Source organism: Cannabis sativa, chromosome 9 (genome assembly GCF_029168945.1).
Source record: "Cannabis sativa cultivar Pink pepper isolate KNU-18-1 chromosome 9, ASM2916894v1, whole genome shotgun sequence".
Lineage (NCBI taxonomy): Eukaryota > Viridiplantae > Streptophyta > Magnoliopsida > Rosales > Cannabaceae > Cannabis > Cannabis sativa.
The window spans coordinates 20,967,489-21,039,577 of record NC_083609.1 but is presented as its reverse complement, the minus strand read 5'-3'; the positions used below and the strand labels follow the sequence as shown (position 1 = coordinate 21,039,577).

Below are 72,089 nucleotides of genomic sequence, written 5' to 3'. Positions count from 1 at the left end.
ATCATTTATAGGTAGCTAAGTGTTTTAAGGATAAAATACATTGAAGGGTAGAACGGTAAATTTGTCCCTATTCAGTGTAGATCATCTATAGAGGAACTTTGACTATTAGGATTGTAACAATGGATAATCATAACGTATCTATATCGTGGTACAGATAGAGCATTTTATATAATTGAGAGTGTTATTTAATTCCAAATCTATAGTGGCGCAAGACAGAATTAATAAGTTAGAGAATTTACTTGGTAAATTCTAGATCTACTTATTGAAAGCTCGGTTATATAGGCCCATAGTCCCCTCACTAGTTGAGATAATACTACTTGCTGACTCAATCAATTGATTTTAATTAATCAATTATAATTTTAAAATTAGATTATGTCTTATTTATGAATTTTTATTAAGCAATGTCTTAATTGTGAACAAAAGAGGTTTTGGGTCAATTTATTAATTAAGAGACATTTTATGGTCTAATTAATAAATACCATAAATGACAATTTTATTTGATAATTAATTATAATTATTAAATAAATAGTTTTGGCATTTATAGGATCGAATTAGAAAATATGGTATTATTTATCGAAGAATAAGTGGTTGAAATAAAGTGACAAAATTATAACTAGAGAATGGTCCCTTTTAGTGGCCGACCTTAAGTGTATTTTTGCCCAATATTTTATTCTTTTTTAATCCATATAATTCAACCCTAAGCTCTAGTTGAAACACTATAAAAAGAACATGATGTTCTCATCTCATCCTCTTGTCAACTTGACTTTTCAACCAAACCAAATCTAGTTTTCATTCTCTGAGAATTAGTAGATGAGAGAGTTCCTTCCATAGTGATTTCACCTCCTTCATTGTTCTTCACCATATTCGAACCCTTAGTGATAGAGTGTCATGCCCACACATAGCAAATCAAGTACTCAATCATAGTGAGTAAGGCGGTGGTAACCAAACCTGAATGAGAGAGAGAGAGAGAGAGAGATCTAGGCTCAGATCTTGATAATACTCTGTGACCGAAAGGAACAAGGGTTAGAGATCTGAGCGGAAGGAGTTATTATATTCCGCTGCAACCAATGTAAGGCTTTCTTAAACCCTTATGTGTTTAATTTCATTATTTTAGAGATATTAATATTTAGGATGTTTATCAACATCTTGTTAGTAAATCTAGATCCTGGTAAAATATTCCCAACACTTTTGCCATATGGGGAATAGACCATATCAAACAATTACCTAAGGGAAAGTGTAATACCCTAGGATTAAGAAAATGGATTAGCAAAATCCTAACTAGTTAATTGAGTATTATTGTGGAATTATATTATTATATAATTTATTATATGTGAATTAATATGAGATATGACATGTTAAGACCCCGTAGGTGAGCTAGGGGTATTTTAGTAATTTTGACCCGAGAAGGGTAAAACAGTGAAATTAATTTATTTACGTGCTTATGGACTATATTATTATATAGTATGCTTGTGTTGTCCTTTTTCAGGTGTGTTCTGACAAGTTGGCGCAGTATAGTCACAACCGGGTATTTCGGACCGAACCGAGTTTGGGGCCGAAATATAATTTTGGATTTAATTATTGGTATTTTATTTATGTGGGAATAATCTGAAAATTGATTGAGTTTATTTGTGTGTGCAAGTGGCTATTTTACCCTTGAAGTGCTTATGTGGGTGTTTTATGGCCTTAAGGGCAATTGTGTAATTTTGCCATTTTGGAGTAAGGTTTGTAAAAGGGATTTTAAGCAAAATTAAGATTTAATTTTCTACATTTTTTCCCAGCCCTTTGGCTGAACCCCCTTTCTTCTCAAAAACTCCTTCTAACTCTTGATTTTGGGTTGTACTTGCTTGAATTCAAGCTTGGGGTTTGTGGCTTTTGTGATTGAGATTGAAAAGAGTTATTTTTGCATTTTAAAAAGGAAAAATTCTGGGTTTTTTCCTCTACCCTAGCTGAACCCCCTCTCCCTCTTTTCTTCATATTTTTATTTTGCTAAGTGTTGGAAAATTCATCTTGAAAGCTTGGATTCTTGGTGGGTTTTATGCTTAGCTTTGTTTGGAGCTTGAGGTAGTTCTTAACCCCTTTTATTTGTTGATTTTTCTTGCTGAAATTTATTGTTCAAAATCATGAAAATAGTGTATGATATTTTTGGTTTGCTTGTGGGGAGAATCAATATTAATCTTGAGAAATTTAGGTGTTAATTGCTTGGTTTTGTAATAGATTATGAGAGAATACTAATTACACGGACATAAAGTGATCAAAGTGTTCAAAATACATTTGATTATGTGAGGACTTTTAAGTTCAAAATACTTCGTAAGCCAAATTGAGAAAAGTGCTTTGTTTACTTATGGGAAAAAACACAATATTCAAAAACTTTCATAACTCAAATAAAGTAGATATGGCGAAATAATGGAAAAATTGAAATTTATACCTAAATGGTGGTAACCATTCGATCAAAAAGAAAATAGATCAAACATATGGGAACTAAGTGAGAAAGGAACCGTCAGAGCATTAAATGCTGAAATGATTTGTCTCAAAGTCTTGAACCGCCAAAATAAAAGCATGCAAAATTTATATAGAAAAATAAGATTGCACCCTCACAGGCATTTAAAAAGTCATTTTCTCTAAAAAATAACTTTTTAGGGGGCAATTGTTATACTTAAATTTTGGCTAGTAATAAGAAGTTGACACGTGTACCTGGGTTGAATATGAACCAGCCCAAGTCGTGCATTATTAAATATAAATTAAATAACTTACCTCAAGAATTACAATTAATAGAAATATTCAAACTCGCTACTATATAGGCAATAGTTGTTGGGTTTTGTACCCTAAATAAAACCTATTTCAATATAATCAGATTTACTTATTAATAAAGATCAGAAATAACATTTTATGTTGCATGGTTCACATGATTTATTTCATGATTATATATATAATGTATAAATTCTATTTAAGTCCAGAACATATGAATTTGTTAATGATTATAGTGTTGTCAGCACAGTGGAATATAATCTTGATTACATGTTCGAAAGTTTATTCCCTGATTTGTTAGTTCACTGAATTTAGACTGGCATGATAATCAGCGATAGGTATTCTTACACCTTCAATAAGTGGTATGTCCTTTCCAGGGCATTGGCAAAGTTTACCAGTATCGTATGTATGGAGTATACATCGGAAGGGACCGATGTTGAACTTTGATAAGATATGTTAAAATTTACCGTAATATCTATTCAATTCAATATCACCTGTTGATCCTAGATCAAATGATCTAAATCCTGATATGGTTAGGTTCGATCTCAAGAGTATTATACATGTTCTTTGATTTGTTAGTTAAGCCTACTTTTGGATCAGGGTGATACGTACATTTTGGGAACATGATAGTATAATTGAGTGGGAGCGCTAACATAAATATGAAATCTATAACTTCTATAAGAATTTAGAAGTGAAACAATGATATCCTTCGAGCTTGGCTAAACAGAGATAAATGGTTGAGATCTCATTTTACTTCACTGAAATATTATTTATACGAAGCTACGTGTTTTAAGGATAAAATACATTAAAGGTGTAACGCTAATTTAGTCCCTATTCAATGTAGATCATCTATTAGAGGGTCATTGATCAAATTAGGATTATAACAATGGATAATTAATAGCGTATATATATCGTTGAACATATTGAGCGTTCTATATGACTGAGAGTGCAATTCCAAGTTCTAAGAGTGGATTCAATAAGGAATTAATAAGTTAGGGAATTTACTTGGTAAATTCAGTTCGGCTTATTGAAAGCTCAGTTATATAGGCCCATGGTCCCCACACTAGTTGAGACCATACTGCTTGTAAGACTCGGTTAATTGATTTTAATTAATCAATTATAATTCTAAAGTTAGACTATGTCTAGTTTATGAATTTCACTAAGCAAGGACAAAATTGTGAGGAAAAGAGATTCTAGGTTTTATTTGTTAATTAAGAGACTTTATATGTCTAATTAATAAATATATTAAATGACAATATTATTTAATAATTAATTTTTAGTTATTAAATAATTAGAATTGGCATTTAAGTGGTTAAATTGGAAAATTGGTATTTTTGAGAAAATGAGATAGAAAAATGACAAAATGGCAAAATTGCAAAGTGGGCCCATTATCCATTCCTAAGGTCTGCCACACTAAGCAATTACCATTTATTTTTCTATTATTTTAATGCCAAATATTTCTAACCTAAACCTAGGTGGTAACCTATAAATAGGTAGTGATGGCTTCAGGAAAAAGATGATGCATCTCATTCCTTCAGAGAAAACTTTCTAGCCGCCACTTTCCCTCTTCTTTTCTTCTTCAATTTCGAACCTTGAGTGAATGAGTGAGTGCCCACACACATCAAGTGGTAGCTCAATCATAGTGTGGAAGATTGTGAAGAATCCAATCAACAAGAAGGAGAATCAACATCAAAGGAAGGAGAGAAAGAGATCCAAGATCAGATCTTGGTGATGCTCTGCTACAGAAAGGAATCAAGGGCTAGAGATCTAAATGGAAGGAGTCATTATCTTTCGCTGCACCCAATGTAAGGTTTCCTAAACTTTATATGTGTTTATTTCATTGTTTTAGAATTCATATTAGGATCTTAATGAAACATACATAGTAGTAAATCTAGATCCTGGTAAAATATTTCCAACAACTGGCCTCAGAGCCATGGTAATGATTTACTTTCATGAAACATGAATTAAAACGATGATATGTGTTGATTTGGATGGTTTTATGTTGATCTGTGTGTTATATGATGATCGATTGATGCTTGTGAAATTTTATGAAAAACAATTGAATTTTCGTTTCTAGAATTATTTTTATTGGATAGTTTGGAAAAAAATTAAGCAATTCACTTTTTTAAAGAACTTAATTTTGATTTTATTTGAATTAGTTATGATTTTTTAAAGTTTTGAAAAAATCGGGGGTGGTGACACACCCTTGTGCGCGTGGGTTGCTGCTGACAGCACCTTTTGTGCGTCCATGCAGCCCCTTGTGCCCAAGAATGTACACCTGGATGGTGTGTTGGGTTTTATGCCCTAAATAAAACTCATTTCAATATAATCAGATTTACTTATTAATATAGATCAGAAATAACATTTAATGTTGCATGGTTCACATGATTTATTTCATGATTATATGTACATAATGTATGAATTCATCTGAAACCCTTTTCACATACTTGATCCTGTTTATTGTGTTGTCAACACATTGGAAAGTAAACATGACTATGTGAATAAAGTTTCCTAGATTTATCAGACACAGGGTTTTACTGATATGATAATCTACAATAGAGTTTACTTGCATTTGGAGAAGTGCTATGTTCTTTCCAGAGCATTGGTTAAAGTAAAGCTCAGGTTGGATGCATGGAGTATGCATCGGAAGGGACCGATATTGAACTTTCACTTAGATTTATTAAACTTACCGTAATATCTATTCAAGTCAATATCGCTTAGTTGATCCTAGATCAAATGATCTTAATCCTGTTATGATTAGGCTCAATCTCAAGAGGCTATTCGTGTTCTTTGATTTGTTAGTTAAGCCTACTTTTAGGTCAGGGTGATACGTACATTTTGGGAACACGGTAGTGCAATTGAGTGGGAGCGCTAACATAAACATGGAATCTATAGCTTCTATCTGGCGAATAGTAAGTAAAGGATGATCTCCTTCGAGCTTGACCAAACGAAAATAAATGGTGGAGATCTCATTTCACATAAGCTGAAATATCATTTATACGGGGTTAAGTGTTTTAAGGATTAAATACATTGTAGGGTGTAACGGTAATCTAATCCCTTTACAGTGTAGATCATTCATATAGAGGATCATTGATCAAATTAGGATTATAACAATGGATAACTAATGATGTGTCTATATGGTGGAACATATAGAGCATTCTATATACTGAGAGTGCAATTCTAAGTTCTATGCGTGGATTCAACGAAGAATTAATAAGTTAGTGAATTTTAGTGCTAAATTCTTGATCTACTTATTGGAAGCTCGGTTATATAGACCCATGGTCCCCGCACTAGTTGAGATAATATTGCTTGTAAGACTCATATTATTGGTTTTGATTAATCAATTATAATTCTCAAATTAGACTATGTCTATTTGTGAATTTTTCACTAAGTAAGGGCGAAATTGTAAAGAAAAAGTTAATAGGGGCATATTTGTTAATTATGATACTTTGTATGGTTCAATTAATAAATATGATAAATGATAATATTATTTAATAATTATTTATAGTTATTAAATAGTTAGAATTGGCATTTAAATGGTTGAATTAGAAAATTGGCGTTTTTGAGAAAATCAGATGCAGAAAAGATAAAACTGCAAAATTGCAAAAAGTGAGGCCCAAGTCCACTAAGCATGGCCGGCCACTTTTGTAGGGAATTTAAACTGATATTTTTATTATTTTAATGCCAAATAATTCAAACCTAACCCTAGTAGAATGCTATAAATAGATATTGAAGGCTTCAGGAAAATAACACTTAAATTTTCTATTTTTCCTTCAGAGAAAAACCTGAACCTTCTCTCTCCTTATCTGGCCGACCACTCCCTCTCTCTTTCTTCTCTCTTCAATTTCGAAATTCTTAGTGTGAGAATAGTGCCCACACACAGCAAGTGATACCTCAATCATAGTGAGGAAGATCGTGAAGAAAGACTTTCAGCAAGAAGGAGTTTCTGCATCAAAGATTCAGAGAAAGAGATCCAGGTTCAGATATTGATAATGCTCTGCTACAGAAAGGAATCAAGGGCTAGATATCTGAACGGAAGGAGTCATATTATTCCGCTGCACCCAGTGTAAGGTTTACTAAACTTTATATGTGTTTATTTCATCGTTTTAGAAAGTTCATATTTAGGATGTTAATCAACATACTTGTGAGTAGATCTAAGATCCTAGTAAAATAATTTCCAACATGGTGTGCTTTGCATGCCATCCGTACAGCTCACAATTTTTTCGTTTTTCTTCGATTTTTCATTCTATTTCGTGGAATTAACTTCCGATTTTTTGTGTAGTTTTGTATTTAGATATTTTTTATTCCTATTTCAATTCTAATTATCAGAATTAAATTAATTGGATTTTTTAAAATTAATTTATGATATTAGTGTAATTTGAACTTGAAATTAGGTAAATATCTATCTTTTTTGCTTAATTATCTATCTTATTTTTAAATTTTGGTTATTTTATCGTATTTTAAAATTTTAAGGTCAGATATTTAAATTTTTTTTATTATTCTATTTTTTTTAAAATTATTTGACCTTATTTAAATTTGAAATAAGATTACTATAATCATGATATTTTGAATAGATATAAGATATTTTGCTAACTTTTAAATTTTGTTATTTTTTATTTAAATTAAATTATAAAATTAGAAAAAGATATTTAATTATCATTTTATTTTATTGAATATTTAATTTGTAAAATAACATGAAAAATTTAAAAGATGGTTAGCAAATTTTTTGAAATGATATTTAGGTTAGTTGAAACCTAATTTTTCAAAATTGTAGGTTTTAATTTTAAATTTTTTTAAAAAACCGATTTTTTTTATTATTATTATTTTTAAAAAAAAAATTATTTAAATAAATCAATTAATTTAAAATTAAATAAATCCTACATCCAACTATCCAATTCAACTTGTTGCAGGAGTATGTGTTTTAGCTTATTTGTAAGTTTTATAAAACTTATTATTGCTTGATCTAAATTGCGAGGGTTAACTTGTTGACATATCCAATGATCTAATTTCAACCCATGGTTCAATTGTCAATAGGTCAAGTAAATAATTTGTAATAGGTAAATTTTACATTCTTCTTTCATCTGAGTATGACCTAGTAACATGATAGGATCCATCCAAATCTGTGTGCCTATGTGAGCCTATATGTTTACTTTATGTTTAGATGCATATAGGTTGTTGCTAAATAAAATGTCACACCATGATAGATTTTATTTAGGCCCATTTAGTTTTTGGGCCTATTCAATTAATAATAGTTGTTCACTTTAAGGTTAAATTCACTCTTTTGGGCCTTGGGTGAGAGTTGGGGGCCAATAGAAGTGGGTACGACATACTGAACCCAACTCCCCCTCACATGAACTACCCCAACTGTGAAGGTCCATTTGCCTGATTTGGATAACTATACTAGGTTAATTAAATTAGTTTAACCTAATAAAATTGATTTGCAACATAATTAACTTTCAAAATATATGAAATTATTTTTCATTTTAATATTTTAAAGTTAATTGTTAGAAAAACACTCTTAGTTTAATGAAATTATTTCTAGGTAAACTATCTGTATTTTTCTTGTATTTAATTAAATATAGAATTATAACTAACTAGATTCTTTCTGAAGCTTATTTTAATTATTTCATTAAATATTCCTATTTAAGTTGTAAATTAGTTATTTCTAACTAATTTTATTTATCAACTTAAATTTGAATATCTTTTGAATTTCAAAATTAAGTTGAGGAATTCTAGGAATTGGTTATTGAAGATTCTTAAGGTATTTTTAAAGTTGGTTTTTTGTTAAATATACATCAACTTAAAATGGAATATTTTTCAAATTAGGTGGTTACAACTTAATTTTGATATTTAATTAAATTTTATTTGAAAAATATTTAAGTTGGATATTTTTTCTTAAATAACAACTTAAATTAGATACTTTTTCAAATTTTAGAAAAACACTTAGTTATTGAAATATATTCTAGATAGTTATTTCTAGTACTAATTATATTTTCTAATATTAAATTAAGAAAATATCATAGATTGTGAAATTAATTGTTTAATAATTAATTTTGGTACAATCTAAGTTAAGTATATTTTCCTAGTATTAAACTAGAATTAATAATTAAGTCTCCTCTATACTTAATTATTTATTTCTTGAATTTAATAAATTTAATTAAATTGAAAATTTAAATATCTAAGTTGATTTTCATCATGATACTTAAATATTATTATTTTCATATTATTTAATTAAAATAGAGAATTGTTTTAAGTTGGAAATTTTTTCTAAAATTTCATAACAGCTTAAATTTGAATAATTTTCAAAATATATTTTGTTTTATTTTATTAATTTTTTTTATATTTCGAAATTGCATTTCTTAAATGCAGAAAAATTTCGAATTTTATTTGAAAAATAGATTAAAGTTGAAAATTATTTATTTTAGTTTTGGACCAACTGAAATCAATGATTTTTTTTCATTTAATGATTAATTAAAATAAATGAACTAAAATATATTATTAGAAAATGAATTAATTAGTCAATGAAAGTCTAGATAGATATTATCTGTTTTGCTTGAAGTATTTTTCTAGTGTATTTAATTAAATAGAAAATTAATATTTAATTTGATTTTCATCATGATACTTAAATATTTGAAATTTTTCTTAATATTTAATTAAATAGGAAAATTATATTTTTTTTTGTTGAAAATTAATTTTTATTAATTAATTTTGGGCCAACATAAAATTAGAATAATTTTTCCAGGATTTATTTTTTATTTTATTTTAAGAGCAATTTCGAAAATTGTATTCTTATATACTTTAATTTTTCGAAATGCAATATATATTTATAGAAAATTAAATTTGAGTTGTAAATTAATTTAAATTAATTTTGAAACAACTTAAATTGAATAATTTTCTAAATATTTATTGGAAATTATTACTAAGATGGAAATAATTCATTTTATTTTCATTTATAAATATTAAATATTAAATTATAATTATAATTTAAATATTAAATTATAATTTATAATTTATAATTTATAAATATTAAATTAAAATTTATATTTAGAATTTTTCATTCTAAATTGGTAATTTTAATAAATATATATATTCAAATAAATGAGAAAAATAAGTATCAAAGAAAATACAACTTTCTAAAATAATGAGCTTTTAGTTGTAGGGATATTCGATCTCCATTGTTGGTCTTACAATAGTTAAATATTTTCTATATAACCTCGAGACGCTAGACTTCGTCCCCCTTATGGATGGTTATTCGTTGAACGCACTTAACACCGTAAGATCTCATTTGATAAGTGTTTTGTAAGTTTTCGTCTCTATTAGACTCTCCCCTACGGTGACTACTTAGAGATAAACTTATAAAACATAAAATAATGGTGGAAGCTCATAAAATAAGAATAACCTTGACTCTCGCCTAGCGGGACAACGTTGGATTCTTATTTTGATCGAATTAAAGGTTGCTAGAATGGTTTGCATTTTAGATGAGCTGACAACTCTATTCAATGAATGATACTTTGACTCTCGCCTACCGGGACATTGTATCTGTAACGCCCTAAATACTTAGGCACGCTACCCGAGATACTTACGAAATCCTAATCCCCTAATTGGGATTACTAATAAGATTAGCGCGGAAATTAAACTTTAATTATAAACGGAATTAAAATAAAACTTGTAATAATTTAAACTTTACAATCTAAAAGTTACAGAAGTTGGGATCCCAAAAACATTTACAAAATATTATTACAAGTCCTTTTCTTTCAGCCGGCCTAAGCGGCAAAACAGAGTCTCAAAAAAAATACAACACTGGTAGACCCCAACCCGCTTGGTCTGATATGGCTCGGACATGTACATTCTTCGTCCAGCTCCTGCACTCATGGCTGATCAGCAATAGTCTTACCCTTTCCTGCACATTAGAGCACCCATGAGCCAAGCCCAGCAAGACAGTATAAAACATATCAACAATATGCTCATCATATAATACAAACAACAATGCCAATCAAATCTGTCTGTGTGACACAGACCTGCATGTTGCGCTCACATGCCTATTTATGTTTATGTGGCGTAAACCTACGCGTTGCTCTCACACGTCTATTTACAATAAGGCCTTAGAACGGTTCATCTCAGTTCTAGTTACCGAGTTCAACCCGATTATACCTTGAACACATAACCCTTTACTTCAATATACATCTATATACATCATGGCATAACAATTACATATTAACAATTCAATTGGGTAATAACCCTAAGCCAATAAATCGCTAACTTTAGAGTAATAACTCTAATCTCGGTTTCTAGTTTCTCATATAAATTACATTCCATATAAGTTCCATTACGCATATCTCTACGTGCTAACTACAGTCTTACCTGTTGTCCCACAAAGGCGGAGATTCCAAATCCCCGGGTGCTCCTGACCAGGTGCCGGTATTCCTAGTCACACAATCTGGGATTTTCACAAATAGGGTTAGCCCCTGATTTCACATTTATAAAATATATTCATGGCCTTTAAAATACAGATAATCACATAGAGCTTGAAACGAGCTTTCCAACGATATAAAGAACTCCCGAAACGGAGTCCCGAGTCAAAAGTTATGGTCAAAACAAAATTCAGCATTTCCCGATGTACTCCAACCGAAATTTCGGTTGGAGCAGCCGTGAACCAACCGTAATTCCGGTTGTCTGGGCAGCAAGAACACGAAAAAAATTCAATCTTTAAGCCCCCATAACCTACTCAAATCTTCCCCAAATACCGCCAAACTTTTCAGAGCATCATTATATGACATAACAAGCATATTCCACAGCTCAAACACAATAATTTCTCAAAGAATCAAAAAGTGTCATTAAAGCTCCAAGCTTGAGTTCCATGAATTCAAGCTTGCTTTTAAAAACCAAATTCTCAATTTACAATCAAACTTTAAACTCAATGAAACCCTAAAAATGCCTCTGAATTTACCAAAAAACCAATCCCACAATTAAACACAAAATCATGACTTTAACTCATAAAATCCAAGCTCTTGAACTTGAGCTTAAAACCAACATATTTCCAATATTTTACAGCAGCCACATACCAAAAATAACAAGGATTTCAACTAAGAGAAAATCCTAAAATCTCAGCGACAACTTAATAATTAAAAACCTACAATGATTCAAGTTATTCAAACCCAATTTACCAAGATCAAACATCAAATTTAACCACATGCATAATCAAGAACACCAACACTCTAACATGTTCTTTTTATAAATAATTTCAGCAAGGAATTCAAAAGCAAAAACTGTAAAAACTACCTCAATTCCTTGCTCAAACAAGCCTCAAGCTTCTAACACAATTTTCTCAACAATCAAGCTTCAATTCCAACAAGTTTCTCCCAAATTCAAGTTGAAAAAAATAAGAGAGGGTTTGAGAGAGAGGGTCGGCCAAGATGAAGTAAAGGACCAGAATTTTCTCTTCATTATCTCAAAAAAAAAATCACTTTTATTAAATTAAGAAAATAAAGGTCAAAAGACCATTTTGCCCCTAGGGCCTAAATGAAGCATATGAATGAAACAAGGGTAAAAATGTCATTTCATTCACATATAAACCTAACATAATTTTCAGATTATCACTAATAAATAAAAATGCCAAATATCTCAATCCAATTTACATTTCGGGCCCGAACCCAGTTCGGCCCGAAATACCCGGTTGTGGCTATACCGCGCCAACCTGTCAGAACACACCTGAAAAGACAACACATGCATACTATATAATAATATAGTTCTATTAAGCACATAATTAAATTAATTTCATCAATTTACCCTTCTCGGGTCATAATTACTAAAATGCCCCTGGCTCACCAACGGGGTCTTAGCATATTATAAATTAATTAAATTCATATATATTGAACCATATAATAATATAATTCCTCACTTATTCATAATTATCTAATTAGGGTTTTGCTAATCCATTTCATAACTCTAGGGTATTACAATATCAGTTTGTTGGAAACCTTACAAATTATTTAAGATACGCTTGTTTTGTATTTTCACATGTCTTTGTTATTTGCTATATGTTTGATAATTTCTGAATTGTGTATGAATTTATATTGAGCCATGTTATTTTCTGTTATTAGTTGTAGTTTAATTTCGAATCTTCATTGTTGGTCTAACTTGGCTTGTTGTTTTAATGGGACAAATCCCTAATGGATTGTCATCCATTAGACAAACATAATAGTGTTAGATCTCGAAAGATAAATATTGTAAATGCAACATCTAGTTGTTCATCAATTGATGACACCTTAGACTAGTATTTACAATATGAAACAAGAAGATTATATAAATAAGATTAACTTTGACTCTCGCTAATCGGAGCATCGTTGGATTCTTATTTAAATACGAAATTATCCTAATTCCTCTTAACTTATTCATTTCGAATTAGCTCAACAATTTATCATTGGATGAATGGTTTAAAAATCATATAATGTCATTCTATATTTTCTCTTAAGAAATTGAATGACGCATTTGATTATATTCCCGAAATTCTATCCCAAAATGATATAAATCTTCAATCTTAAAAATCTCCTACTTGTATGGGCAAATCAGACTTAGAGTTCAATTAGTAGATGTGGTCCAAGAAAGAATTACTCATTATATTTGGTATAAATTTAAGTCTTTGACTTTAAATTTTAGATTCCAAATAAAGATTTTATACTTCTATTTCTAGAATACAATACAGTTACACTTTCACAAGTGTTTAATAACCATTTTCAATCAATGGATTCAAACTGTATGTTAGTATGGAATATGAGTTTAGTATTCTGTGACCAGGATCCACTTGCACTATTCTAAGAATTCTTTCATGTAACTAAACCTAAGACATCAAAAGACACAACCATATTTTATAAATCTATGGCATTTGTATCTTGTTCATAGTGGTTTTAACAAGATCAATCTCTACAAAGAGTTAATATGCCTATATCAACTGAAAATAAGTTCATCTCATTTTACCTTATGCAGATGGATGTACATTCAGGGGTGGATATGAGTTTTTCGTTATATTCTTAAATCGATCACTCTAGATTTTACCTTATGCAAAGAAATTTGAAATGTTTGAAAAATTTCATGAATTTCTAACAATGGTGAAAACCATTAAGGTAAGTGGTTTAAGATCTTGCGAACTGATATGGGTGGAGAAATAGTTAGAAGATATGCAGTTCAAAGATCATTAAGTTGATTTTTGAATTATATCCAAACTTACCTTCCCAGAAATTCAATTTACATATTGATGATTAGTTACTAGTCCTTGCCTAAGTCCTTCTAAGGTAATACCCTAGTGAAAGGAAAATTTCAGAATGATGGAATGGTTGTGTACTTAGTGTAAACCATTACTAGATTCATGGATGACCTAATCGAAATCTTAAGCAAAACTAGAACTGTTAACCATGGTTTGCATGTTTGTTAGCTATTCTAAGTGATTAGGGGTGGACCATCCCATAGTCATTAGATAAGAATGTGTTTGTTTAAACAAATACTACTTTTCTAAGAAAATGACTAAGTCTGAAAATAAAGTAGCAAATAAAGGAGATAAATTTCTTGATTCCAAAAGTGTTCTATCATCTTATTCTACATATGATGATCCCACTGCCTCTGTTGTCTTGACATATCCGAAGAAGTCAATACCATTTAGTTTTCTTAGACATAATTCACGGTACCTTGTCGTAGTGGGAGGGTTTCTAGGAACTCACCTTCTTATGACTTAGAAGACACTAGTGATTAAAATCCATTGTGAGTTTAAACAAGTAATGGATTGTCAAAATAAGAAACTAAGAAGAAAAGCCAAGAGAACTATTGTTTAATCCATTCACATGGAGTAACCTAAAGTTTTCTATTACAAGGACATGAAAGGAAATTTTCGTTAATAAGTCTATTCAATGGACTTAACAAAACTTCATGTTCCTAGTATTATAAGGTTTGAGTTTATCTAAACCTATGGCTTATGGTATACCTGGTTAATTACTTACTCTAGTCCAAGCAGCTTACTTTAGTAAGATGCTGAAGCATTTTCTTTTTTAATAGGCAATCTATAGAAGCTTCTCAACTTCTACACATAGATTTTATTTATCTAAGGAAAAGTCTCAACTATTCCAGAAAAGATAAAGCCATGAAAGAATTCCTTCAATCAACAGTGAGAGGTCTCAGATATGCTTTAGTATGCCTTAGACCAGACACCTGCTATTGAGTGGGAGTAATGAGTAGGTATCAGATTAATCCAGGAAAGGAACAATAGAAGACAATCAAGTAAATCTTAAGATTAAAAAGAGAAGCTATATGTTAGTCGATAAGGGTGTATTTAATACACTTAGACTACACCACATCAGATTTCTAGACTTGCCTTTGTGTTAGAAAGTCTGCTGATAAGATGGTGATCACTCTGGGGTGGAGTAGTGATTTTGGAGAAGTGTAAAAACCTATCTGAAGTCTCTAAGTCTACCAGAGAGAGACTGAATGTTAAAGTTGCAGGAAAGGTACTTATTCAGTCTAAGGAAAGTTCTATACATTTTTGGCACCATTCCAACATTTCTTAACTACTAGTGTTACTTCCTGATTAACCAAAAGGTAGTTGCCGAAAGTATAGAATCCAGTATCCCAAGAGAGTAGACATATAGAGAGGAATTTCACAATATCAAGGATTTTGTGATTAAGGAAAAGTAATGGTGGAGAAAAGGTTGTGTTTAATTCAACCTGTCAGATCCTATTACGAGGAGTATACTACTACTACACTTGATTTGTATATCAAGATTTTGAGATTATTTGAAATGCATTTTTTGTTTTATATTAGTGCAAGTGGGAGTTTGTTGGGTTTTGTGTCCTAAATAAAATCTATTTCAATATAATCAGATTTACTTATTAATAAAGATCAGAAATAACATTTTATGTTGCATGGTTCACATGATTTATTTCATGATTATATATATAATGTATAAATTCTATTTAAGTCCAGAACGTATGAATTTGTTAATGATTATAGTGTTGTCAGCACAGTGGAATATAATCTTGATTATATGTTTGAAAGTTTATTCCCTGATTTGTCAGTTCACTGGATTTAGACTGGCATGATAATCAGCGATAGGTATTCTTACACCTTGGATAAGTGGTATGTCCTTTCCAGTGCATTGGCAAAGTTTACCAGTATCGGATGTATGGAGTATACATCGGAAGGGACCGATGTTGAACTTTGAATGTTCAAATTTACCGTAATATCTATTCAATTCAATATCACCTGTTGATCCTAGATCAAATGATCTAAATCCTGATATGGTTAGGTTCGATCTCAAGAGTATTATACATGTTCTTTGATTTGTTAGTTAAGCCTACTTTTGGATCAGGGTGATACGTACATTTTGGGAACATGATAGTATAATTGAGTGGAGCGCTAACATAAATATGAAATCTATAACTTCTATAGGAATTTAGAAGTGAAACAATGATATCCTTTGAGCTTGGCTAAACAGAGATAAATAGTTGAGATCTCATTTCACTTCACTGAAATATCATTTATACGAAGCTAAGTGTTTTAAGGATAAAATACATTAAAGGTGTAACGGTAATTTAGTCCCTATACAATGTAGATCATCTATTAGAGGGTCATTGATCAAATTAGGATTATAACAATGGATAATTAATAGCGTATCTATATCATTGAACATATAGAGCGTTCTATATGACTGAGAGTGCAATTCCAAGTTCTAAGAGTGGATTCAATAAGGAATTAATAAGTTAGGGAATTTACTTGGTAAATTCGGTTCGGTGTTGTATACCGAAATGGTACGTTTTACATTTATCAACTCGCAAGCGCACGAATCTTTATTGTAGTATTGAGATTGTGAAGAACGAGGTCGAACCCATGGAAATTGCGTGAAATCGAAGAAAATACTTATTTAATCTAAGCTAATAAAACTCTAACCTAGTTCCGAAAATGGTGAGGTTTTTGGTAACAAAATAAAATAAAATATTTAAACAATAAAAATGACAGTAAAATGACAGTAATAGATATTTTCAGTAATATTTGGGATATTATTAAGGGTTCAGAATCCACTTAAGTGTATATAAAAATATTTATGTTTATATTGATTCTCATAATTTAATCAGTAATCAAACCAATTATTTTCTAATAAAAAATAGATTTTCCTTCGCTTTAAAATTGTAATTTCTAAGCATTAAATGTGAAACAATTTAATGTAAATACAAAAAATCAAAGAATATTATTTTTAATAAAATGTAGAACCAAGCATTAATAATTTCTAACTATCAAAAATACGTGATATTAAAGATGAAAGAAAATTATTTTAAGAAGCGAAAATCATAAGCATATATTGTACTGAGAATCAAAATAAAAATAAATACTTAATTAAATACACTAGGTTTCATCGTCCACCTTAATAATAAGGGAACTTAGAAACCCATAAGAAAATTAACTAAGAAAAGCGGTAAACTAACTGAGCGTTTTCTCTGGATTTTTCTGTCTGAAACTCTAAAACTGTAACTGAATTCTAAAAACCTAAGCTTCTATTTATAGAAGGGTAAAAGGACTAATGTGCAATTAAACTTATTACAAATTGCATGTGGGTAAAAATGTAAATACCAATAATTAAAACCGGAGTGACACGTGGCACAATTGGATTGGCTGCCTTTGAAGAGTCGGTGCCACGTGTCGGTCACTTGTTGGCTGAAAAGAGAACAAGTTGGCCAATTTTGTGCCACTTGTCACGTGCTGGAGGAAAGAAGGAAAAAGGCTTTTCAGCCTTGGAGAGCAAGACTAACGAAGCCCACTCTCGGCTGGGCGAGTGGACGAAACACACGGACCACGAGGGTCCGTGCGCTTCACGCGCGCGTGGGCTTCGGAGGAGACAAGGCGCTGACACGCCTTCTGTAGACGAACCGGACGACGCCACGTGTCGTGGCTGTTGGCTGGGAGAGATGAATTTGGGCCGATTCTTTGGGCTTTTTGGCTCAAATGTTGGGTTTCCAAAATGCCATTTTTTTTCTTCTTTGGGCCATATTTTCACCATTTTTATTTCTTTCTTTTCATTTTCATAAATGCTATTTTCTTCTTCAAACACAAACAAAATTAAATCCAAACAAAATATTTTCAACATAAAATATATCACAATAATTTTAATGAAAATATTTATTTAAAAATCTAATTAATTTGTATTTCTTTAAATAAAAACAATGCATTTTCTTAATTTCTTTTTATTTATTTCTTTTTCTTATTTGTGTCATAAAATGTTATTTTCTTACAAAATTAACTCAAAACTACAATATTTTCAAATAAAAATATATTACATTAATTTCATGAAAATATTATATAGAATTAATTTTATTTTGTATTTTTACACTAATAAATATGCATTTTTGACTACTTAACACAACCCCCAACTAGCTTATTGCTAGTCCCTAGCAATTCAAGTGGATAACAAAATATTACCAAGATGAACAAATCAAAACAAACTCTGCTTAATCGAAACAAAATAAAATATTGGTGTAAACACTAGAAAATACTATATAAAAACTTACAATAGATATAATTCCAGATTTTTTGTGTGTGTTTCAAATCATATTTTTTTGCTTTAATCCATAACACAGATAATATTGAAAAATCTTTAAAGTAAAAAGTCTCAACTCCAAATCCTCACAGGTATTGAAATATTTGAAAAGAGGAAGGGTTGTCACTCTTGGAGCTGGAAAGATATATTAATTGACGCTCAAATGGATAAAGATTTTTAGGACGAACAATGTAAACAATTATTGACCCATAGATAGGCTAACCAAAAATATTTTAAAATTCAAATGACAAGTTACTTTCGGGATTTCATTACAATACCTAGAGCCAAAATAAAGAAATAAACAACGATTTTTCTTCTCTTTTTTTTTTTTTTTTTTTTTTGTATTTGGTGACTAAAATTTACGAGAAATAAACTATAGCAAAGTCTCTTTTGATTGATGATGATGTATTATTTTTCTTCTATATATATTATATATGCATATATATTTTTATCGATATATATATATATATTTTTTACTTTGCTAAATGATTAAAACTAAGATATTGCTCTTTATATGATATATATGTATTTTTTTTTAAGGGCAATATCCACAATAATTATTTACCGTAGCAAAATTTTCTTTGGTATATTTTAAATTTTGACCAAGCTACGCTGACAGAGAAATGTTGCTCTTGTTTGATTTTTTTTTATATATATATATATAGTATGTAAGATATTGCTCTTTATATGATATATATGTATTTTTTTTTAAGGGCAATATCCACAATATATATCTTTACTCTCTTTTTTTTTTTTTTTTTTCTTACAAGAGGCAACATGTGATAAGAAAATATAAAGATAATAAATTTACATAGGCTCAATTCTAAAAAAAAAATATCCCTCTAGTAATTGTCATATTTTTAAATTTCAAAAAATTTCGATTTTACCAATTCAGAAGATCAATATATGTTCAAAAAGTCATTTTCTCAATTCTCACTTCTCACGAAAAATGAAAGCTTTTAACTTAAGATTTTTTTCAGTTAAATGTGTTAAAAACAATCAAATCATATGTTTGGTTTGTGCAATTTTTACTGGAATTATTATCTAAGTAACTAAATATAGTATAAACTAGTCTAACACAATATTTATTTATTCACATAATTAGCAGCAGAATTTGACTCAAAATTTTCAAAAATGTAAGAAATTTATTGAACTTAACGCAAGAATATACTCAGTACCCCCAACTAAAATGAGACAGTGTCCTCAATGTCTAAATATGTATATGATAAGAACATGAGATGAGAACCGAAAAAAACGGAGAATATGCACAGTGATAGATGTTAATTTTCTAAAAAACAAATGACAGAAAATAAACTAAAATACTGAAAAATAAAGAAAGCAATTAAAGATAGGACCAGTAGTGAAAGAATTCACTAACCTTGGTAAATCGAGTCGTGAAAGAGCGTTTCCTCCACTTCAGGTGGTGTTAATTCTAAAAATGGTTTCAACCTTTGACCATTGACTTTGAATACATTACCAGATTTAGAATTTTCAATTTCAACAGCTCCGTAAAACAGTACGAACAGAAAATGGACCAGTCCATTTAGAACGTAACTTACCGGGATCAAAAGGAATGTCCCAATCAGGAGGTCGAAATAACTCTTGTGGTCTAGGGAGTGATTATGATTCTCTAGGAATTTTCACAGATCGATCTGCTAACTTTTTTGGAACATTGGTGTTTCTTTTTGCAGTACACAGATCTTTTAAAAAATTTGAGTACGCAGGTATTTTCTTAATGACATCTAAGAAAGGGATATTTATATTTACTTGCTTGAATACCTCTAAGATGTCACCATACTGACTACCTCTTTTGATTGGGATCAATCTCTGTGGGAATGAAGCTTTTGGAATGAACGACAAAGTTTGACTCATTTTTCAACCGAGTCTTTGGAATGTGAGCTTTCAGGCTGACTCTTTTCATTTTCTTTTAACGAGTCAGTGTTCATTTTAGCATCAGGTTGAGATATGTAATCAGGTTTTTCAATAATTTTTCCAGACCTAAGGATAGAAATTGAATTAGCTTCTTCAATAGGTCTAGATGTACTTACCTCGTACTGACTCTTCAGATTAGGAATGGGTTGACTGGGAAGTGTTCCCTTTTCCCTTTCAGCTACAACAGTAGCAAGTTGACCAATTTGTGTCTCAAGCCTTAACATGGATTGAGAACTTGTGTGTAAATCTTGTTGGGTGGTTTGCATGAACTGTTGTAGGGTATCCTCTAAAGATAGTTTTCTTTGTTGTTGAGGATATGGCATATTATGTTGGGCATGACTCTGATTGGGTGAGTTGTATTGGTGCCCTTGGTTCATTGGAGGCTGGTTCTGTCTCCAAGAAAAATTTGGATGATTTCTCCAATTTGGATTGTCGGACTGGGCAAATGGGCTATCAAATGAATTCCCATAAGTTTGAAGAGCATTCACATCTTAAAAAAATGCCTCTTGGTAGATAGGCAATGATGGACAAGACTGGGTAGTATGACTTGTACTATAACATAGAGAACAAAATTCATTCCTATGGATAGGAGTATTCATGGATTGACTTAATGACATAGCTTCCACTCTCCTAGTTAGATTTGCTAATGATATTTTAATATCTACGTCATCTTTGACATCGTAAATTCCACCTCTCTTAGGTGTGTTGGAAGCTTTCGATCTAGGATCTTGGCAATTCCACTGCTGAGAATTTACAGAAAGATTCTCAAGAGACTCCCAAGCCTCATCCCCTCTAAATTACAAAAATTTTCCAGTGTGCATTGATTGTACCATTTGTCGGTTTGAAGGAGATAATCCATCATAAAAGTATTTTACCAATCTCCATTTCTCAAAACCATGGTGTGGACATTTTAGCAATAAATCTTTAAATCTTTCCCAACATTCATAAAATTCTACGTGATCTTTCTGATAAAATTCAGAGATTTCTCTCCTAATATTATCCGTTTTAGACATTGGAAAAAATTTGGACAAAAATTTATTAACTAATTCATCCCAAGTAGAAATAGATCGGGCTGGGAGTGAATTTAACCAGGCTTTAGACTTATCTTTTAATGAGAGTGGAAAAATTCTAAGCCTAACAGATTCATCAGAAAAATTTTGAAATCTAAATGTAGAGCAAATTTCTAAAAAATCTTTCACATGCATGTATGGATCCTCTTTATCTAACCCATAAAAAGATGGCAAAAATTGAATTACAGAAGGTTTCAACACAAAATGTGTAGCATTTATTTCAGGAAAAATAATGCATGATGAAGAATTAGCATAAATGGGAGAAAAATGATCATTGAGAGTTTTTTCTTCCACATTTACTTGATTTGGTTCCATGATGTAAAATTTTCACTTTTAATTTCAACCCACAATAATTTATTTTTGACTAAATAATTTTTCGAATTTCGTTCTTAACAAATCATATACCAAGTATCACAAAAATTAAAATAATAAAAAAAATTAAGAGGCGGTGCCTACCATATAATTGCGTAAAATAAAGACTGAATTTAAAATATAACGAGAAATAAATAATATGTATATATTTGACTGAAATATAAATATTAATATTAATTATAATTAATAATATATACTTTATTATATATAATTATAATAATAATATGCTTTTCTTCATAGTTAAGTAATGTATATAATATATAATATAATAATATATAATAATAATAATTTATATATAAAACTTTTTTTTTAAGAGTTACAGTAACATAAGTTATAATAATAATAATAATAATAATAATAATAATAATATATAAATTTACTTCACCACTAAGAAACGTAATATAATATATATAATATAATAACTAGTAGAAGAATTATACTAACCTGAATTAAAATAGTTTTTCTTTTTGCAATTCCCCGGCAACGGCGCCAAAAACTTGTTGTATACCGAAATGGTACGTTTTACATTTATCAACTCGCAAGCGCACGAATCTTTATTGTAGTATTGAGATTGTGAAGAACGAGGTCGAACCCATGGAAATTGCGTGAAATCGAAGAAAATACTTATTTAATCTAAGCTAATAAAAATCTAACCTAGTTCCGAAAATGGTGAGGTTTTTGGTAACAAAATAAAATAAAATATTTAAACAATAAAAATGACAGTAAAATGACAGTAGCAGATATTTTCAGTAATATTTGGGATATTATTAAGGGTTCAGAATCCACTTAAGTGTATATAAAAATATTTATGTTTATATTGATTCTCATAATTTAATCAGTAATCAAACCAATTATTTTCTAATAAAAAATAGATTTCCTTCGCTTTAAAATTATAATTTCTAAGCATTAAATGTGAAACAATTTAATGTAAATACAAAAAATCAAAGAATATTATTTTTAATAAAATGTAGAACCAAGCATTAATAATTTCTAACTATCAAAAATACGTGATATTAAAGATGAAAGAAAATTATTTTAAGAAGCGAAAATCATAAGCATATATTGTACTGAGAATCAAAATAAAAATAAATACTTAATTAAATACACTAGGTTTCATCGTCCACCTTAATAATAAGGGAACTTAGAAACCCATAAGAAAATTAACTAAGAAAAGCGGTAAACTAACTGAGCGTTTTCTCTGGATTTTTCTGTCTGAAACTCTAAAACTGTAACTGAATTCTAAAAACCTAAGCTTCTATTTATAGAAGGGTAAAAGGACTAATGTACAATTAAACTTATTACAAATTGCATGTGGGTAAAAATGTAAATACCAATAATTAAAACCGGAGTGACACGTGGCACAATTGGATTGACTGCCTTTGAAGAGTCGGTGCCACGTGTCGGTCACTTGTTGGCTGAAAAGAGAACAAGTTGGCCAATTTTGTGCCACTTGTCACGTACTGAAGGAAAGAAGGAAAAAGGCTTTTCAGCCTTGGAGAGCAAGACTAACGAAGCCCACTCTCGGCTGGGCGAGTGGACAAAACACACGGACCAGGAGGGTCCGTGCGCTTCACGCGCGCGTGGGCTTCGGAGGAGACAAGGCGCTGACACGCCTTCTGTAGACGAATTGGACGACGCCACGTGTCGTGGCTGTTGGCTGGGAGAGATGAATTTGGGCCGATTCTTTGGGCTTTTTGGCTCAAATGTTGGGTTTCCAAAATGCCATTTTTTTTTCTTCTTTGGGCCATATTTTCACCATTTTTATTTCTTTCTTTTCATTTTCATAAATGCTATTTTCTTCTTCAAACACAAACAAAATTAAATCCAAACAAAATGTTTTCAACATAAAATATATCACAATAATTTTAATGAAAATATTTATTTAAAAATCTAATTAATTTGTATTTCTTTAAATAAAAACAATGCATTTTCTTAATTTCTTTTTATTTATTTCTTTCTCTTATTTGTGTCATAAAATGTTATTTTCTTACAAAATTAACTCAACACTACAATATTTTCAAATAAAAATATATTACATTAATTTCATGAAAATATTATATAGAATTAATTTTATTTTGTATTTTTACACTAATAAATATGCATTTTTGACTACTTAACATTCGACTTATTGGAAGCTCGGTTATATAGGCCCATGGTCCCCACACTATTTGAGACCATATTGCTTGTAAGACTCAGTTAATTGATTTTAATTAATCAATTATAATTCTAAAGTTAGACTATGTCTAGTTTATGAATTTCACTAAGCAAGGATAAAATTGTGAAGAAAAGAGATTCTAAGTTTTATTTGTTAATTAAGAGACTTTATATGTCTAATTAATAAATATATTAAATGACAATATTATTTAATAATTAATTTTTAGTTATTAAATAGTTAGAATTAGCATTTAAGTGGTTAAATTAGAAAATTGACGTTTTTGAGAAAATGAGATAGAAAAATGACAAAATGGCAAAATTGCAAAGTGGGCCCATTATCCATTCCTAGGGCTGGCCACACTAAGCAATGACCATTTATTTTTCTATTATGTTAATGCCAAATAATTCTAACCTAAACCTAGGTGGTTACCTATAAATAGGTAGTGATGGCTTCAGGAAAAAGATGATGCATCTCATTCCTTCAGAGAAAACTTTCTAGCCGCCACTTTCCCTCTTCTTTTCTTCTTCAATTTCGAACCTTGAGTGAATGAGTGAGTGCCCACACACATCAAGTGGTAGCTCAATCATAGTGTGGAAGATTGTGAAGAATCCAATCAACAAGAAGGAGAATCAGCATCAAAGGAAGGAGAGAAAGAGATCCAGGTTCAGATCTTGGTGATGCTCTGCTACAGAAAGGAATCAAGGGCTAGAGATCTGAACGGAATGAGTCATTATATTCCACTGCACCCAATGTAAGGTTTCCTAAACTTTATATGTGTTTATTTCATTGTTTTAGAATTCATATTAGGATGTTAATGAAACATACATGATAGTAAATCTAGATCCTGGTAAAATATTTCCAACAATAGCGAGATTTAAATAATAACTATTAATAGGTAAGATTGGCAAGACAACAAGTCCATCTCAGAATAAGTAGAATACACAATCAAAGTTGTTCAGAACGAGTAAACAAAGAGCTTGCTACTTATTGATCCACATACTCATGAGTGTGTTCAAGGAATGATAACATCATTTGTTCACCTCGCATTTTAAGCGTTGAAGTAACCGCCTCGCTAATACCTTTCAAACGACAAAAGAGAACCGCGAGAAGCATTATATCTCTACACTTACATTTTTCATACAAAGATGGTAAAGAAAGATAACATGTACTCGACAAGAACCATCCGATACAATCAGCATAACCATCTATGGATAAAGACAAAGAGTGGTTGAATGGTTATTTAATATTATCTCATATGCATAAAAATGAAACGTGGGGAATGTTCACATTTCATGAGCGATTATGAATGAGTAGATCCCAAACAAATAACTGTCACCCCGTGCATTTATAAATATGGACAAAACTCAGGGTAAAATGGACAGCCAATCTAGAGAAAAAAAAGAGATTATTATTACTGATATCATTATTTTTTGCATTCAAATCCCAAATAAGATGGACTCATGGACTATGAAGATTTAACTTCAAAATTACGTTAAAAACTTCATGTTATCAATTTATTGGGATAATCAATTCTGTAGTTAATTTATTACAAAATGGCTAATATTTTTAGTTAACGAAAATATGCATTAACACCTCATATTTCATTGCACAAACAAAGTTTTCTCTGAGTATACTTTCAGTCTCCGTTGAAATTTTTGTGAATGTTTTATGTGCTTCATTTCTATTTTTCCATACCTATTTTTGTACAAAACTTTGAAGACTCTCAATCATTGTAGTAATGGGCAGTCTTCTTGTTGTTAGTATTGTTGAATTTATTGACTCAACTATATTAGATGTCATCATGGTGCACCTTTTTGTTGGGTAGTGATATCTACTCCAATGTCGGTGACCTATTCTTTCTAGATAAGGTCTTATTCGTTTGTCTATCGTGTCTAGTTCAGACATGTAATGCTCAAATAATTTTAGATTGTATATTTTTACAATTTTAACAAAGTTAATAGTAAGGTCTTCTTCATGTACTTCAAAGTTAACATTGATGTTTTTGAGCAAATGAATATGCATGCACCATGAAAAATATTTGGGTAGACTTATGCTACTGCTCTTTTTGTATTTTTATGTCAGTTTGAAATGATTGTTATATCTATGTGTGAAAAGTTGAAATATTTTTTTGTTAGTTGTGTTGTAACTGGTTTCACAAATTATTTTAAATATAAGAAAGCAAATTCTTTATAATGTTAGTTATAATTCAACAATAAATTTTAAACGTGTAAATAGAGTAATCAATTCAGAGTTTTGTTGGAGCCAGTTTCTAAATTTCTTTTTCTTCGAATGTTTCTCTTAATTTAATGAAAATCTATTCCATTGATTAATCATTTTTTGAGTCTCTTATTTCAAAGGCTAACATGAATATGTTACTTTTGGCATCAATCGTTGAGGTTGTAAATAATGTTCCTCTGTATGTTGTCTTCAAGAATGTGTTGTCAACGACAATGGCAGGTCTGCAATGTTGCCATCCCTTTATTAAATTTGTAAATGCTAGGAATATGTACTTGAACCAATTTTTTTTTGTATGTAACAAATTTTGTTACTGTTCTTAGATTTGCCACTTTTAGCATGTGAAAGTATTTTGGTAGTTGTTGGTATGAGTCTTTTGAACTGCCTCTTGACAACTCTAAAGATTTTTCTTGCTCTCCAAGCCTTTGATACCCCATTGAGACACTAAATTCTTGTCGCAAGTCCTTCATAATGTAATTTTTTGCATGTTTCACCTATATTAAGTTGTACTTTTTTATTACTATTTTTGAAGTAATATTGAAACTTTCTTGCCTATGATCTTCCATTATTACATTCAATGAGTATTGTGCTCATTGACATATTTTATGACCTTGAAAATTTGTATTTGTTTCAGTTTTGAATAGTACACAAGAATCAGTTACAATTATCATCTACACAAGTAACTATATATTTTCTTAGTTTTGATCTTTTAGTTTTGATTTGGAAGTTGTGGACCATAGCATAAAAACTTATTGCAGTTTTCAGAACGTTCTTATCATTATATATTTGTCATTCAATGTTGAATACTGTATGATCTGATATGTGATAATTTCCATTTCTTCATCCCTTTTTTTTACTTCATTTTTTTTCTTTATAATAAAACCAGCAACATCTTCAGCTATTTAGAACATGTTTGGAGAGCTTTGTACCTAATTGTAGTCATTAGAATTTTCTCCTTCATATTCTAATTGTTTGTTGAATGCTTGGTTGTATAGTTGTAGAACCAGTTCTTCAATATTTTTGTTTTGTATTTCTCTTGGTTGTAGAAAGGATTTTCTATGGTTTGAATAGTTATTTCTTTTATTGTTGTGATGGAAAGGAGAGACTTAGTTACTGTTGTTTGAGTCTTTTTCTGAGCTCAATGTAGAATATGAGAGAATTGTCACTTAGCAACTTTATTAGTTTTAATCCTGGCGATATCTGGTAGTATATTTTAATGTTGTTTTCGTTGTATTTTATCTCGATTTTATCAAGTCAATCTGATTGTTTAGGTGAAGAATTGGTTGGAATTAATATTTCAGTTATTGTGTAGTCCTCATAATTGTTAATTGTCCCTCATACTTAATCACACATATGATAGTTTTTTTCTTACATTTTACATGAAAGGTAAGGTTATTGTAACTTGATTACTAGAACTTTTTTTTGTTATGGTTATTATAGTTAGAACAGGTTTGTGATTAGTAGTTTTTACTTTCTTAATTAGGAATATTTTTTTTATTAATTCTTTACTATATATGCTAGGTGTTTAGTAATTGTGTATATTTTTTAACCGGTTAAGTATTATTATATATAGGAATCCATATTTAATTTGACACTATTTAAATGAATGTGGTTAGTTTTATTTGTAGCAATTGTTAAATTAACATGTTTATTTTGTATGTATTCTGAATAATGAAATATATCTATTCTATATAAAGTGTGCCTATATAACAGAATTCTTGATTTTTGAGAAATTCATGGGTGAGTTTTTATTTACATTAAAAATAAAATTGTTTATTATTAAAAATAAAATGGTTTATGAGAAACTCATGGGTCACTTTTTATTTATATATAATAAAATAAAAATAAAATAAATCCCATTAAATCAAAAAAAAAAAATAGGGTTCTAGATTTTCTTAAATTACCGTATTTCTAACCCTATTTGATTATTTATGCCTCTTTTATAAACCCTATTTGATTAAAGTTAAGATTATAAGATTAATTCAAATTATTATAATCTTAATATATGAACAATAATTTCAATTAATATTATAATCTTAACTTTTTAATTCAATTAATAATTATTTGTCACGTAATTATTAAGTCTTTTTCCTCTAATTTTTCTTTTGTTGATGATGCTAATTTATTCATATTTTGATTTCTACAATTTTTGTGCTCAGACCATTAAGGTAGTGTTCTACTAGGGGATCTAACGAGTTTCGCCCCTTCGCTAATGGCCTCTAAGAGTTCAAATTCCAGTATTATATAAATCTTCAATTTGCTCTATTTCTTATATTAACTGAAATTTCGCTACTTTTTTTTTTTAATTTACAACTTTATTGTTTATATCTTATTAGGGACATTCATAGAAATTTGGGTTTCTTTAAAATATACAATTAATGAGCATTACTTTTTGATCATAGTGTGTTTTCTATGGCTGAAAACCTCAATAATCTCTATCATTTGATATCAAATAAAATAAAATTATCATGATGTATACATTATGGTTATTTAATGAGTAATTAGTGTGTTGAAATTGTCAAACTGATATTTAAAATTGTTTATAATTGAATTGTTTCTTTGTCAAAATTAATATTAAGTATATTTATATGTTTATAGGTTTATCTATTTTCACTTAGATCAATCATGCTCATATAGCAAAAAAATCATACTCATATAGACATGTTATTTTCATTTTGTAATTTAGATCTTCTTAGTCATTATTTAGTTCACTTAAATATTTTCCAATTAGGGTAACTAAAGTTTTGTTTCTTTTAGGTACTCTATTACAAAGATCTGTATTACATGTATTATTTATTTTTGACAATGAGGAGGTCGATTTCTTTATTGGGAAACATATAGCGTGACAAATTATTGTTCATATATTGAATAATTATTTTTGATTAATGGGATTCATATATATAACTGTGTATATTAATTATTTTTTATTTTTACGTGATTATTTATTGTTCATATATCTAGAACCCTATTTGATTAAAGTTAAGATTATAAGATTAATTAATTTGTGATTTCTTCCTATACACATAATAATAATTGTTAGAAATTATTTTACCAGGATCTTAGATCTACTCACAAGTATGTTGTTTAACACCCTAAATATGAACTTTCTAAAACGATAAATTAAACACATATAAAGTTAAGAAAACCTTACATTGATGCAGCGGAATTAATGTCTCCTTCCACTCAGATCTCTAACCCTTGTATCCTTTCTGTCGCAGAGTATAATCAAGATCTGAGCCCGAATGTCCTTCTTCTTTGAGTTTGATCCTTCACAGTCTTCCAATCTATGATTGAGTTACTGTTTGCTGTGTGTGGGCACTCACTCTTTCACTAGGGTTCGAAATTTATGAAGAGAAAAGAGAGAAGAGGGTTTCGGCCTATAGAAGAAAATAGGGAAGGCTCAATTTTTCTGAAGAGAGAAATTTCTGTCAGAAGATGTTATGAAAAGCATGTGATTTGACTGAGCCATCACTTTCTATTTATAGGCAACTACTAGGTTTAGGTTAGGAATTATTTAGCATTAAAATAATGAAAATATTAATTTGAAAATCTACAAATAGTGGTCGGCCATGGTGTGATAATGGGCCCCACTTGATTTTGCAGTTTTATCAAATTTTATTTCTATTTTCTCAAAAACGCCAATTTTCCAATTCTAACCTTTTAAATGCCAAAACTAATTATTTAATAACTAAAATAGATTATTAAATAATATTGTCATTTAATTTAATTATTTATTAGACATATAAAGTCCATTAATAAATAAAAAAACCTAGAATCTCTTTTCTTTACAATTTCACCCCTGCTTACTGAAAATTCATAAAATTAGACATAGTCTAACTTTAGAATTATAATTGATCAATCACGAATCAATTAATGAGTCTTACAAGCAGAATGTTCTCAACTAGAATGGGGACCATGGATCTATATGCTGAGCTTCCAATAAGTGAACCAAATTTACCAAGTAAATTCCTACTTATTAATTCTTCGTTGAATCCACTCTTAGAACTTAGAATTGCACTCTCAGACTTATATAGAGCATATTATATGTTCCACGATATCAATATGCTATCTCATTTAACCATTGTTATAATCTTATTGTGATTTAAAGATCCTCTATATAGATGATCTACATCGAGATGGGATTTCTTTACCGTTCTCACCCCTCAATGTATTTTGCCCCTTAAAACACTTAGCTACCTGTAAATGGTGTTTAGTGATCTAATAATTAGTCAATTAAACAAGAGCTCATTCATATACTTCTATTTGCTAAGCTCGAAGGGAATCATCACTTAACTTCTATACACCAGTATAAGCTATAGATTCCATATTTATGTTCAGCACTCCCACTCAATTATACTATCATGTTCCCAAAATATACGTATCACCCTGACCTAAAAGTAGGCTTAACTAATAAATCAAAGAACATGAATAGCACTCCTGAGTTGAGCCTAAGCATATCAGGATTTAGATTCTTTTAATCTTAAGATCAACTACTGATATTGACTTGGAAAGATATATATATATATATGACGGTAAGTTTGTAATATCTTAACTTAGTTGCAATATCGGTCCAGTCCAATGTATACTCCATACATTCGAAACTAGTATAATTTACTAATGTCCTGGAAAGAACATAACACTTACCCCAAGTGTAAGTACACATCATCGCTGATTATCACATTAGTGTAAATCCAAAACACTGATGAAACAGGGACCAAGTCTTTTGATTCATATGATCACAATCACATTCCACTGTGTTGACGATACTGTAATTGTGAATAAACATATGATCTGGATTTAATTGATTCTGTGTGTAAATGTAATAAACATATTAAACTATTAGCACGTAAAATTCATGCAAACATTAATCACTTCAAATTTCTTATATTGATTAAAGAGTTTTATTTAGGGCATAAAACCCAAAAATAATCTCACCTAATAACTAATAATATTTTTTCTTTAATTTTTAATTGTATCACTTTCAAATAACATAGAGAAAAAACTAGCATAAAATTTAGTAGACGTGCCTCGCACGTATCCTCTTACTAGTACACGTATATATGTATATATATTTATATATATATATATCTTTATATATTAAAAGTGCCTATCTAACGGCATTTCTTGGTTTAACATTCTTGGTTTAACAGAATATACTTAAAAATAAAAGAATATTCTGTTAAATTTAACGATTAGGTTTGATCTCCCGTTAAAAAATAAACCCAATAATTAAACCCAAAAAATTAAACAATCTTTTAAATAAACAATCTTTTAAATATTAATAATCTCTTTTTAAATTAAAAAAATCATCTTAGCCACATATCTCTCTAACAAACCTATCTTGGGAGAATATTAATAATTTTTTAATTTATTTTTTAAAAAAGAAAAATATAGATAAAATATCTAGAAAAGATAATATAAAAGAAGATTGATTGTGTTGGCTTAGAGATTTTTGGGCTTGGGCTTAAAAAAATAATAAAAAGAAAAGATGAAATGGGCTGTAATTAGTATTTACCTTATATGTTTGTGCTTATTTTTAGTTTTATTTTTAATTTTACCACCAAGAGGAGAAGGTTGAAAAATATTAGAATATGAAATTATTATTGGTGCTTATTAGTAATTTGCAAAGAATGTGAAAGTCTATAAATATATAGTTGTGTAGCTATTATTAGATATGAAATGAGATAATAGAACTTTTTTCAATTAGAAGATTAATGTACATTTTTTAATTAATAACATACATTATTATAACACAACTATATTTTACTTACTAAATATACTGACACATATTTTATTTTTATAAAACAAATCGTTCAAATAATTATACTATTTTAATTATTAATTAAAATAAAAAACTAAAATATTAAATAAAACTAACACTACGTGGCTTGACACGTAACAATCACTTAGTATATATATATACTAGGTGAATGTACGTGCCGAGCCACGTATTGTTAGTTTCATTTAAGATTTTGGTTTTTTTAAGATTTTGAATATATTTTATTTTTAAAGATTACAAATTTTTTGTTTGAAAAAATTAAATATTTATATTTGAAATATTATTTAATAATGTATTAAAAATAATATTAGTGTAATTATAAAATTGTAAATAAATTTATTATTGGAGTAGTAGATTATTCTATTTAGTTCTTTTTTTAAGATAGCATTGTAATGTAAGTTTATATCTATAAATATAAAATGTAAAGTTATCAACTGCATTTATAAAGTTAAAAAGTGGGTCAATGACAGAAGTGATATATCTGCAATCACACAAAGATAGAAGTGGTATTTCTGCTAAACCATGATACTTGAATCATCGGAGCGAATTAACACCAACCAATAAGAAAGAAAAAAAAACAGAGAACCATTTTGAAAAATGGAGAACTTTACTATTTTTTATTTATAAGAAAATTTCATGGAAGCCATTACATAAACATAGACTAAGAAGAATCCCCTCCTGATGAAATATAAGGAACAATCACTATTACATAGAAAACTAATAACTCTTCCATGAAGATCACAATAAGGAAGAAATACCTTAGGAAGAACTCAAATAGTGCAAGTCGCCACCAATGATTTGCAATGCCCAACTATTATTCCAGAATTTTCATGACAAAATTCAAATTTTTTAGTGCTAACCTGATCGAATTTTTCAACAACATAATATATATATTTATGAATATATGAACTTTAATATTTTTTTATTCAAATTTAAAGTGAAACAGAAAATAAAATTTGAATATATGAACTTTTAAGTATTGTGTTTAATATATGCATTTGATTAGAAGTAAGAAAATACAAAATTGGAGAAAGTTTCAACAACATAATATATATATTTACAACTCAAAATTAATTAAGTTATAGACTTACTTTTACAAGTAAAGAACCCCACAGAATAAAGCATAATAAATACAATATACCTAATGAACACAAACACAAAAAATTACATAAACAATTTGTTTCTTCACTAAAGAGTAATTTGATTTTATTGGTCACTTTTAGAAGTGAGTGTGATAAGAGAAATCATTAGTCAATAATAAGTCATAAGTGGTGAGAAAACAAATTAGACAAAAAAGATCTTGTGAATGCAATTATATACAAAAAAAAATAAAAATTAGAAAGGAAAATTAGTCTCTAATTGAATGCAATGTAATGAAATCACATACATATGTTAAGACTATCGATTCTATATATATATATATATATATATATATATTTATTAGCAGAAGAGTAACAAAAACTAAACTTTACCTTCAACTGCTTCAAAGCAATCCTTCCATGTATATTGGTTTTTAACTTTTCTTGCTACAACCTAAGTGAGCCAAAGACCCATTACAGGAAAATTAACATATACAAAAATAATAGATCAAATATTCAAGTTTTCAAATTAAATGATAATAAAACCAAATTAAGAATTAACTCCAATAATCTTCAAATATATTGACAACATCATTCATGCGGCACCACTCAACTCTTGGGAAAAAATCAATATTGACAATCATTAACAAACAACCAATCATTTATTACCTGAAAGGAGTCATCTCCAATCGTTGGCAGTCAAGAAAAGGGATTAGAGTTTTAGCTTTTCTCTCTACCAAATTGTCTTCTGTTTTGCAATGCTGGTTTTTCCCCTCTGTGGTGCTCGTCGATCAGAAGCAATTTTCTTCGTAGAATATAGGGCAATCACAATATAAGATTTGGATTTGAGAGAGAAAATCAAGAGGGAGAAAAATTGCGATTATTTATTATTATAAAATTAAAAAAAATTATTAATATTCTTCGAAGATAGGTTTGTTAGAGAGATATGTGGCTAAGATGATTTTTTTAATTTAAAAAGAGATTATTAATATTTAAAAGATTGTTTAATTTTTTGGGTTAATTATTGGGTTTATTGGGTTAATATTCTTTTATTTTTAAATAATATGCCGTTAAATAGGTACTAGATATATTAAAATTGACAATTTTAATGCTAATTTAATTTTCAGATAATATGTATATATTTTAAGTTTTTGTAGGTTAATATTTCATCATGAATATATAATTGATTGTGTAGTTTGAATTTACTTGTGTTGAAAAGTTTGGAGTTTTTTCATAAAAGTCGATCGCGAGTTGATTACTCCGTTTTTGGTGCAATTGTAATTTTGTTCCTTTTTTTGTTTGAATGTTGTTGTTTTTTGTTAATTGTTGCAGATTTTGTTTATGTTTTATGTATTTGTAGGTCAAAGGAGGTGGAGAAGATGATACAGTCCAAGGAGATGCTTTGTTTTGCGAACGATAAAGCACCAGACCTAAGGTATATCACTTGCCGGTTGAATAATGAGGAATTGCAATAGTAAGCGATCGTCGAATGATAGAAGAAGAATTACATTTTATTTTTTGAGATTTTCTGAAGAGTATCACAGAGAGAGTTGGGGTTTTGAGAAAATTTAACTAACTTTTACACTAAGTTTGGTTTATATAGTTTTTTTTTTTTTTTTTTTTGAAAAGTTTTGGTTTGTATAGTTTTAGTTTTCTTGTAGGTTTATATTTTTTTTTTTGTTGCTGTTTATTCTCGTATTTATTTTCATTATTTTTTTATTCAATATAAATGTAAATTTTAATTTTATTTTTTATATTTATGAAAATTCCACAATAGTAAATATTTGTGTGATATATTTCAATAGGAAAATGTTAGATGTCACCATTTATTTATATTCTTTTCTTTAAAGATTATTAATTGTTCAAATTTCATGACACATTCAATTGTATGCACTAAAGAAAGACATTTCAAAATAGATTTTTAAAAATATCATAGGATTTTTGCTTCGACATTTACCAAATTATGTCTCTGAATTTTTTCTTTCGCTAAAAATTTCCTCTGAAGTATTGAGATTATTGAATTTATGGACATTTGTCCAATTTTATTCAATTTTACTAATTTTGTGATTGTCAATGTACTAAATTATGCTCCCTAGACTTTGATATCTACCAAATTATGTTTTTTGAATTTTAATATGTACCAAATCAAGTCCCCTAAACTTTCAACCATGTTAGACTTTCCTAACTAAAATTGAAAAAAAAAAAATTAATCCAACAATCTCAATAATTCAGAAAGAATTTTTAATGACCTTAAAAGTTAAGAGAAAATGATGGGTAAATACCATTTTGGACCCTGTGTTTTGCAAAAGTTACAGATTGGACCCTGTGTTTTGTTAAATGACAAAATGGACCATGTATTTTCTAAAATAGTAAAAATAGAACCCTGAGCTTAATTTTTGACAACTTTTTTTTAATACAACCAACTTGAAAACAATGCTTAATACGAACAGATACAAAAAATGTAAACATTTTTGTCATAGCACTTTTAGATCGGATTATAATTAAACTTTATTTTGACAAAAAATCAATTCAGGGTCCTATTTGTACTATTTTAGAAAATACAGGGTCCATTTTGTCATTTAACAAAACACAGGGTCCAATTAGTAACTTTTGTAAAACAGAGGGTCCAAAATGGTATTTACCCGAAAATGATTTAGTACAAGTTAAAATTTCAAGAGACAAAAATCTTAATTAACTAAGTAATGATATATGCACCCAACCAGCATTTAGCATGTTTCTTTAAATTTCTGAGTTTGAGTCTATCAAAATATTAAAGTGAAGTCAGGAGGTGTTTTGTTTATATTTTGTTTGCAAATATCATTACTCAAACCAAGAGGTAGTCTAGTGCAAGGAGAATCAAGATCTCCAGTTAAAAAGTACTAATCTAATTCTAACAAGTTAATTGATTTAATTTATATTCAATATGTTAATTTTTTTTGTTAACTTAGTCAAAAGTTTAAATTAATTTAACACTTTTTAACAAGAGATCTTAAGGTACAACGATAGTTAAAAAAATGTTGGTGGACGGTTCGGACCCCTAGATATAAAATAAATTAAAAAAAAACCAAAATATATCTAGGAAAGAAATCAAAACTCTGTTTACAATCGAGTGGTTGAGAAAAATGAAAACGCTGAACCAGAAACATGTAAATGTAAAGCAAGATCTCATTTTGGTCTTTTGGATACCTTGTCATTTGGATACATCTACGTTCGTCACAGTCAAAATTAAGTTCACTTTTCTTTCAATTGGTCTTTTTTTTTTTTTTTGAAAGAGAGAGGACATTGATGTGCCATGTGCTATAACGACAGAAAAATCATCGGCTCTGCATGCAATCAAGGCGAACAGGCGGCCATTCTTCAGAGAACGACCTGACCCTAATCCACTTGAGAGCAAAACCTTATTCTTAAACAAATGATGACGAGAAGCGATGAGCTCTGAGCTTATTTTATACCCATGACTGAATTATCACTTTTGCCCTTAGTGCTATTTCTGGGATTGGGGAGAATAGAGAGTGATATGATGGTAAATATTTAATAAATATAATTTGGGTTATCACATGTCAGCTCTGAAGTATGAGAAAGGGGATTTTTCTTTCAATTGGTCAAGCAAGTGTTTTATTCTGCTATTATCGGGCTTTCAACAACCACAAGTGACACTGGTCCTACTCTGTGAAAGCAAAAGATTTACAATGTTTAAATTTTCTATAACACTGTCGAATACATACATTTTCCTGCCAAAATTGTCATGTAACTATGAAGTAAGAACTTGTACACTTCTTCCCAATAATTACCATTCTTTCCTGCTTCTGGCAAAATAACTTAGATCTTCAAGTCGACTGAGTCCACCTTTACCTGAAAGAGCATAAATAAAGTCGTTTTACGCACCTCATGCAAAAAATTCATATGTTTAAACTCTGATATAGTCTATATAGAGTTGCAGATGGTAAATAAAGGGATAAACACTAATACACTAAAAGAGATGCAGATAGAAAACAAAGCTTTACCAGCCCCAGATGTCTATGCAAAGCTCCATGTAAAAGCTCTTTGAGTTTCTCACATTGATCTACCATGTGACCCAAACTGATGAGTTCCTCCAGTGAAAACCAGAGGCGCTGGATTGCTGTGTATGGAAACCAAACTGCAAATGGTCTTTTGCGATTGATTATGTCTACCGGTCTCTGTAAAATGAGGTATAAAATGAAAAAAAAAAAAAAAATAGCTGACTAGAACAATGAAAACATAAGGTAGATAAAACAGTAGTGAATACTGTACAAACATCAAAAAGATAAAACAGTAGTCAGGAAGTCATGCCTCCGGAAAGAATTTAAGAGATTCATGACAGAACAAACATAGGGCTGGCATTCATTGAAATGCACTATAAAGTAAAAGAGGAATAAATATAAGAGATCATTATTTTTACTACTAGGAATCTATCAACAATATTGCATTACCCGTTACAGCTTATAAAGCCTATGGACTATATGATTCCATGTAATATGCAAAACACTCTAACATACTAACTAATTTGTTTAGCAAAGACATTCTAGGAGACTCAAAAATATAGTTATCCTATCCCCTAGGAAAAACAGACCCAATTGAAAGCAAGGAAATTTTAGCATTACTGTAAGTTGTGGCTCAATCAGTCATTGCATTTACATTAATTCCTCGATTTTCAGAAAAATATAGGTGAGGAGAAAAATTACCATTGATGCATAAGATTCTATGTACTCAAGCAAAAGATTTGTCGCTTCTGTATAACGACCATAATCAACATATAGCCTAAATAACAATGCAGGATTTGCTTCTTGACCAGTCATCCTCCAGGATCTTTCACTTCGACAATCCTGTCATAATCCCAGCAAATGATATTTAGTATGAGCATCATTTCAAAATCAGTTGTAAAGAAAGCTATCTAGAATAAAATGCATCTAATTGCAAACTGTTTTGCCTGAATACTTTGGTAAGAGTAACTTCATGATAAATAGCAATCATAACGAATTGGATAACTGCCTTGGAAAATGATACAACCAGAATTCTCACAAGGATCAAAGGAGAGAAAATGTCAACAGGAGTGTTAAAAAGAACTGGAAATCGATAGAATCATAGAGGGGTGAGGATACTGCAAGTTTTGGTGTGTGTATTGAATGTCAACCAATCATTGGCTGACTTGAAGGGAATATTATGAGTTGTTCCTTTGTATTGGATTTGGGTTCTTTATGTTTCATGTAGAAGCAAATGTGAAACAAGGGGTGTCAAAGGTGAGGTCAGATTAGGCAGCTTTTTGACGTTGAGTGATTTCGAATTCCTGGTTTCATTACCAGTCCTACATATTCTCTTCTCTGGTTGCACTGTTGATCTTTTTGCATCAATATTAGAAGCCTAGCCATTTTTTAGAAAAAGATAGGCATAGATCTAGTGATATGTTACACAAAGGTATAACTAATAAATTTAATTATTGAAATTGTGAATTAAGTAAATAGGATGAAAGCCCTGCCCCTTTCCAAAAGGGAAAAAAAAAAAAAAAACCTAGTAATAATAAGTAAAATAAAACCATATAATTTTGCTCCCCCACAAAACTTAGCATTCAATAAAATATTAAAATTGATACCTACATATCAGTTCTCAATTGAGACGTTGACATCAACTTAATGTTGAATGCATGTTAATTTTAACTTCTTATATGGGTACTTAATATGCACACATATTTGCACAAGGCATGCATGCAAAAAAAACAAAAAAAATTGGGCCTTTTGGTTTTTTGACAACAGAAGTTCCGGATTCAAAGAATGACAAATAATCAACTTACACTTGTATGTGTGTGCCACTGAAATTCTTTCTTTTATGGAAACAAGTCCATTGCATTTTAAATAGTTCAAAAAAAAAAATAGTTCAATGGTTTAAGAAAGAGCACATAAACATTGAAACTACATTCAGGCTGGAAAAGCCTAATCAACTTCTGACAAAGGAATAGATACATTAACATTGAAACTGCATGGGCCTAATCGGCTTCTGACTAGTGAATCAGTAAACATTGAAACTATACAAGATCTAGAAAAAACAATCAAGTTGAAACTAGAAATTACCTTGAACATGTTCACAAGCCAGAGAGGCAATTCGATTTGAGGATCAGTACGAAGAAGAGTTTCAGCAACAATTAATGGTAATCTGGCATGAAATCCCTTGTACTTTTCCTAACAATTACCAACATATATATGAGAAAAAAAAATGAGAAAGTGACTTGCAGAAATTAAGAAAGCCTAAAATGGGGAAGAAGAGAGGAAGCTAAATTCACAGGATCTTTTGGTAAAAAAAACTTAACCTTCTTCTCAATGCATTGATAACAGAATAAATTTTTAACTCATGAAAATAGAACAAATTGCAATTAATCTTCCAGTTTCATCATAAGATCAAAAACTCATTAATTTAGAGTAGGAAAAAGATACTAACAAGATAACGCTCAAGGGAAGCCCATTGATTACTTCCCTTGAATGGTTGAGTTGAGCTATTATCAGGCGAGCCACGTACAGCCACTTCATTCTTTGAAGAAGTTAACAGAAGAAGACGCTTTTGGCGATCATCCCTGGAAATGATTAATTGTAAAAATTCATTCTTAACGTATGCAACTGCACTAAATTTGAAATAGAATAGCAACAAGATATGGATGCAAAGTGCTTGAAAACAGATGTAATGCTAGTTAAATAAGAAGGATGGATCTTACCCTGTCCACGATGAATCAACTTTATCTGGGCAGCATTTCATTGACATCACAGTAAAAACCCTTTCGAGTTCCCTGAGTGGAAATGAATTCCCGGTCATACTTTATAAGAAAGAAAAGCCTAATAAAACCCATTGATGGTGTAATATAGTAAACCAGAATTATACCTCTTCAAGTCTGAACCTTTAAAGAATTTTAGAACAACTGTGAATGCCATGTCATATATATCTGCCTCGACTAAAATACCAATCAAATTTGGTAAATTCTCGCGAATTTCTGCAAGATATTTTGGAAAAATAAATAAGAAACATAAAAGAAAAGGGTATAAGCAACGTTTAAATTATTTCAAGGATGTATTATCAGAAGACAAATTATATATTCTTACCATTAAATTTTAGTTTCACTTGTGCTAATGAAAGTAAATATTCTGCTGATGTTAGCACAAACTCATTATCAATTCTTTCGATATCAATACATCGCCATTTCTTGGGCTGAATATCTTTACCTTCTGCAAAAAAGTTAAAACAATGTACCCAGTCAAACAAATAGAATTTGCAATGCAAAATTCTAATAGCACAAATCTCAAGGTATTGTCAGCTAAGGATGCAAGACAATTCTGTGCCAGAAAAATAATTGAAGATGTCAACATAATAGTAAAATTGCTTGCTGCACTATTACGTTCTTCCTCTACTGTTGTTTTAGCCTTTTTACTTGGATAATGCTCTTCATGGACAGGTCTGTCAAACATAGGATCAATCCAAGCATATGCTGGATGAACAAGATGAAGGGCATTTACAGCAGCAGATAGCCCATTTAATCTTTCTTGCAAATCCAATGAACTCTGTTGGTAGTCTCTTTGATCTGCTTCCGTCTTTAAACGAGCAGAATATTGATATATGTAACTTGCGGCTTTTCGCCAGTTGTGTCGATGCATTTCAAAAGAATAAAGCAGCTTATACAAGTTTGGTTTTGCTAATATATCTGAGCGCTCTGCCTGCATACAAATGACCTAACCATCAAATTGCATTAAATACAAAGGGACTACAGTGAACAAATCACTTTACGAAGATATACCTTCCAGGCAAGCTCCTGCTCTACCTTGTCAATTAAACCAATGAAAGGAAGTTGACCACTGCAAAGAATCTAAAAATAAAATGAATATAAGATTCAAAGCAACAACAAGTAAAGAAACATAAGCTCAGCAGAAAGGAACAAACTTTAACATAATTTAGAATTTTTTCAAAACAAACAACAACATTTTAACTGCATTTAAATAGACGACAAAGCAAGCAATGCTGGAATACTATTTTGAAATAGAGAATAAATTATCTTAAGTTTGCTGCTAATTAAATACATCATATTGATGCCAAATCTCACATTTTGGTTTGTCATTTTAAAAATACTCTCGATATTTGGCTACTCCAAATGATTTGCTGAATATTCACTTTTGTTGACATATAATTCTCTTTCTGGTTTTCTTAGTATTGTTTCCCGAAATCATTAATATATTTTTTTGCACAATCTACCAAAGATGAAATTAAAAGAGAACACTGGGAGTGAAGAAAGAAAATAGAGGGTGTGGTAAAGGGAGGGTAGCTTGGTAGAAACCTTAACAGCACTGCACTCATAAAGTACAATTATGAAACGCCTCAAACAAATCTGCTTGCTCTCCTCATCTGGATTTGATATTATTGCACAATATGCGTCATAATAGTGATGAAGATCTAATGTAAATTTGAAGACATTTGCCCAAAGTCGTCCTTTGATGATGGCTGCTGATTCATCAAATGGATCTCTACCATGGTGCTCACTATTCACAGTTAAAGCTTCCTCGACTTGCTCAAGTGCAGCAAGAGCAAACTGACATGCACCTTCACTAATATTATATTGCTCAAATATTTGCATTGCCCACTGATAATAATGTAGCTTCCATGCAGGACCTGATGTGTTAACACCTGGAATGACAATAAACAAACAAAATGTTTGATATCAATAAAATTCATACTATACTGAAAGATCTACTTCATATGTAACTGAAATTCTAATAAGGCTAACTTACTGAAGCCAAGATGTGGAATTCCTACTTCTGGAGGCAAACTCTGCAAAGTTTGAGCAGCATCTTTTACGGATGAGGCTCTGCATATTGAAAATGTTAATATTTCAAGATCAATGCAGAACTTTAAGTAAGTTGACAAGAGAACAATGTCGTAAAAGAATATTCATTTCATTCAAAACCTATGTGACCTAGGTTTGCTCAATAACCAAGAAACACCATACATAACTGAAAAAGATCAAGAATTTGAATTATTGAAAGGCAATATGACATATAAGTAAACATGCCATATCTGTCTTTGACATGATTAAACTACGGCTACAGACTCTACTAAAGAAAACAAATTACTAAATATTGCTACTGGTGCTGGGTCATTCAAAACATACAGTTGCCCTAGCATCAAAACACAAACATTTTAATTTTCTTTTATGGTTGCTAGGTCATTCATAACATACAGTTGCCCTAGCATCAAAACACAAACATTTTAGTTTTCTTTTATGGTTTTAGAATATATATACATACATATTACATATACATACACATAAATAAATATACATATACGGAAGGGGTCCTTCTAATTCCAATTTAGGACAAAAGAAAATTTTCTGCTCCTAAATGGTGGTGTCTTCCCACACCACGACCCCAAAGCAGAAGGCCCCTAAGTTTTATCCCTCTGAGGACGTGAGAAAGCCCCTTGTTAACTAGCACAAGCCTAAGCCGACCAAGCTGAGAGCGAGTATCACTCCAGGGACAGTCTTGATCATCTTGGCTGGAAGGTTCGAGGGGAAGAGAGTTGTCTTTCTCAAGCAGCTTTCCTCTGGGTTGCTCTTGGTCACTGGACCATTCAAGCTCAATGGAGTTCCCATCAAACGTGTGAATCAATCTTACGTGATCGGAACCTCCACCAAGTTTGATGATTCTGGTGTCAATTTGGAGAAGTTTGATGAGAAATACTAAGAAGGGGGAGGGAGAGTTCTTTGAGGCTGAGAAAGAGGAGAAGAATCAGTTTCCACAAGGAAAGAAAGATGATCAGAAGACAGTGGACACTCCATTGTTAAAGTGCATTGAGGCTGTCCCAGACTCGAAGACATACCTTGGAGCAAGGTTCTCTCTTAAGGCAGACATGAAGCCTCATGAGCTTGTCTTTTAAGTGAATGTTTCAGCTATAACTCTAGGATAATTTTGTGAGTGGTTTTTGTTTGATTTTAAAATCTTCGACTTTCTTTTTAATGTACTTTTCATATCTCCTGCTGAGCTATAATTTTGTAGTAACCAGTTTACATTATGTAGAATTTTTCTTCTTGCCAAAGAGAAAAAAAAAAGAAATTTCTTTGATCCTCAAGAACACTTAAATGCTTGATATGGGGGAGAGCAAGAATTAGAAGTTCAGATGGTGAATTTCTCAGAAAAGGGACTAGTAACCTGGGAGGTATGAAGGATCACACATGATATGGCAAAACCAACCAGTAACTTGGAAATCAAACTGATAAGGCCAAACGGAAGTTTAAGATAATTATCTGCTTTTTTTTGTTTTGGATGGTAGAACACTGATTTCCTCATCATAGTTTTGTTTACTCTTTAGAAAAATACTATTTTTTTTTCTATTATAAAATTAAATAATAAAATAAGTAAAGAAAAAGGCAGAATGAAAAGCTTACAGGATGTAGATACCTGAAGAAACATCTGACAGCCTCACTGACTTTCTTTTCTTTCAGCTTTCCATGCAATCCACGTTGTGCTTGAGCAAGAAGACAGCATCCAAGAACATGGTGAAGTATGCACCATCCAACATCAGCATCTTGAATAGTTTCCAATGTCTTCTCCTTCTGTGAATGTGCCTCGACCATACTGAGTAGGTGCTTTACATAAATTATAAATAAACAAACAAGTTAAAAGACAATATTATAATAATGATATTTAAAAAAATCTTGATGGAAACCAAGTTCCAGCTCTAGGAGGAAAACCTCAACAGCATCATACTGCCCATTCTTTAGTAAGATCAATGCAAGCTCAGTTGAATGGCTCAAGAAAGTAGTTAACTCCCTAGTCTTGCCCCAAATAATCCAGCTACTGAAGTTCCGAACAGACCTAACAATGTCATGCAAATTTGGAAGATATTTTGAATAAAGATGACTGTCTCTGGTGGAACTTCTGGTGTTCAATAAGAGCACAAAGGCCAAAGGGAAATCGCATTTCCCAAGGTTTTCATTCCAAGATCTTTTGCTTGCATTATTATCTGGGGCATGAAAATTGACAGGAAATCAACAACATGGCTTGCATAAAACCAAATTCTGCAACCCCAAATCCTTGCATCTTCCAGCTAATGCACATGGGTGGGGTGGGTGTGCATGAAAAATGTTAAAGCTTACCAATTTGTAACAGAGAAAGTTGAGAGCTGAAATCTTCAATTGATGCTGACTCAGAGGATGTGGTGGTGAAAAAGTGAATGATAAGCCACTCAGAAATGATTTCTTGAATCATTGGAATCAACTCCAACTGTATCTTAGATACATTGTCAGGCAACATATGGATCTGCATGCCAAATTTAATCTTTAAGTTCCAGAACATTTCTCAAGAAAGAAATAGAGAAATTCATTGAAATTGTTTAAATAACATTCGGAAAGGGAAACAAGTGGTCCAACCTAAAATCAAACTTGCTTAGTAGGTCTAAGCTTGAAATGGGAACTCTCTGCCTAACCCTAACGGTGTATTTGGTTGGGAGTAACGAAAGTAGAGAAATTGGAATGAGAATGGGAAAGGGAATAATACTGGAATGGAATAAAATTTCATATGAATAAAAACAATCTATAAAAATGTTATTAATGTTTTTTTATTTGTGCATTGGAATGAAATTCTTGGATGGAATAGTTTGTCTACTGAAATGGTGGAATAATCATTCCAATGCTTTAAAGTGCAGCAAAACGAAGGAATAGAATGAAAATTGATTCATTTCTATTTCATCCCATTTCATTGACCCCAAATTAAACGTAACCTAAAAGATTTGGAGTAGGAAACGTAGCAATTGACATCCAAGTGCACACAAACACACAATACTTATAACAGCAACAATAAATAAATTACACATTACAAACCCACATCCAGTATAAATGGAATCCCACAACATAAATTGAGTTTGTCTTGCAATAGCATCATGATTTGGCAACAGGTAAAATTGGAGTATAATTCTTTAATTGCATATTGCTACATGAATCATGTGGCATCCACAGTTGACTTTTTTCAGACAAAATCCACACTTAAATTCTTAAGTTCAATAAGTGGTCATTTCGTTTCATAAATGCATATACAACCATGTTCTCCTGGCAAAATAAATATCTATGCCAAGCTCTATCAACAAAAAAAAAAGAAAGAAAGAAAGAAAAAACAACAATAATAACAAAGAAAAAGTAAACAAAAGAGAATTGAAACACTAACCTGGCCACTGTTGTTTACAAGATAGCTTAGGAATATAAGAATGTCCAATGCAGACTCAAACATTGTCTTCGCAATTTGAGAAGTGGCCTGGACCAAAATGGTAGCATTAATGCTTAAGGAAGGGTCAGCATCCAAATTCTGCATCATTTTCCGAGGTACAAGAAATTTAAGATAATTTTCAATAATATTCAGAACTCTGCTCCATGTAGTAGCTTTCTCACACAAGGCGTGAAGAGATAAGAGCATGTCAATAGAAAATTTCCTTAAGTTTTTGTGATCCTTTAGTTTTTTCTCCCAAGCATCATCATTACCAAACTCGGATACACTCACAGCCGCTAACGTCGAACTATATCCAGTTTCTAAAATCTTCAATACATGTGGAACAACTTCTTCACTTGGGAAAATGGGTCTGCTAACAAGTGATTCATAAAATATAGCAGAAGCTGTTTTTCCTAGTTGTTGGCTGATACTAATGACACATCTGAGCAGATCAACTAGTATCCCACGTTCATACTTACTGTCAAAAAATTCTATGCCAAAACTAACAGCACTATCACCGATTTCATCGGAAGAATAACCTAAAATGAGAATATAAAAACAATAGTTCAGAAATTTGTTTAAAGAAAAGAAAGCAAAAAAAAATTGAAGCAAACAAAATAAGAATTATTCCAGCTTCAAATATAAGAAAGATCGCTGACATACCATAAAGTAACCGTTCAATGTCTTCTGAACAGCGGAATAGGGATACTGAACTCTTTCTTATTACACCGACAGAGCCAGCTATTGACTCAACAAGCAAACCGCAAGGTGCATTGCTTTTGCACCAATTAAGGAAGTAGCGTGAACAGAAATTTTTCCAGGAGCAATGAATTGACACTAAATTTTGACTGACATCCTGCCACAAAATTCCTTTGTTATCATCAGCACATTAAAATTCAATTATCTATTTTCAAATAACAACTAGAAAATGGGGGAAAAACTACACATATGCATCAGAATTTGTCAGAGAGACAGAAGAGAAATAAGAACAAATAGAATTGAAAAGGAAACCTCATCTTCAATCAGAGAAAGAATTTCCTTCTTCAATCCATCAGCAGTCAATGACTGGAAATCAGAGTCAGTCCAGTGTCTATTATAGTCCAGGAAAGTTGCACGCAGGGCAATATTGTGATATACTCCAGGATGTAGCAGCCTACGTAAGAAAATGGAAGATACAACTGACGAAATTTGAGCCTGGAAAAATTTTGATTAGAAATAATGTGTTAGCAATATCTTCAACAGTTAAGAACAACTTCTTCTCTCTCACTCTCTTCTTTTTTTATTTTTTTTGGCCCTAGCAGTTTGACTGGGAGACCTCCCAGTGACCCCAAGGTTCTTTCCTGGGTCTGTGGGGATTCAAACCTTGGAACAAATGCCTACAAGCATTTTCCAAAACTCCTCCTTACCAGTAGACCACCCCATGGGAAAAATTTTGATTAGAAATAATGTGTTAGCAATATCTTCAACAGTTAAGAATAACTTCTTCTCTCTCACTCTCTTCTTTTTTTATTTTTTTTGGCCCTAGCAGTTTGACTGGGAGACCTCCCAGTGACCCCAAGGTTCTTTCCTGGGTCTGTGGGGATTCAAACCTTTGAACAAATGCCTACCAGCATTTTCCAAAACTCCTCCTTACCAGTAGACCACCCCATGGGATTAACAGTTAGAAGCTTCTAGCATGCATACCATGCCACTTTTGTGCAATTTTTATTATTTTAAAACAATAATACTTGCAATACAAGCAAGTCTGAGAACATAAGTTTACAGCCAGAAAGACTCTTAAACATCCACAAACCAGAAAATTAAAACATAAAACACCAATCTCTCCAATTAAATCAGCAAACAATAAACCCTTTAACTCCACATCATACTAGTAGCTTATAAGTTCAAAGTTTAGCTCACTTACTTGTGCAACAAGTTATTTCACGAAAATAAATATTTTCCAAAAAAAATTCCCCGTATAGTATTTCATATATTTAAGAGTTTTCCAAGTTAAAACACGAAAAAATATTTTGGAAAAATGGCGAACAAATCGATTTTTTGTTGAAAAATAGAAGATGCTCTCGGGTCCCCATCTAGTCGCCCGGTTCCTTGTAACTAGCACTCCAGTTGTGTGTCAGTCAGACAACAGAGATTTTTTTAAAAACGTGCACAACAGTCATAAAGGGCTAGTATTTTATTGAGCACTTTAAATAATGAATTTTTACACTTAAAAATTAGTTGGTTGAGCATTTACTCATCTATATGAATTCCCTACAAGTGTTCTAAACCAAAATTCCACCTTTCTTTCAAAAAGACACCAACCACACACACTTGTACTTATCTCTTCTAGTGTGCTTCCATTTCTCTCTAGTTTCTTACTTTGTATTTTATATAGAGAGTTTGTTGGGTATCATCATATCAAATTTTATTCATTGTATGGAGGTGAGGTTGGCACAGATATTAAAAAACAACCTGGATATAGGTAAGTTTGACACCGGTATTGAAAACAACTTGGTATAAGTAAGATTGCCACTTCAATAATCCAGTGAGGTTGGTTATCCTTGAGAGAATTCTCAAACTATTAGAAGAGGCTTGGGAAAGTCCTTGGTGAAAATTTCCCGATAAAGTAAGGGTTAGTCATGCCCATTGACTTGGCTCATTAGTTGAACCCAAAGCTTGGGGCTTTGAAGACCAAGGATGTACGGAGCTTGAGTCCTCCCAAACCTTCTAAAATCAAGAGTTTACATTTCTAAATACTATCTCTATTTTACTATTGCTTATATCTAATATCTACTTGTGATTATCTTTTTATTTGCTCAATATTTGCATAAATAGTTGAATTGTGTCTTAAATTTATGAAATTAGTTTAAATTTCCAATTCACTCCCTCTTGGAAACATATCTTGGGCTAACATTTTCGAAACACAAAACAGAACCCAAGAAATTAACTAATCTCAAAGAAGACCCTTAATTCTAAAGACTTGCTCAAATTATTTTGTCCCTTTCGACTAAAAAATAAGTACCTTAGCAGATGGAAAAACTGAATGAGCCATCAATAAAAGATTATCCGATAAATACTCAGGACTTTGAAATAGTTGATCAGCAACAAATTCTTCCTGCAAATTATAATAGCTTGTCTCCTCCCTACAAAAGTTAGCAAAAGAAAGCTTGAGCTAAGATAAAAATATAGTTGGAAACTTGGTCATTTAAAGACTATAAGGCTTATTTATGAACTTACACATCAACATTTATGTCATTATGAAACATACTTTGAACTACCAACCCATTTTCCTTTAGTACCCATATCTTATCTGAAGCAAGCTTGACATCAATGCATGCCCCCTTGACAAAGTCAAAAGAGTACCCCTTAGTGAAGGAACAAAGCATCAAAACTACAATGAAATCAAGGGAAAAACAAGGATGGATAACACTAGTTACTTACATCTTCCAAGGGAATCATTGAAATAGAAGGATCCAGTAGCAAAACAATTTTGTCCCCCAAACTACAGTGCAGAGTGTACAAGTAAACCATCTCGAAGCTAACATCCTTTAAAGGTAGGTAAAGTAAGCAATAAGAATCACATGTGAAATAATTAGCACAATCTTAGGTTGATGACACTAACTATACAAAAGGGTTATAAATCATGTTCGGCATATTAAATATAAAATTTCACTATTTCGTACTCTTCCACTTGACCATGCATGATGCTATACTTGATATTCTCTACTCCTTTTATAACTATTAAATCATTAAGAGTATATCTTTTTATTTTGAGTATCTCAGTGCCTAATTATGTAAATAATTAGAAGAGAATAGATGCCTATAAAGAACTTTATTGTTTAATTCTAATCCACATACTTCTATACATTCTTAAAAGTTATCTCGGTTCCTCGATATAAATAACCCAAACCAGTGCGAAAACAGTCAATTCCAAAGTGAATTTAACATTCTTTACTACCATGGAAGACCCTTAAATACCACCAAACAACTTTTTGGCACTGCCCAAACTATATTTAATTCCTTAAGTAGAACCATAGTTTTTTAACAACATAATTTATAAACACAACATAATTGCAACTAATGTTGAGGTTGAAATTTTAAAAAGTACCACCCGACTTCACACACACGAAAAAGCAACTAAACAAAACAAAAAGACTATCAAATATAAGATAACTACATACATGACATCTTTTTTCTTGGCATCATCTAAAGAGTTTCAATTTTACTATCCACTAACAATGCAATAAGCCAAAAGTGAACCTTTATGCGTATATGCCTTACCTTTCAAAAAAAGTTGCAAGGCATGTATTCAATATCTTACGCATCACAATGACAAGTGACAACCTTCAAATTTAAAATAATTAAATAAAGACATCATGTAGATTGAGTACAAGCCTTTTATAGATTTCAAGAAGACATGAAAATTGAAGGTTGAGTTAAAAAAAATGAGGGTTAAAGTTAGAACAAATCATGTGCCAATAATAGGCTTCAACTCTCAACATCCAAGACCTTAAATCAACACAAAAGTTTCACAAACCCTGACACTTACAGCATATTGTTCTTTCTATCTATCAAACACAGTACTTGTTTCTTTCAACAAAATTATAGCTTTCTTTTTTCTCACAACAAAATTCTAGAAAATAGGATAAATAAAATATGTAAGAATATTCTTGAGTCTAATTTACATACCGAAGTATGTCTAGACAAGACAGCCAAATACACACCACTTGAATCTTGACCAGCTTCATTAATCCATAACCTTACCAATGCAGCTCCTGGGTGTACAAAGTAGGAAAACATCAATTTTTTATGAGCACTTAAAGACATCCAAATATAGAAAGACTACAATGCTCCACCAACTACGATAAAAGCAAACCCAAAGCAATACATGACCCCTAGGAGACATATACACATTGAAGGTACCAACTAGAAACATGTTGTGAAATTTATTTATAGCAAAATAAAAGGCCAATGCACATCTCATCAGAACGCACATGAGATGTAGCATATGTCTCTGCCTATTTCATGTAAAGGAAATAAGACGCTTTCCCGAGCTAATGTGACCTCAATGGCTGAGGAGTACATGCAAGTAACAGCCTATAGAATGATAAGTGTCAATGTCATCATATGCTCAAGGGAACTAGATGACCATGAAGAGCCTTATTTCAAGTTGAGATACTCAATGTGAAAGAAAACAAGATTGTTAAAAACCTTCTTCACTTTAAGCCTTCATCTCTTCCCCTTACGTGAAAGGGATATCCACTGTCTTAATATCTATTTGCAAACAACTTTCATAGGCAGTCAATATTCCAACTTGAATTCCATGTCTACTTGATAGATAAACAAGACTTTGGGTAATTAATTGCTACTTTGTACTTAAAGTAGGAATAGCTAGCTACAAAAGGAAAGATCTCTCTCCTGGTTTTTTTAATATTATTATTTACTTATTGCACTTGACAAGAGATTATAGATGTCCATTCATAGCCATAAAAGTGAATGAAATTTAATGAAAAAGTAAGAGAAATTTGCCTGACGATGTCGGATGATTCATATTATGGCTACTGATCTTGGTATGACTTGAAAGATCCCAAATTCGAAGTGTCCCATCTGAATGAAGCACAAATAAAAGTTGTTTTCCACAAACTTTTGCTACCACCAAATCTTGTACAGCCTCTATTGTTCTACCTCTGCATAATATGTTTAGTATATGGTGATTATATCAATAGCCATACAACGAATTCCATTGTTAGCTAACCAAGAAGAATTTGCTTACTTTCTTTCATTTTGCATTTTTAAATATTTAAGGTAATCATTATTAAGAAAAAGAATAAAGACTTTCGAGAAGAGTAAATATGTACAGATTTGCAATCAAATGCTTAACCACTCATGTACCAAAGGACTTCCAATAAACCAAATAGATTGACAAAATCCGAGTCTGCTGTGAAGAAAGAACTAGAACTACCATATACAGTATACTATATGACAGATGCCCTTGAGCATGCATTTTGTTATTATTATTTTTAATGTTCTAGCAATGAGATATCATATTAGTACCTTGACACAAGACTCCACAAACGACCAAATCCTGAATCATCCCGAAGCTCAAGCACAGAAGCTAAAAGGACAAGAAAAAACATTAGCAGCAGATGTTATACTGTCCAAGCCAAAATCCTTCAGCCATTGAGTTGAAGACACACTAAAAAGAGGAATCAACATGAAGCCGCAATACCAGGAGCACTAGGGTCGCGCATGCCTAGTTGAAAACAACCAGTAGATCCATCGGTCCTTCCAGCTATAAGACATCCAGAGGGCATTGCTGCTACACTTGTTATATGGCCATAACTACGCATGTCAAACACTCTGATCACATCCTCCGCTGGCAAAATGAAGTAGGATTTGTATGCCGAGATGTTTTTTATTCTCAAAAGATAAGCAGTTCCCGACACAGTCAACGCATAAAGCAGGTAAGGGTGGTTCCTTGAATTTAAATCAACCTGAATGCAAACGCAACATGATGAAATCTTAACGATATCGCACTTTCTTCATCAATTTCTTTATTTTCTCTTTCAATTCTCAACACGAAATTTCCAAGATTATCAACACACTAAAAACATAGTTAAAAGCACCTCATTTTTGCAGACGAAAGCGAAAGCAGAGAGCGCATCCGGAAAAGCAATTCGCAATCCAATTTTGGGAAATTCTTTATCAGCAGACAGCTCAAGTAGCTCCAGAGCAGTTGGTAGAGACTTGTGGATTCTCCTGCAATAAAATAAGAAACAAATGCTCAAAGTGAACCACAACTCCATACTCTTTTCAAACAAAGATTCATAGACCAATTCCATAATCACAAGACAAAATTCAAAAAAGGCGAGGGAAAGAAAGAGAAACCATATGATATAAGTGGGAGGATCGCCGATGGCAGAGGAAGACGCGAAATCGTCAGCCAGCGGGGCACAGGTAGTTTGAAAATCAAAATTAGCTTCCGAATCGGCAATGGCAATGGCAGCAGCAGAAGGAGGAGGAGGAAGCTCAAGGTCGATCCATTTAACGGAGTCGCTGCCGATAATGGGGACTTCCACACCAGCTAGGGTGCACCTAGTCGCCATCGTCGTCCCAAAATGAAAGAAATGGGAGAGAGAGAGAGAGAGTAGTTAAACCCTACTCTCTACTGTGTCACTGTATTTGGGGTTTTAACCTATGAGCTTACCAGCAAGGCGGGGAAATTGCGCCAAATAACCCTAAAATTGAATCCTCTTCTCCACCAAGCCATCGTAGTTTCTTTTTCTTTTTTCTTTTACATAATAAATAATTTTAAACGGTCATTTCTTTACAAATTTTGAAATAATACAATTACTGGGTTATAATTTGAGGTCATTTATTATAATTTCTCAAATTAAAAATGCACCATTTTAATTGATGTTTTGAATAAGATTAATTAGGATTTTTGTCCCTTAAACTTTGACATGTACCAAATTCTATGAACTTTTAAGTAGTTAAAAATGTCTCTGAACTATTGAGATTGTTGGATTTAAGGACTTTTTTACCTATTTTAGTAAAAAAGTCTAAAGATGGATGAAAGTTCAGGGGCATAATTTAGTATCGTTCGAGGAATATGATTTGGTAGAAATCAAAATCTAGTGAGCATGGTTTAGTACATAAACCATCACTGAAATAGTAAAATTGAATGAAATTAGACAAAAGTCCTTAAATCCAATAATCTCAATAATTCAGGGGGCATTTTTAATAACCTTAAAAGATTAGGGACATGATTTGTTACATGTCAAAGTTTAGAGGGCAAAAATACTAATTAACCTTTGAATAAATAATAAATATAGGATTGAGGTGCAAAATGGTACTAAATTTAGAAATTAAATTAGTAAATGTCCACTTTTAAAAAAAATGGCGAAATCTAATAAATTAACTAATAAAAATTATAAAAATACATTTATCACATATTTTTTTAAAAAAATATATATAATAATAAAATTAAGTTACATAATTTTTTTAGTATTGCATATTATTATATTGTAATAAAAATAAATAAATATATTAGATCATTTAAATATATACAGCAGTATTAGATATATTGTAGTACTGAAAATTAATATACCACAAAGAAATTATAACAATATTAAATTAATACTCAAAAAATATATATATATCATGCTAACAAAATTATATATACAACCATTAAAATATGAATACATACCAAAAAATTTATATATAATAAAATAGAAACTAAATATCATATTAAATAAATGGTATATTATAGACAACAAAAATCATATACCATACAATAAAACGTATATACCGACAATAAAAAATAAAACAAAATAATATAATATTATTAAAAAAATTATATATCACCTTTATGTATACTAAAATAAAAAATAAACATGCATTATCTGAAATAAAATGATATAATATACAATAAAACTTATATACCATATAACATAAAATATATACCTTACAATAGAAATATATATAATAATAACAACAAATAAAAATAAAAAAAAAAATATAAGATACTAATAAAATTTTATATTATGTCAACAAAAGTACAATAGAAAATAAAACTTAAATATTATTTTAAAAAATTATATATATCACTAGAAGAAAGTTACGTGCAAAGCACGTATACTTAATTTTATGTTAGGTGCTCTATAATTTAATTGAGAAAGATTCAATAAATAATTATATAATTTAAAATAGTTTAAAAACTAATTTTAATTAGTGTGTGGGGTTATTTGAAAATCAATAGTGAAAAGTCAAATTTAAAATTTGCAGAAAGAGAAGAGCAGAATAGAAATTAGCTTGAAATATATTTAAAAAATAATAATGTTACACACTTACTATGGACACTTAACTCGAGCCGGTAATAATAAAATTATAAAGAATAGGGGTAGCAGGCATATAACTGGACATATGAAAGAAAGAATATAAAAAACAAGAAATATGATAGCTTCCAAATAATATTATAACAAAGCAATGCTCTCCAAATTTTTCTAATATCATCTATAACATCATAACCTTATATTTAGATTTGGGCCAACTTTCTTCTCAGTTGGGCTTCCAGCTTTCTTCACAATGCAAGTTGCCACTTCTGACTTTTTTTTTTTAACTTGAACTGCAGCTATCGTAATCTCATTCTTCTCTTGAAGCCTCTCATCAATCTCATAGCACTCCATGATAGATTCAACAAAATATATGTGTTTATGTATATTTGTTTTGAGCAAATCAGTAAACATATATTTTCAACAAATTAACCCGATAAACTCAAGATCCATATATATATAGCTAAGTATTCAAATACAATTGTAAAATCTAAACTTAAAACAAAATCAAATGGACAATTCATGCTCAACTAAAACTATATATATATTGTTATGATTACATCAACTCAAATATTCTTACTTGCTATAACCGAATTATAAAAATTCAAAGTATAATTTGAGATATATAGACTAAAATCATTCAAATAAACAAATAACTTAGTTACACATAGAATTATAAATGATACTTTTTTTAGAGTGTGTTTGAAGCTTATGTGAAATTTTTTGGATCTCTTCACTACTATTTTTTATCTCTATTTTTTTTTTGTATAAATATATATGTATATAGAAAATTTATATTAAAAAAATAAAAAATATACGTACATATATTTTATTGTTGTTAATTAAATTCAAAATAGTATAGTAATAGAGAAAATTTAGAAATTAGATTTTTATTATGAATTTTTATTTATTTAAAATAATTAACTTTAATAAAAAAATAGAAAAAATGAGAGATATACGTAGGTATATATATTTTGTTGGTTTTAATTAAATTCAAAATAGGATAGTAAATTTATGGTTTAAATAATATCACATGAGAACAATATATAATATTGTATATATATAAATAATATCATTTCAAATATCAAAAATCAGTTTAAATGGGATTTGTTTTATTTTTATTTTATTATTTTATTATATAAATAATATTTTATTATTTTATTAAATATAAATAAAAAGTCACACCCATAAATTTCTCATAAACCAAGAATTCAGTTATATAGGCACACTTTATATAGAATAGATATTAACAAGATTATATATCACCTTTATATATATTAAAATAAAAACTAAACATGCATTATCTAAAATAAAATGATATACTATACAATAAAACTTATATACCATATAACATAAAATATATACCTTACAATAGAAATATATATAATAATAACAACAAATAAAAATAAAAATATATAAGATGCTAATAAAATTATATATCATGTTAACAAAAGTACAATATAAAATAAAACTTAAATATTATTTAAAAAAAATTATATACCGTATAACAAAAAATACATATACCATACATCAAAACATATATACAAAAAATAATAATAATAAAAATATAGATTACTAAGGTGGCGTTTGGTTGGAGGTAATGAAATGGAATGGAATGGAAAGGAAACAATTTTCATTTCATTCCTTTGTTTGGTTGCATTTTAAAGTATTGGAATGACATTCCAATGGAATGCTCTTTCCACCATTTTGGTGGAATGTCTATTCCATTTTAAAAAGAAAGGAATGACCATTCCAATGTAATAAGAAAAAAAATTTAATTATTTTTTTATCAATTTTTTTTATGCATTTTAAATTTTATTCCATTCCATTCCTATTCCCATTCCTATTCCTATATTTTCATTCCTCCCAACCAAACGCCATATCTATTCTATATAAAATGTGGTTATATAACATAATTCTTGGTTTATGAGAAATTAATGGGTGACTTTTTTTTTAAATAAAAAAATGACAAATTATTAGATGTTGCCCATGTAGTTAGTTAAACCTAAATATAATTAATCCACCTAAAGTGTTGCAATTAATAATAAATTTGTTCATATTGTTTATTTTTTTATTAAAAATTATTTTCAAATTTTGATATTTAGAATTAGTTAAATTTTAAATATTATTTTAAATTAAATTTGAATGTTTTGATAGTTTAACTAGATGAGCATTTTCATTAATTCCGAAGATAAATTTAGGACGTATAATAATTTTTCTTTTAATTACTATTACAAAGTATAATAGTAATTTTTATTTTTATTTAAATCACTATTATGCTTTCAAATTTCAATAATTATCACTACATTGAATATTATTAATTTTAACATTATGACATTAAAAAAAACTAAAAACTAAAATAAAATTAGCATACGTGACTTGGCACGTAACATCTATCTAGTATATATATATATGTATGTATACTATACTAACCAAATTATATACCATAATTAAAATATATATACCATGACCATTGTATATAATAAAATAAAAACTAATTAAATATTATTTAAAATAAATAATCATACAATCAAAAAATATACAAATAATAATTAAATATATGTAGCATGGCAATAAAATTATATACATACATTAAAATATTTTTATTATGCTAATAAAATTATATACCACTATTATACATATCATAATAAAAAATAAATATTATCTAAGAATAATAATATTCCATACAACAAAATAAAAATATATCGTACAATAAAATCTACATACCAACAACCCAAAACAACTCATAAAAAATTAAAAAAAAAAATTGACATAACTTTAAAATAAAAAAGATTTTAACAAAACTAATATAGATATACCATAATGTTTAAATAATTTGCTTCTAATTCTAACAAAAATAAAATAAAAAATTAATGATTTTGAAATAAGGATATTTATTAACATAGTCTTATGATTTAGGGTCATTTGCTATATTTTTTTGAAATGAGGACATAAAGTATGATTTGGGACCATTTACTATAATTTTCGATAAATATATTAGTTCTTTTTATATATTGTCCTTTACCACATACAAAAATTAATAATTTTTTCCATATTTTTTTAGAATTAGAAGCAATAGTTTTGAAATAATGACATTTACTTATATAATGCTATGATTTTAGGACATTTACTATAATTTGTTAAACTAAAAACACACTATTTTGATTGACGTTTTGGATGAATAATAAATATATTAGCTCTTTTTATATATTGTCATTTACCACATAAAAAAAATAATAATTTTTTTTTCATATCTTTTTAGAATTAGAAGCAACAGTTTTAAATTAATGACATTTACTTATATAGTGCTATGATTTGAGGTCATTTACTATAATTTCTCAAACTAAAAACACACCATTTTGATTGACATTTTGGATGAATAATATATTAGAATATTTTATTTATGGAAATTATTTTCTAATTAAGGAAATGATTTTCTATTTAAGGAAATAAATAAATAATTGATTTTCTGATAAATGAATATTTTATATTCATTGAATCTGGACAAAATCAATTATGTAATATTCTATATATGGTCAGATTTCTATATTCATTACCTGATTTGATTTCCTGAATTAATTGTCAAAATATTCTGACAATTAATGTGGCGCAGATACTGATGGAGTATCTCACCTATAAATATAGGGTCTCGGTCCCCGAGCTCCTCACTCATTCTGTTCATAACAGTAAATTCCATCTAAAGAGAGTTGAGAGAGCGAGGAAGCCCGATTACCCACATCAACCAGTTTTCTTTGCAGATCAAAGCTTATGTGGGACTAAAGCTCAAGAATCAATGGCTGGAGGTATTTCGATCCTTATTCATAGTGTATATATGTTTGATCTAAAGCACCGCACTTAATACTTAAACATATACATTTCAGTTTATATATATAAATGTCTAACAGTTGGTATCAGAGCGGTTTTTATCTCTGCCTTGATTTTAGTTTGAGTTTCATATATATATATATATATACTCGTATATACAGTGTTTATATATATATATTTAATTCAGTGTTGATATATATATTTATTTTCGTTTGTGTATGTATTTATATATTCATATTCATTCAATCCCAATTATATATATACATATATATTTTCATACATATATACTTGTTTATTCATTCAGTTCATATATATATATTCATATACATATATATATATTTTTTCTTCATTTCATTACGTATATATGTTGTATATATATATTATTTATATATCTAAATGCTATATACAAATATATACATATATACATTTCATGTTTATATATATACATACAGTATTTTTATTTATCTGTATATATATGTATATATATTTATATATATATTGTATATGTATTAATACATTCATATATTAATATAGATTGTTCTAAGCATGAAAATCCACTTTGAAAAAACAAAAAAATCTCAAAATTATTTTTCAGAAAATTTTGGTGATTTTTAAAGTCTTTGTTTTATGTATTTTCGATGTATAAAATCTATATGAATGTCTTAATTTTTGCATTTAGATTCATTTGGAATTGATTTCATGATTTTTGGAAGTTTAAGGAAATTTTATCATGTCGTTTATGGCAGTGTATTTTTCAAAAAAAAAAAAAAGGGAAAAAATTTCGATTTTTTTTTATATATATTTTTTATTTATTTGGAAATATAAATTATTCTCCTATTGTTAATTTAGTCAATAAATTACATTCATTAATTTCCATTTTTAATTTAATACATATATTTAGAATTAATATGTTATTTAGTATAAACTGAAAATGGAAATTTGTTTTAATATGGTAATTAATTACATGATTTATTTAGGCATGTAATAATTGTGCAATTTGTATAATTGTGCATTTAATTATTTATTACCAAATTTATGTAATTTATTGTTTAAATTAATAAAATTTGAAAAATCTGCCATTAAGTATAGTCTTTAATTTTGCATTTAATTCATTCCATATAATTAATTGTACTAATTTGTATAATTACCTTATTTATACAAATTAATTATTAGTATAAATATTTAAGATATTATATGGTCATAAATGCATAATTAATTATATATTATGGAATTAAGCATTTAATTTATTATCATACAATAATTGTATTAATTTGTATTTATTTGGCAAATTTATGTTTAATGCAATTAATTTAGATTTGTATGATTTAAATGCTATACATAAATTCTTTTTATAGTGCTAGATATATTTAGAAATATTCAAACATTAAGATAGGTTGAATATTTTATATAGCACATTAAGTTTCATAAAACTTCATAAAATATTCATAAAACTTCCTAAAATGAATAAAATATGAATAAAATGTAAGTAATTTTGTGGTTTGACATAAGAAAACATGAATTTGGGACAAATGCTCATATCTAGAACGGTTTTTAATGATCTTCGGACGACCACACTAGGAGCATTAATCTCAGTGATTGTCTACTATGTTAATAACGAAATTACTTTTAGGTAGAGCCCAATACCTAATGTCAAAGTGAAAATATAATTTTATATAATTAGGGAGTAGCCACGGCATCCTTATTTGTATAAAATTATATATTAATTAAAATTCACCTTAATGGACATAACTTGTAATTAATTATATAGGTATAATAATTTTACCCCACAGGGATTTTATTATATTTGTATAATTAATTAGGATAATATGTTAAATTAAATTCTCTTAATTTACCCCACAAGGAGTTATGGGGATTTAATTTAATAGTGTTATCACAAATTTAATTAAAGATAGATAATAAACCTTCATTTTTCAAAACTAATTGTTTAATTAAATCTATCATAAAGTTCATCTAATTTTATTAAATTTAAAATTTAGCCCACAGCAATTTTGGATTTAGTAAAATTTTAATCTTCGATTTATACTTTGGTGTCTAGTGAACCACATAATTTTAAATAATTAGGGAGTAGCCACGGCATCCTTAATTATATAAAATTATATATATTAAGTGGATTAAGATCACATAATGGACATGAATTATGTGAACATAATAATCTTACCCTACAGGGATTTTATTATATTCACATGATTAATATGTTAAATTAAATTCTCTTAATTTATCCCACAGGAAATTATGTAGATTTAATTTAATAATTTTATCATAAAGTATAAAATTTTGAAACATTTATAAATAATTAAGTGTTTCATACCTTTCATTAAGATAGAAATATTAAACTTTAAGTTTTTCATAAATTGTGTAAATCTATCATAATCTACATCTAAATCTAATCTTATTAAATTAAAAATTTAGCCCACGTGCAATTTTTGTTTAATAAGATTTCATATTTAAGCATGTTTATTCATTGGTAAAAACATGATTCATTTAAACCTCAAAACTATATATGTAATTTTATTACATCACTATTCATAAATTTCTTCCATACTAGTAGAAAATTTCTTCCATAACGATAGAAATTTTCAAAATTTATTCGATAATTTCATCTAGCATATACGCTTTTACTGTATAATTAAGAAAAATAAATCACACTTTATTATCACCAATAAATTTTAATTTATTGTGTATGAATTCATTCTAATATAGTTAATGTGATTATTAACACATAGTGGATTATTTTAGATTGTTATTCCACATTCATAATTTCTTGCAAGGTTTACAAATAAACCTAAGAAAGTCAAGAATCGTGAGCAAATGTTATCCACGTACAAGATAACTTCTCACATTTAGAAGTTTAAGGAACAAGCAATATAGTAGTGGCTTTGTTTTAAAATTGGCAAAGATCTTTATGTTCCAAGATTCTATTGAAACTTGATTTAGACACATTTAGAGGTCTTTACTACAAATGATGTCACTCATAAAGATATGCAAGTTCAATCTGACAATAAGAAATGTGTTATTAATAAGAATTCTTCTACATTATAGCACCAAAAATTATGGAACATATCTCCATAAATAGAATAAATGTTAGTAAATGGTGGGGATCTTCATTACACTTGATTTTACTAACTTTATTTAGAACTTGTGTGAATTTCATTAAGAATATGTATTCCAACAAGTCAAAATCGGTGCATACTAGAATTCTATCATATTAGAAATCATACAAGTCAATTAATTTTGAAGACATGGACTCAAATTTTGCATCTCTTTTTTAACGATTACTCACATAAATAATTTTTCTACAAAAGTATGGATTTATATGTTTCAAAGACATTTAAATCTTAAGTAGAGAAATGGTGCATTTTGCATATTAAGATAGTGAGATCAAATATAAAATGGAGAATACTACATCAAAATTCGTGAGTATGGATAAACTCCCAGTGTATTTGTAAAGTTTCTTTAAAAGCATGGGTTCATTGCCCGATACATATGCTTGGTACACCCAAATTATAGTGTGTAACAGATTTAAGAAACTAAGCATTTTTTGGACATGGGGTGGAGCCTACATAGCAAACTCCAATCTTTTCTAAATCTTTGTCTATTGATACTCAACAATGGGGTGTACATATCGAATCGTGTTCTAACCAAAGTTGTTTCTCAAATATATTTTGAGTTGTGATAAGGTTGAAAACCGACTTGATGACATGTACACATTTTATAAATACCCATATATAGTTAGAGTACAATTGTCAAAGAAAAGATCTGGGCCCTAAACCATAAATGAGCATATTTCATTTGAAAAGCTATAAGGTTTAAGGGTTATATATTTTATTATCCATCTCACAACACTAGAATTGTGGAATTAAGAATTGACTTGATCAGTGGGAGTGATCAATCTAGGAACCTAGTTTCCGAGAAAGATCATTCATATTTTCTCAAACTTCCACCTCAAGTGTTAGATTAATTATGATTCACAACAACCCTTAAGATTACTGGTTATTGAGAATTCATAACTAATCATTAATAATATACAAGTCATTGGTAAAATTCTAATAAGTTATGTTATTTAGTAATTGCTTACAATTTCTAAAATAACATGCTATTGAACCATTTGCTCTTTTAAGAGTTTGTTGGTCCATCCTTAAGATGACTTATTAGAACAGTAAGATCAATGTATTCTAGTGATCACATTTTGTACAATAAGAGTTCAACTACAATATTAATTTGAGACACAAATTAAATTATAGAATGATAAAGAATTGAAGTTGTAGTACAATATGCCATGAATGAAGAAATGAATATCTTAAATAGCAATAAAGTTTATCTTTAGTAAAGTTGCCTAATGGGGTGGAGAATATTAATTAAGCATATGTTTTTTCACCAATAATATTCATTAGGCAACATTGAGAAACATAAAGATATAAAAGAATATTCATTGCTAAGAAGTTCATTTTGAACTAAGAATCAATAACAAAGGAGATTTACATTCTCAATTGTTTTTATAAAAGATTCTATTATAGACCTTGGCATTTGTTGCTTGTTTTAATTCATTAATCAATTCCAAATAGTGAACTAGAGGAGAAGGTATATAGGCGCCATAAAGATTTTCCTCTAATAGTGGTGAACATATGCAAGCTTAAAGTGTCTACCTATAGATTAAAACAAACATCTCACAAATTGGTATTATATCATCTTTTCCTTTAGGTTTGAAAAGAGAATTATGGAAATAATTATATACCAGAAGGTTAGTGAGAGTAATATTTGTTTTATACGTAGACAATATGTTACTTGCAAATGATGATAAAAGTTTTCTATATAAGTTGTAATAATTCATATCTCAAATTATTATTTTGAGATAAGGAATATAAATAATATATATAATTTTAATTAATTAGAGAGTAGCCACAGCATCTCTGATTAAATAAAATTATGTATTATTCATCTGATATAACTTTTATCTTTAAGTGTGATAAATATAACTCGAACTAGCATCTGAAAAATGATGTGGAGTGAGAATAAATTAAGAACATTCATTTGCTTCTATTTTAGAAGCCTAATGTATGCCTAAGAGTCTGAATAAGACTTTGCATTACATTTGTTTCAGGATCGTTAAGTAGTATCAGAATAACTAAAGTTAAGACCACTTTATTTTTCATACAAAGTGATGAGGTATCTTTAAAATACTAAAAATTATATTCATACATATTTTAAGATGAATTGACCATCTGGAAATACAGTTAACCAATTAGATTCTAACATACTTCACTGGTTGTATTTATTCACGTAAATCAATATTTTATTACGTCCTTAAGATTACCAGTAAGTTATATTGTAGAGAATCTTGATTGTTATTTCCACTATAGAAGTCACATTCATTTATTGTTTTGAGGATACATCTCGTATGATGTATTATAGAGTTTCATAGTAGGCCTAGAGTTCAGAATTACAGTTTCATTAGGCCATTAAGAAAATTTTACGATAAATTCAGCTACAATATTTATGGCTAATAACTCTAAGAGTACTGGTCGAAGCTAGCATATCGACATTAAGTATTTAGCCATAAAAAGGCGTGATAAGTGGTCATTAATCACGCAAACTGAATTGGGTGATCGCATAGATCCTTGACTAAAGGCATGCCGCAACACAAATTCAAGGATTATAAAGTAAATATGGGATTCATTTAACCCATATGCAGTTTTTTTATTTCTACAACCAAAAATTATTTAATGAAACTCTAATTTCGATATTTTCTCATATTTATGTGTACCTTAATTTCATCTGAGAAAATTATCGTAAGAGGACCTGAATAAACATAAGGGTTAGGGTTTATTCACTTAAGTACATTGCCACATAAAGTACATTGTTATATAATAAATATATCGTAATACATGGAAGATAATACTCGACTTATAATGAGGACATGTCGCTATGATTCGTATGTTTATTATATAATGAGGAACGTTGGGTTTGAATATTTTAGTTTAAATGCTGACCAAGTGGGAGAATATTAGAATATTTTATTTATGGAAATTATTTTCTAATTAAGGAAATGATTTTCTATTTAAGGAAATAAATAAATAATTGATTTTCTGATAAATGAATATTTTATATTCATTGAATCTGGACAAAATCAATTATGTAATATTCTATATATGGTCAGATTTCTATATTCATTACCTGATTTGATTTCCTGAATTAATTGTCAAAATATTCTGACAATTAATGTGGCGCGAATATCGATGGAGTATCTCACCTATAAATATAGGGTCTCGGTCCCCGAGCTCCTCACTCATTCTGTTCATAACAGTAAATTCCATCTAAAGAGAGTTGAGAGAGCGAGGAAGCCCGATTACCCACATCAACCAGTTTTCTTTGCAGATCAAAGCTTATGTGGGACTAAAGCTCAAGAATCAATGGCTGGAGGTATTTCGATCCTTATTCATAGTGTATATATGTTTGATCTAAAGCACCGCACTTAATACTTAAACATATACATTTCAGTTTATATATATAAATGTCTAACATAATAAATATATTAGCTCTTTTTATATATTGTCCTTTGCCACATAAAAAAATCAATAATTTTTTTTTATATTTTTTTTAAGAATTAGAAGTAAATTATTTAAAAATCATGGTATATCTATATTAGTTTTGTTAAAAAATATATATTTTTAAAGTTATGTCAATTTTTAAAAAATTTATGGGTTGTTGTGGGTTGTTGGTATATAAATTTTGTTATACAATATATTTCTATTGTATTGTATGACATATTATTATTCTTAGATGATATTTATTTTTTATTTTACTATGTACAATACTGGTATATAATTTTTTCAACATGATATAAATATAAAATTTTATTGGGATGCTACATAAATTTAATTATTATTTTTATATATTTTAATTGTAAGATATATTATTTATTTCAAATAATATTTAATTAGCTTCTATTTTATTATATATTGTTGATCTCGCTTCTAACCAACGACAGTGAGTCAAATAATAAAGCGATTGAATAATATAATTAAAAGAGAACAAAAATAATAAGGTGAAGTGAACACCATATTTTAAAGAGGTTTGGCCCCGTAAGTGTGGTAATAGCCTACTCCCCTTGTATTGTATTGACTTAAGAGAAGGAATATATTGGGTTTTATGCCCTAAATTAAACTCTATTTTAATGTAATCTCTATCTTTTAAATATCAATAAAGGAACATAAGTATTTTCATCACTTATTGTGTCATTTAATTCATGTTATCATTTAGTTGTTTATTTGATTTATAAATTCATCCAAATCCTTATCACATTTATATTCTTGTTTATTGTGTCGTCAACACAGTGGAAAGTAATCAAGATTATGTGATTAAGTATATATTCCTAGATTTATCAGTACACAGGGTTTAACTGATATGATAATCTACAACATAGTTTACTTGCACCTTGGATAAGTGATATGTCGTTTCCAGGGCATTGGTTAAAGTAAAGTTTGGGTTGGATGCATGGAGTATGCATTGGAAGGGACCGATATTGAACTTTGAATCAGATATGTTAAACTTACCGTAATATCTATTCAATTTAATATCACCTAGTTGATCCTAGATCAAATGATCTTAATCCTGATATGGTTAGGTTCAATCTCAAGAGTATTATACATGTTCTTTGATTTGTTAGTTAAGCCGGGATACGTACATTTTGGGAACATGGTAGTGCAATTGAGTGGGAGCGCTAAGCATAGATATGAAATCTATAACTTCTATCAGGGTATAAAAGTGAAATGATGATTTCCTTCAAGCTTGGCTAAATAGAGATAAATGGTTGAGTACTCATTTCGGAGATTATGTTTAGTTCACTGAAATATCATTTATAGGTGGCTAAGTGTTTTAAGGATAAAATACATTGAAGGGTGTAACGGTAATTTAATCCATATACAATGTAAATCATCTATAGATGATCATTGATTATTAGGATTATAACAATGAATAACTGATAGCGTATCTATATCGTGGAACATATAGAGCGTTCTATATAACTGAGAGTGCAATTTCAAATTCTATGGTGGATGCAAGAAGGAATTAATAAGTCAGTGAATTTACTTGGTAAATTCTGTGTCTGCTTATTGGAAGCTCAAATATATAGGCCCATGGTCCCTATACTAGATGAGACAATACTACTTGTAAGACTCAGTTAATTGATTTTGATTAATCAATTATAATTCTAAAATTAGACTATGTCTAGTTTATGAATTTTCACTAAGCAAGGGCTTAATTGTGAAGAAATAGTTTTTAGGGTTTATTTTTTAATTAAGAGACTTTGATTAGTCTAATTAATAAATATATTAAATGACAATATTAATTAATAATTAATTTTTTAGTTATTAAATAATTAGATTTTCCATTTAAGTGGTTAAATTGGAAAATTTGTATTTTTGAGAAAATAAGATGAGAAAATGAGAAAATGATAAAATTGCAAAGTGGGGCCCAATATCCAACCTATGGTCGGCCACTTATGTAGCATATTTACCATTTATTTTTTATTATTTTAATGCTAAATAAATCTAACCTAACCTTAGGTGGTTTCCTATAAATAGGTAGTGATGACTTAAGGGAAAAGATGATGCATCTCATTCCTTTAGATAAAATTTGAGCCTCCTCCCTAACCCTAGCCGAAACCATACTCCCTCTCTCTTCCTCTCTTCTAAACCGAGCCTATAGTGAAAGAGTGAGTGCCCACACACATCAAGTAGTACTCAATCATAGTGTGTAAGGCTGTGAAGAATCCAGTTTCAAGAAAAGGAGATTCGGACTCAGATCTTGGTGATACTCTGCTACATAAAGGATACAAGGGTTAGAGATCTGAGTGGAAGGAGACATTATATTCCGCTCCAACCACTATAAGGTTTCTTATACTTTATATGTGTTTATTTCATATCGTTTTAGAAGTTCATATTTAGGATGTTAATAACATACTTGTTAGTAAATCTAAGATCCTGGTAAAATAATTCCAACAGAATAAAGTGTTCTTCCTCTTAAAAGCTCTTACAACTGATATCTGAGTAACTCTCTTTGATCACGATTTTCTCTTTAGAGTATATTTCTGCAACAGTTCTCTCGATCCCTTTCATAGTGAGGCTAAGTCACTATTTATAGGGACTTAATGCGTTAGAGATGGTTTCCCTTTTGCTTACAATGCATAAAATAAGAAAGTACAATGATTTTATAATTACAAGATATGAAATAGGAAACTAGAACATGTTGCCATTTTCCTCTGACTCAATCTCACGATTATAGGGATTGTCTTCATGTCTAGACATAACGAGATTATTCTGAAGTTGCTATCTCTTGTTAGTCGCTCGATACAACAGGCTTCTACCTGGTGGGTATCTTCTCCACAACTCTGCTCGGGTAATCAACAATTATAGATGCTGACGAATTATGTGCATGCTGCTAGGGATACCTTCTTTTGCCCAGGTATCAAAATTATGGGACACGTGTCATCTGATCCTATTGCCACATCAAGGTGCAAAAAACTGGATAACATTTGCCCTCCAAGTCTGCATGGGACCTTCTGTTGGGTTTTGTGCCCTAAATAAAACCTATTTCAATATAATCAGATTTACTAGTTAATAAAGATCAGAAATCATTTTATGTTGCATGGTTCACATGATTTATTTCATGATTATATTTAATGTATAAATTCTATTAAGTCCAGAACATATGTATTTGTACATGATTATAGTGTTGTCAGCACAGTGGAATAAAATCATGATTATATGTTTAAAAGTTTAATTCCCTGATTTGTTAGTTCACTGAATTTAAACTGGCATGATAATCAGCGATAGGTATGCTTACACCTTGGATAAGTGTTATGTCCTTTCCAGGGCATTAGCGAAGTTTACCAGTATCAGATGTATGGAGTATACATTGGAATGGACCGATATTGATCCTGGTAAAGATATTATAATCTTACCTTTGTATCTTTCTGAGTCAATATCAGTGGTTGATCTTAGATCAAAAGATCTTAATCCTGACATGCTTAGGTTCAATCTCAGGAGTGCTATTCATGTTCTTTGATTTGTTAGTTAAGCCTACTTTTTGGTCAGGGTGATACGTACATTTTGGGAACATGATAGTATAATTGAGTGGGAGCGCTAAACATAGATATGGAATCTATAGCTTTTATCAGGACATAGAAGTGAAACGATGATTTCCTTTGAGCTTGGCTTAATAGAGGTAAATGGAAGAGCTCTTGTTTCAGTGATTATATTTTAGTTCACTAAAATATCATTTACAGGAAGCTAAGTGTTTTTAAGGATAAAATACATTGAGGGGGTGAAACGGTATATTTATCCTTACTCGGTGTAAATCATCTATAGAGGATCTTTGATTATTGAGATTAGAACGATGGTTAAATATTTATAGCGTATCTATATCGTGGAACATACAGAGCGTTCTATATGACTGAAAGTGCAATTTCAAGTTCTATGAGTGGATGCAATAAGGAATTAATAAGTTAGGGAATTTACTTGGTAGATTCTAGTTCTGCTTATTGGAAGCTCGGTTGTATAGGCCCATGGTCCTCATACTAGTTGAGACCATACTGCTTGTAAGACTCAGATAATTGATTTTAATTAATCAATTATAATACTAAAATTAAACTATGTCTAGTTTATGAATTTTCACTAAGCAATGACATAATTGTGAAGAAAAGAGATTCTAGGTCTTATTTATTAATTGAAAGACTTTATTATGTCTAATTAATAAATATATTAAATGGCAATTTCATTTGATAATTAATTTTAATTATTAAATAATTAGTTTTGGCATTTAAATGGTTAGAATTGGAAAAATGACATTTTTGAGAAAATAAAGGGAAATTTGTCAAAACTGGAAAAATTCCAAAGTGGGGCCCAATACTATGGCCGACCACTTGGATGAGGATTTACACTTAATATTTCTATTATTTTAATGCCTAATAAATCCTAACCTAAACCTAGGTGGTTGCCTATAAATAGATAGTGATGACTCACACTTAAAGATGATGAAATTTCACTTTCAGTAAAATTTTCCTGAGCCTTCCTCTTTTATAGAATTCGAACCAGCCCCTCTCTTTTCTTCTTCATATTTTCATACCTTGAGTGATAGAGTGAGTGCCCACACACATCAAGTGGTATCTCAATCATAGTGTGTAAGGCTGTGAAGAATCCAGAATCAAGAGAAGGACATTAGGGCTCAGATCTTAGTGATACTCTGCTACAGACAGGATACAAGGGTTAGAGATCTGAGTGGAAGGAGCCATTAATATTCCGCTGCACCCAATGTAAGGTTTCCTAAACTTTATATGTGTTTATTTACATTGTTTTAGATATTCATATTTAGGATGTTAAATAACATACATGGTAGTAAATTTAGATCTTGGTAAAACATATTCCAACACCTTCCAGGTCGCGCGTGGACTTCACTCAGCCTGGAGTCTTGTCCGGATGAGTGAAAAATGTCCTAGGCGTTGAATGACGAACTGACGTGACCCTAACCAAGGGTCTCTTTAATTTCGGATCATTAATGTTGATTGACAGTTCTGCCTCGAATCACGACTTGATGTCCGTGCGTGATGACGGTTACTCTGCCTGATGAGTACATAACGTATGCTTTCAGGGGGAATTCGAGGAGTTTAAATTTTTGAAATGATCATTTTTTTTCGAACTGCTTATAAATAGGATTGAAAACCTTCAATATTCCTTTTAGCCATTTTCTCTCTCGAAAACCAGAGCAAAAAATTTCCAGGTGACTTTTTCTCTCAAAATTTTCAAAGGATTCCTAGGAAAACTCTTGTCAACACCATCCGAGCTGCACAAAAAACCTCAAACTAGTGAGTAAGTTCTTTATTTATTTCTTTTATACACTTGCATGCTTAATTTTCTGGAAATCTGGCTGCGAATTTTGACTGTTCTTTAACTGTTCTAGGATAACCATGGAAATCCTAGGTTGAAAATTTAGAAATCTTGATTGTGCTTAACCACGACGTTTGATTTTAATTGCACTTTGATTTTGACCTTACGATATCCATTTTCACTTATCCATTAGGGGTTTAGTGAGAATCAAATTCCAATTCGAAGTTTTGAACTTCTGGGTTGAAAATTCCGTTTTTGAGTGAAATTTCTTCTTTTGATTCCTCAATCGGACCTGATCGGTACATTCAACCTGTTTTTATTCGTTGCCCCAACCAATTCTCATTTTCTTGTCTCATACCTTTTGTAGATGAACCCTGGTGAATTTTGGGGAGGCAACCACTGTATCGACCAGGATCTGCTTCAACTTCTGTACGAGGATCACCATCGTCTCCGTGCTAGCCCATCTTCGCCCAGCGACAATCTTTCTAACTATAATTTAAGAATGGGAAATAAGTAGTGAACACACACCTTCCCAGAACCCGAGGCACAACATCACTTCTATCCCGACTAGATCTAAGGCGAGGGATACAACCACCTCATTTGGGAACTTAAGAAGGGGTGGAGACGCTATCTCCCAACTAACTGGACGTACATAGTCCGTCCAGATGTAGTTGACACTCTGCCCGAGGGCCGCCAAAACCTTGCTGCTGCGGGTAAACCCGTTGCCACTTTTATTGTGACTATCGCCAAGCACACAAATAAAACTCCGTCCAAACGTAGAATGATGACACAGACCAAGCAGACGGTACATAAATCTTCACTGTTCGACACACATATCGCCTTCCTTTCCACCTTGCCTAGGGGAGAACATGCCTGACCTGCTACCGAAGAGGAGGATACTGTTGGGGTCGTTGAAGTCCAAGAGATGGAGGACCAGGGCGAGGTCCGTCCTGCCACTCCTCCTGATGCTAAAGGAGATGAGGAAGTGGGAGTAGCTCAGGTGCTGCCATTTGATGGCTACAATGAAGAAGGAAAGCCCGTATTTGAGGCTGGCGATGTTTTGGAGGCCGACAAAGACTAGGAATACACAGAGGCTATTCCCCTGAGGTACTTTTGTGCCCACTGTCTGCAATACTTTTGTACTATTAACTACCACAAAACAGTAACTTGATTGTACCTTTTCGTACCTTTTTATTTTTTAATTAAGAAATACAATTGACAACCGGAGAAGAAACCTACAACAAATGTTGTTAAATAAATAAAAAATTCACAAAAAATAATAAATTTTTTAATAGTACGTGGGACTTACCATTCCGTACAACAGATTACATTCTGTGATTTTAAAAATTGGGTATAAAATCGGCTCCCAATATTTTTATTTGTTAAAATAATTTTTTTTAATTTAAAATTTTAAGTTTTCTCAATAATTGAAAAATACAATAATATATTATATTTATCTAAAAACAGTAAAACTAATTGGGCCAGAATCATCATTTTTTTTTTTTTTTTGATAAAAACTTGTGCTTTATTACAAAACAAGAGAAACAGTACAAACAAATAAAGCTACAAGTTATATGGAAGGCAAAGAACCATTCCAAACTAACTCATTATCTAATCCAAGACCAAACTTAGCTAATTTGTGAGCAAGAAAATTGTTTTCCCTAGGAACATAGGAAATAGTTAGTCTTGGACTGAAGGATAACAAGTTCTGAATATTAGACAATACATCATCCAAAACACTATTATTCCAACTGCTAAAAGAAAGCTTGTCTACAATTGATTTACAGTCTGTTAGCAAAACATCCACAGGGAGAGAAATCAATTGAGCCCATTGGATTGCCTGAAAAACAGCCTTAGCTTCAGCAACAGCAGGAGGTACCAATCCAGAAAAAGGAGCAGAAAAACCAGCTTTCACTGCATTATCAGCATCTAAGACCACCACTCCAATACTATGCTTTTGATTAACTGAATCTAGGGCTGCATCTGTAAAAATTTTAAAACCTGTAGAGAGAGGAATCTGCCTAGGCTGGGCCGAATTGGATGCGGATTGAGAACCTGAAACATATTGTTGTTGTGCATCCAGATACTTAAAGAAATAATTAAGACTCCAATCATACACTTCTTGAGGGGGCAAAGTGAACTGATGATGTACAATATTATTTCTTTGATTCCATAAAGCCCAAATAAAACAAAATAAAATTCCAACATCATTTTTATCCAGCATGTGAAAAAGACCATGAAAAAATGCAGCAATATCCAAAGTTTTAGAAGTATGAAAATAATTAGCAAACCTGGAATATCGCCAAGCTTTCCTGGCCCTGGAGCAATCTAGCAAAGCATGATGAATAGTCTCATTTTCCATCTTACAAACAG

The 72,089-nt window shown here is 30.0% G+C and overlaps 1 protein-coding gene, 1 long non-coding RNA gene, 1 other non-coding gene and 1 pseudogene across 5 annotated transcripts; 2 read left to right on the top strand and 2 right to left on the bottom strand.

Annotated features, from left to right (window-relative positions):
- Positions 1-21,140: 21,140 nt before the first annotated feature.
- On the top strand, positions 21,141-21,247 carry LOC115724390 (small nucleolar RNA R71). Its single transcript, XR_004013183.1, has one exon. It is a non-coding gene; the product is annotated as a small nucleolar RNA R71 (small nucleolar RNA).
- An 11,201-nt stretch (positions 21,248-32,448) lies between these two features.
- LOC133028951 (uncharacterized) lies at positions 32,449-33,970 on the bottom strand. Of its 3 annotated transcripts, XR_009684606.1 has the most exons (4): positions 33,609-33,970; positions 33,333-33,393; positions 32,952-33,001; positions 32,449-32,671 (listed from the first exon to the last, which is right to left on the bottom strand). It is a non-coding gene; the product is annotated as an uncharacterized LOC133028951 (long non-coding RNA). The 3 variants fall into 3 exon arrangements; XR_009684605.1 differs by lacking the exon at positions 32,952-33,001 and having other exon boundaries at positions 32,449-32,720; positions 33,609-33,967; XR_004012786.2 differs by lacking the exon at positions 32,952-33,001 and having other exon boundaries at positions 33,609-33,963.
- A 2,536-nt stretch (positions 33,971-36,506) lies between these two features.
- Positions 36,507-52,471, bottom strand: LOC115722145 (nuclear pore complex protein NUP160). Its single transcript, XM_030651276.2, has 27 exons — positions 52,046-52,471; positions 51,784-51,916; positions 51,387-51,651; positions 51,212-51,272; positions 50,687-50,844; positions 49,847-49,932; positions 48,599-48,703; positions 48,395-48,498; positions 48,180-48,300; positions 46,190-46,372; positions 45,842-46,034; positions 45,140-45,717; positions 44,077-44,239; positions 43,672-43,943; positions 43,379-43,566; positions 41,714-41,790; positions 41,263-41,609; positions 40,729-40,797; positions 40,333-40,648; positions 40,040-40,162; positions 39,822-39,930; positions 39,658-39,729; positions 39,387-39,519; positions 39,023-39,130; positions 37,643-37,783; positions 36,944-37,117; positions 36,507-36,791 (listed from the first exon to the last, which is right to left on the bottom strand). The coding sequence occupies exons 1-27, from the start codon at positions 52,261-52,263 to the stop codon at positions 36,759-36,761; spliced, it is 4,530 nt and encodes a 1,509-aa protein (XP_030507136.2). The 5' UTR covers positions 52,264-52,471; the 3' UTR covers positions 36,507-36,758.
- Positions 41,824-43,033, top strand: LOC115722014 (large ribosomal subunit protein eL6-like; annotated as a pseudogene).
- Positions 52,472-72,089: the final 19,618 nt, after the last annotated feature.

Excerpts from the sequence above, each read along its gene's own strand:
- LOC115722145 (XM_030651276.2), bottom strand. The coding sequence starts at position 52,263 with ATGGCGACTAGGTGCACCCTAGCTGGTGTGGAAGTCCCCATTATCGGC. Across the intron at positions 50,845-51,211 it reads TTGTGGAGTCTTGTGTCAAG|AGGTAGAACAATAGAGGCTG; the intron begins GTACTAATATGA and ends CATATTATGCAG. Across the intron at positions 39,730-39,821 it reads AAAGGTTCAGACTTGAAGAG|GGAACTCGAAAGGGTTTTTA; the intron begins GTATAATTCTGG and ends ATTTCCACTCAG.